The sequence below is a fragment of the Dreissena polymorpha genome, chromosome 3 (assembly GCF_020536995.1).
Source record: "Dreissena polymorpha isolate Duluth1 chromosome 3, UMN_Dpol_1.0, whole genome shotgun sequence".
NCBI lineage: Eukaryota > Metazoa > Mollusca > Bivalvia > Myida > Dreissenidae > Dreissena > Dreissena polymorpha.
Genome location: NC_068357.1, coordinates 109,126,553 through 109,198,641, shown reverse-complemented (window position 1 = coordinate 109,198,641; position 72,089 = coordinate 109,126,553). Strand labels below are relative to the sequence as shown.

At 34.2% G+C, this 72,089-nt stretch overlaps 1 protein-coding gene across 1 annotated transcript; it reads left to right on the top strand.

Annotated features, from left to right (window-relative positions):
• Nucleotides 1-29,590: 29,590 nt before the first annotated feature.
• Nucleotides 29,591-60,963, top strand: LOC127873514 (homeobox protein caupolican-like). Its single transcript, XM_052417397.1, has 5 exons — nt 29,591-29,992; nt 40,118-40,375; nt 47,313-47,428; nt 50,601-50,932; nt 58,623-60,963. The coding sequence occupies exons 2-5, from the start codon at nt 40,118-40,120 to the stop codon at nt 59,333-59,335; spliced, it is 1,419 nt and encodes a 472-aa protein (XP_052273357.1). The 5' UTR covers nt 29,591-29,992; the 3' UTR covers nt 59,336-60,963.
• The last annotated feature ends 11,126 nt before the right edge of the window (nt 60,964-72,089 follow it).

Sequence of the window (72,089 nt, the reverse complement as noted above, 5' to 3'; positions counted from 1 at the left end):
AAACAATTTGCATCACAGTGTGACTTTATTACATGTATTAAGTTGCACAAATATTAGTTGCAAGATATTTTACCAAAACGAGTAAACGTTAAAGTTATTTAACGGGTCCATAGGGTGAGATGTGTTTGATATCGAATTACTCAATCACTGGCTTCTTTCCACGATGCCGATATATGACGTGTCCACCGTGCTTGTAATTTTCTTCATTTAGCGCTGACGCAATGCGTTAATAATCTTAATGCATTAAATTACAACTAAATTTACTTCATACTCGTCAAATCTTTGGTCAAACTGAAATATTAAAAAGAATCTCTATATTCATCAAACTGTTGTTAACACGCATGTCATATATCAATAAAACAGTGCTACTGACTAGACCTTCGAGTTAATTTTCTATTGAATTGCTAAATGGGATTCGTAAATTATTGTGTTGGCTTTGCAGTTTAAAACATATTAAAAGTAAACTATTTATAGCATTTTTAATCCGAGGCGTTTGAATTAAAAGTTATATAATCATTCAGTTTGACGAGTTCAATAGTTGGATACGTTAAACGAAAAGTCAACAGAGGTTTCTGGTTTTGTAATTACCCATTAACGAAAAAAGAGAAATATTTTCCAAGAGAGGTCACCTTGTTTTGGGAAAGGCGCAAACTATTCTAAATTACCCAAACTGACGCGTTTCGTCTAAAAACAAACCCACTTGATATTATGCTTTGATTTGTGTATGTATTCTATTTATTAACAGTCTCGAGGCACTAAAATCACGTGACCTTATTTTCTGTTCCTTTTGTTAATAAACAATAAAATGTATGTTGGTTAGATTTGTTAACTCGAATCAGTAAAGAAAGCCATGTCTGTGTGCCTGCATAACACCATACTGTTCTCTTTCAAAAAGGACGTACATGTAGTTACAAAACATTGCTGTATTTGATCATACCAATGATCTCGCGTAGTTCAACCTGATGCAGCCAAACGGTTAGCAATAAATCAATAAAGCATGTCGAGTATATGCATAACACAATCAACAACCGTAAAATTATTCATGCTTTGACAGTTCAGAACAACGGTCTATGGTCGACGGATAAATCGATTAACTTAATTGTGATTTAAAGTGCACCCAAACAAAGTTTCGGCGACGCATTGGTTCATGCTAATGTCTAAATCGTGGCCTAGTGACAATCTGTCTATGAATATTTACTGATAACTACGATATTATTTGTAAAGTCACGTAAAATTGTGGGGTGTTTGTAAATATTGCAATGGCATATCCCCAGTTTTAGTTGCACAATAACGTACCTTTAATATTAAATTATAGGAGGTAATAACTTTGTGAATTGCAATAACGATTTCCTTCTTAAATGCGGCACTTATGACACCTCCGTTGTTCAAGTCGTGTATTAATGTGTCACCGCAAACGTTTCACTTGATTGCAGAATAAACTTAACAACGCCAAATAAAACAGCGAAATAATCAATACAAATAAGTTTTCTGTGACATATGTATACAGATTGTTTTTTATATACAGTCATATACTATCATTTGAAACAAAGAAAATACTATGTAAGTGCTAATTTTAGTTAGAACTATCTGCATCTCACTTTTGATGTTATATTAATAACACATATTGTACTATTTTTATTGTAATGAACATACAGGGATAACGAAACTCCAGACAAAAAAAGAGAGCGGGGAATTCCTGTCCGCTAGTCTTTTGTTTTGGGCAAATAACCATATGCCAACAAATAACATCACAAAACATTTATGTTAAAAAAAGCATTTAAAAATGTTCACATGACCTTTCCATACAATAATTCAATTTTCGCATTTCACGGCATGTATTAAACGGCATTTTCACGTTTTGATAAATTGATAAAATTGTAAAAAAAAAGGTTTCAGATTTGCAAATTTTCGTTGTTGATATGTTTTCTGCTGGAGAACAGTAATACTGAACATTAACCATTCCCTAAAATATCCATTATATGCAATTTTGACGATTTAAAAACTTGAAAATTATTAAGCGTTCTTAACGCGAAACGATTGCATAATTTGAAAAGTTGTGTTGTTTTCATTTTATTTTAAGACTGTATGAAAATTGCCTAATGTATATAAGGATTAAATACAAAGGCTGTTAGGTCAGCACGGGTGGCCCAGTGGTTTAAGCGCTGGACTTTACTCCAAGCAGCAGTGGTTCGAGTCCAAGTTTTTTATTACTTGCGTTTTTTCTTTCTTTTTTTGAATTTGTGTTTTATACCGAAACTCTTTAGTTCCAATGTTTACATTTACGAAACTTCAAGCATCAATGACAAAATTCAAAACATACCAAAATCTGTTAAAACTTAAAAGGTCCATTATACTTCTATATGGACATCTTGATAACGCATAACTGTGAGTTATTTAGCTGTCAACTGAATCAAAGTACACCACACGACTTTGTATATAATGAGCTTAGGGCATTAAGATTTTTGTATCAGAACAATGGTTCAAACAACGTTAATTATTCCGCTTCGTTCAAAGACATGGAATTTCATGACCGTAGTACATTTCTCTTAAAAAGCTATGTTATTCTATAAAGTACATATATGAGCATTAGTTTATAATGCATTGCAAACACACAATTAAGTCATCGGGATAATCGCCACTGTCGCAGTGAATCATGTGTAATTGTTTTATGTGTTAGCGTGGTATAATAAGTATAACCAACCAATTATATATATCAATATGTGAATTTATTATCAATCTGAATGGTACGCAATAACATGACCTTAAAATAAGAAACACATTTTTTTAATAATTAAATATTCATAATTTGCCCCTGTGTAAATGTTCTCAAAAAATATTAATATTAACACTATATTAAAACACTAAATTCAATGCCGACAAGAAGTTGAAATATGTGTCTTTGAACGTTCTGTATCTGACCCGTGAATGCGCAAAGCAACCATCCGTGGGGAAATAAAATAAAAACGCGTGCCCACTCGATCGGGTCAAACAAGCTTCTTTATTTGTCTGACGAGACGATACGTGCTGAGTGATATGTTGAAATGTTTGGATTGTGCGTGGCGTATCGAAGTCTCATGTGGAAGCGATAGACCTCTGATTTGGCTCCGGTTTCGGCCTCCTTTCTATCGCTTCGGCATGCCCGCCGAGAACAAGGCGCACAATGTCTTTGATTTGAACAAAGTATATATCTACGTAGCTGGATGTTTACAATGACATGTGCTGAAATCGTTTGATTACTTTTCCATCAATTACTGTATATGTTTATTCCGATGTTGTTGTTTTTGTAAAATATGATATGTGTTATGTTATGGCTGATGAAATTATTTCTTCATAAAACTAAAAACTAAGTTACAATGCTGCTGTCGTGCTGTTATTACCCTTTTTTCATAAAATATTGTTAGTGATGATACTACAGTTTTAACAACCTTTGTATACAATATATAAATTATATAATTATCACACTAAACAAAGAGAGACCGGCATATTATAACGTTAATTCTTTAATATGTTTTGCCACTATAATCATTCGTGTTTTTATCTTATAACTGAGGTGTTTTATCGTATTGCTTTTCTTGTGGGTAAAATATATAATTACCCGTACCCATGCCCTTTGAAGTGCAACATCACATAGCAAACCGCCGAACGGGAAATGGATTATCTATCGGTGCCTTCTCGATCGGGTCTTACGATACGTCGCGAAACGTTGCGATTTGTTGCGATGCGTTACGATGCGTTACGATGGGTTACGATGGGTTGCAATGCGACGCGATGCGAAGCGTTGCAATGCGACGCAAAAATACGCAACGCAAGGCAACGTAACACAACATAATACAATACAAAACAACTATTTACAATACAGTATACGTATAAAGCAATACAATACAATACATCATTTGTACATTTTATGCTATAAGTGTAAATATTTTTTTACTGGAAAATATATTGAACAACTAAATCATATCAACGTACAAACACTGATTTAAATACATTAACGGGTATTTATAAAATATAGTTTGGTGACACTATTGTCATTCAAATAAATTAAGTTTTGTTTACATTCTGCACACACACTTACCTTTTTGAAATTAACCTTTAGTTTTTATAAATAATATATAATCATATCTTCTTACAAAAACATATACGAAGTAAGAAACAATAAAGACATTAATTAAAGTGTTATGTGCACAAATCGTATTGGCCGCGCTGCTCCGCCTTGCTTTGACCCATAGATCAACACTCAACAAGAGATCTGTAGAAATAATATCTAGCCACGTTGTTCCAAGCCAAATTGCCTTCATTAGAAGCCATGAGGATGTAAAATGCTGACACGTGCTGAGAGGTAATGTTTAGGTGTTTTGATTGCCGTAAGAAAATATGTTCCGCACGTGTTTCGAAGCGTTCGCAGATTCGACGCCTTATTAAATTAAATTTTGATAGTTTAACCATCCCTAATGATTTCGGAATGCGATCGCTTAGTGAAAATACCGGCTTTCAATAGTAAAGGATACGATTATTTTAAAGATTATGGTTACCAAACACATAATTACAGAGAGAAATTGCTTTTGCAATTGAACTAAAGCGTGTGCCAAACGGATTAAAAATTAAACTCGTATTAAAATCTCATATAAAAAGTTCTATCAAAATAACGACCTCTTAATAATTAACTAGTTTATAATGTAATTAAACAGTATGTTATCACATAAAAATAAACCATTTTTAGATTTTTAAAAAAATAAATAACGCTTTGTTTTTAATTAAGATGATATCGTTAAAACAATATTGTATCATGCAAAGTAAAATGCATACATTCATATTGTCCATATCGCTATTGTAAATTTTGTATCAATATTCATTGAATTTATTCGCATTTTACGCTAATTATGCAAACGAATCATACGGAATGAAATACATTTAACGATATGCGCCAATCGTCTGAAAACAAAGTATATTTGAGATTTCCTTTCACAGAAATGGACATTTTTAACGCGTGTTGCAGCTCTGATAAGGCGTTGGAACGTCGTATCACTTTAGAGATTTCTATTATGTTGTCCCCTTTATCCTAGTAAAACTGACGAATTGGTGTTTAATGAGCCTTAACGCTTGCCCACTATGACTTGAGAACGGTTCGGCCAACGTTCCCTTAATATCTCTTATTTAAGAAACCAATCTGTATTAACATCGACTTGCCTTATAAATGGTTCAACTTGGTTGATTGCTTGTTCGAATACAACCCAGACTTTATTTTAAGTGTAATTGTCTAATTCCACAAAAAAATAGTCGCCAGAAACATTTTAACCGTGACATTTTCCACTATCATATTGCAAAAAAATATATTGGATGATTAAATAACGTTTTTATATTGAAAAGGCATTTTACTTTAAGATGTCAATTATAATACATAATCCTTGAAAATAGGCCTAGAGATTAGGCCTTTAATAAAAATTCAGAATACCTTGTCTTGAAAACCGAAATGCGATGTCGCAACCTGTAAGTATTCGTTGTGTTTCTGATATGTCATATTTCTTAGGTATTATATTACCATAAATAAGTAAAATGGTATATAGATACGGGGCTTTTGAACCTAATCATGCCATTAATTTTTTTCACCCAAAACAGCATTTAAAGTAGTCTGTTTTATGTTGTAATATACCGAGTTGAATTTTTTATTTATATTCCTTTTGTCTTGAGTATAGTCGAATACTTCCTTCAATAGAGTAAAGGGTATGTTTTTTATGCTTTGTTTGTATGTAATATTGCGACATTTTTTTCTATACACAATGTTTTATTGATTTATATACTAGCCTTATTCTAAACAAACCCAAAAAGTATATGTTTAACATCTGCATTATGATCAAAAAGTAATTAAGAAAGCAGCACAACTCTTCAAACGAGGTTAAAGAAAGTCAAGTTTGTTCTAAAACATATTGATAGATGTATTATGCCAGAATTGATTTAATACAGAATCCATTTGCAATGGGCTGTGAGCACTCAAATTGTCCGTGTGATGAGCCCAGCACGCGCTTATGAGTTGTTGGAAAATGAACGCACCATTTCAGGTGCATATCCAACAGTCACCTGCTACCGATTGTAAGTGTATTATTGGTGATGTTCTTTTCCGTATTTTAGTTAGAAAGATGTTTTTATTTACCATTTTCTGTTCTTGTTTGTAATCCAATAAAGGTGAAAATGTGCAAAAGAGTTCAAAGCGAACACCATGGTGTGTTTTTGTTATGATAATACCTACATGTAATGCAGAAAAGTATACGTTCTTTTTCAACGTCGTTTCGTTCTTGCAACTTGAGAAATAGATAAATCAGAAATGTTTTCTATGAGTGAGAACATATATTTTAATAGCAACATGCTATTTCTACAATCAACCAATATATTTATATGAAAGAGAAAGGCTTTATATCATTCGGCTGTTTAATTACAGGGCCTGTATTAATGATATTAATGGTGTCATGAGGAACGTTCATTGTCAGCGTTTTGTTTTTGTGAATAAAAGCGGAAAAACGTTATATTATCCTTAAACTATTTAATTTAAAAAAAATGACAATAACAACACGTATAAAAACAAATTATATATTTTATAAAGATGTGTTTTGTGTTGAAACTGATGGACAAAAAAAATCTCTATATGGTACCTTAAACCAAATATTGTTTACTTCAATGAACTTCATGAAGAGCATGTTTCCGCCTTTACCGATAGGTTAACTCGCATTTGTAGCAGAGCCCAAAGTATGTTTTATGTGAACAAAGCCCTAAAGACGTATATTGATATATCAACCGTTAACATGCCATTTAAAATGATTTTGTTTTTGTACAAAAGACATCATTTTAGGAATATAAAACATAAAATTTCGTGGGTTTTGTCCTTTACTACTTCTTCTGGGGTTATATTCTAGGTTTATATTCATCAACGTTGTATCCGTTTTGAAAGAAATGAAAAGATCAGAAAGATCATATTTACTCCATTTACTGCTGATATGTAAGTTTGTTTTTGTGTTTGTGCTTGGTCTTAAATAAGCAAATTAGTATTAATGGGTATAAGTGGGTGCGCAATTCAATCATTTGTACTTTACCTTTTACATTAAGATACTCATATTTACTGTATGAAACGACAATAGCTCGTCTCGAAGTACGAATAAGTGACGACAAAGCTTCATCTTGCATCGTGTCTTTACGGACGTCATTTTCCGGCCAATCATTGCTTGTAGTCGACAAATGATGACATGTTGGCATCGGTTTTTCCCGAGTACCTGCTGACAGATGTCTTATGCCAATGAGTAGATGTTGAACCCGGTGTCAGTTGGTTGCAGACAACTAAATTATGCGTGGGATTACAGCAATATTTGCGATCCGTGATTGCATTAGCACGTGGCCGACATACAGCAGACGACATCACTTCTGCTCCACACCGGATGTAAGTCACCTGCTATCGTTCGTTATTCAAGGGAAACGTAAATGATTTCGTTACGGCGGATATACAGTAGGTATGTGTAAGCAGATCAAAGTGAACGACGTGTGGCTTAATAAATAATGCAGACCGGATTGAGCGATCGCCCCATTCCTTAAAATTAACGTACTTAGGTTTAAAAAACGGTTAAAAAGTGTGCATTGGGTTAAAAAAAATATTTTATATTTATTACACTTATTAATAACTTAAAAACGTAAATTTACTGTATGGGGACGCAAAATGAATGAATTTGAAACACGTTTACAAACGGCTAAAATAATATTGAATATTATATAGTGCCGTTAGACAATTATATTTATATGATGTTGTGTATCAATCAATTGTGTTTAATAACCTCGATTTGAAATAGACGAAATTGCAAAAAAATATTAACGTACATATCCACATATAACATCATAGGTATATGACGTAAAGTCAATACATTGTATAAACTACCTCGAATCAAACCAAGTGGCTTCCTTTATAGTAACATTTGCTCTTATTTTTCTCGTGTTCAAGTATTTCGTATGTGTATGTGTACAAATAATATTGATGCAAACACGAGAATAACACTTTTTTTATCGCAGATGACTTTCAACATTCACACATGAAAAAATATAACAAACACGTGAGACAACACAGCTTTCATCCATTAATCAATATCAAAGACTTTCACTCATACTATAATTCATATTGAACCAATACAAAACAGTGAATATAGCAAAGACATCGATTCGAACATTCGCACATGGGAAGCATTTGCATGCGTCTGTACCTTTGGAGATGGTGAATAGTGAATGACCAACACGAGTCAATATAAAACATCTATTGCTGAAAGGAAGTAATGGTAATTTTAGCGCGGCCAAGAGAAATGGAGACGGAATTTGCAGATATATATTAAAGATAAGACTATTTCAAGATACCTACCGTGAATATGTCAGCAATGAAATGCTTTTATCTAGAAAATAAAATAGATTTTTGGTCATATTGTGTTTGAGCATGTTGTTTCTGGGCACAGTGCTGTTTCAGTTTCAATTTAAATAAAATAAGAAATTAGCATGTTGAGCTAGTGTATTCCGTAAATATGAGACGTTTCGAAATCCAATGATGAATGACCGCCTAGATTAACGGATTTGCAGTCAGACATTGTGGCGGAAAAACAACATCTTCCCAACTTTCCATGAGTATGCAATATAGTTCGATAAACATGCTAAGTCATAATGAGCGATATCAATATTTAGCTTTTTAACATTTTAATGATTTGGAGGACGGTGACTTACACATTCCTCAAGTTTCTTATTTAACATGCATATATTTTAGTTCACAATTATCATTTATTTCATGCGATATCATATTTAAGCTTTGTAGAGGGTTGTATACGTTCCTTTCCTTTCTGCAACATACCATAATAAGGACATTGATAAAATATATAATTGCTGATCAAGTTGTAATTATATCAACACTTAAATAACACGGGAATTACTGTATTTAATGCGCCTTAAATGTTATAACGCTAGGTATCAATCAAAAAAGTACATTATTCATTTATTTGAGTGATGGAAACTTCTGAGCAATGACCTGACAAAGGGACATCTATCAAGCCGATTAAGCAAGCTTTGCAAACAATATTGACCGCATCGAGAACTCATTCGTCTTCCTTGTTAACTACCTCTTGCGGAATGCAAAACAATGGCATCGTTTTCCAGGCAAATGTGCGAAGCAATAATCCCTTGAGACACATTGGTCTATGCAAATAAAGAATCCTAATCTAGGCAGCTGCAAAAAGGTGATAATGGCCAATGATGTTCTTTGGTTGCTAAACAACATTTATTCAATGTCCTGTTTTTGCAAGTAGCATTTGTACGGTGACATTGCAAAATTCGTTTGGCTGGATTTGTAGACGAATGAAATGTAGTCGTTCAAGAGAGTTAAGTCTTTAATATTGTGAGTGCACGTTTATTTACACATTAATAAAAACCTTTCAAATTGTATTTGTGTCTTATATACTGTTTATACAATGCCAACAAACATCATATCGGGTTTTGTTTGATGTAGTTTTTTATTGTCGTTAGTTTGTTTGTTTGAAAACGTATACACGCCGATACACAAATTTTAATATTTTATTTAATAATTATATTTCCATTTACAAATATCGTTTTGTTTCTTTACTTACCCTATGCCGTAAGCAGTTGACGCCATAACGTTAACACTTTACTTAACCTTTAAGTCAGCTGCAGGGCAAATTTCTGAACCATAAGTATTTAAGAAGGAGTTAAATTGATTCGTATTAATAATACCATGATGTACAAAATATAATTCATGTTGTTTATTTCGCATACTATATTCATTTACAATAGGAGCTTAAGATAAGCCAGTTAAAACAGACCTTGGAATATTTGAGACATTGGGCGGCACATCATCGGTTTCTGGCAAAGTGTGTTCTTGCCGCTCAAGTGTCCAATTAATTATACCCTTACCCGAATATTAATCTAAGCGGGAGCGTTATTAACGACCCTATTTCAGACTTTTCTTCTTTAATGTGATCAAATCGACCAAATTAACCCTGGAGTGTCATCCTAATATTAATCTGATGAACTAAGGAGAGGCTAATATAAATAACGATATCATTTAAATATCGCCCGGTTTGTTTGATTTATTAATCACCATAAGTGACAATCGTAATTTCATTTAATGCTAACTATCGATGAGTCGGCTTTCTTAGCCTCCTTTGCCAAGATTGTTTGGATATAATTGAGACAGATTTTGGAGGTCTCTGGGGAAATATTTCTCGCTAATAGATTCCGTGTTTAATGAAAAATAGAAAGTGCTCGAGAGAGCAATTTTTGCATTAGCTATTTTGTCATCATAACTCATTGAAAACATCAAATTCGACTAAACATAAGCAAATTAATTTAATAGATATATAAAATAGTATTATATCCTTAAAAAAGTAACTGCAAATCTAAATAATGTTTTATAACTTCGTGTATATGATGGGACCAGATAGTTTTAAATTTTAGAATTATTATTAAATATATTTCATTTTTTAAAGGTTAATCGCGTATATGGATAAATAGTTCAAACATACATTACTATAATAAATGATGGTCTATCAACAAATCAGATTAAATAGGCTGTATACATACACTACATCGCAACGATTAAGTGAAGCAAACTGTTAATACACACAAATACATTCAGACTTACAATCAAGAACCGATTAATTATTACTTTTACCTATTATGTGTGCACCTCTATAATGTTCTTGCAGAAAAACTAACGTTTGTTAGATTTTATTTTCAAAACAAGTATACTTTTCCACAATGGCTTGTTCTTGTCTATTCTTGTCTACAAATATGCAACAGCGCCATACATGTGTGATCGTCAATATGCCAACGCATTTGTATTGTGAACAAAACCGTTCCCTTGGAAAACAACTTCTGAACGTTTTTCTAGTACTTGATAAGATATTTTACAAATTTTATTTTTCAATACCTGATCAGTTCTTCCACAAATCTTATGCAATAAACATATTTGTTCTTCTGCACGAAACATAATGTACGTCCCATGATCACTTTAAAAAATTGATCACTCGTCCAAGCGGAGAGTTGCTAATTGTAGTCATAATTCTATAAGTGTCTTCTTTACCTGGCATATTCCCTTAAATGTGACATCTGTCTCTAGACCTTTAGAAAGATAATACTTGCATACCTTATTCAATGACCATTTGTCAGTCTTATTTGTGCAAGTTTGACAACATAATGTGTGGAGCTTAGCTCGCATTTCTTTTAGGAATATCTGTTATCACGTTTGCCTCAATACGGTTAAGAGCTATGTGTCTTACAACGTGTAAGATCATTGCTATTGATTTCTTTGCATTTTTACCAAACGCATTGTGTTCTATCGAATACATATACAATAATTAAAATTCGTCTCTAAGTTATTGCGTTATAATAATTGTGAATTAAATACAACAAAAAGTAACCTTATTGAAAAGTACAACTAGAATCATCGCCCAACAAATTTGTCTTTCGTATCATTGCTTTAAAAACGGTAATAAACATACTCTCGGAAAACCATGTGTTATTTAATTTTAGCGTACGACACCGTGCACCAAACAAAAAGTGAAGAATACTATTTGGGAATTTGGAAAGAGGAAGTAATTCGAAACGTGCGATCGGTCTTCTTTGATATTATTCTCCGGGGATTCACCTTATGAATAGTTTTATTTTGAACGATCATCACAGACCGGAGTAATCGCAAACACTTGACCCGATCTTGCCAACACGGAATACATCAACGGGATTAACCAATCACCAGAAACAATATTGACGGCTTTTGGAACTAATCAGTCTCTCCGTAAAATTAACTCTCCTAGAATGTATAAATGTCAAATGAAGTTTTATCCGCCATGCGTCGAATATATAAACACATATTCAACGTGGTACATATGTTGGCTTATGTTACTACCACAGATTAAACATCTATAAATATGCTGCTTTATATCATTAAGGCAATATCTATAATTTGTTCGCTGTGGGTTTGAGACAAATGTAAACGCAATGTTTGCCAGCTCATAACTTTCCGGGGATAGCTGAGTTACAATAATAATTTATATATACTTATGCCAGTTACTGCCATACTTTAATGAGAGGTAGATGGAGTATCGCCGGAAAAACAATTTCATGACCAACCGTCACACCAGTGGCCGGGTCGGGGATCGAACCTGCGATCCTCGGATTTGTAGTAAAGCGCTCTATCAACCGAGCTATACGGCCGGTTAAAACGTCGAAATCGTTGTTTGGTTTAAAAGTAGTAATATTGTGTCATGGAGTGATTTGGTATTATATTGTTTTATTTCAACAAATGTTCATCTAACATTGTTCCGTATTAAGTATTGTGTATGCAATACACAACACTAGCCAGAGTTAATACATGTACATGCATTTCTTGCTTCGACTTCGCATCTTTAATTTAGTGTTTTCGAAGAGTTAACAATTTCGAAAAAGTCATACCTTTAAAAAGTTTTTTTCATAGGGTGTTGCTTTTTAGGCTCATACCGATGTCGAGATATTATTGTACAGCTCAATTAACAGGTTAAATATCTTTCAAAGGCTTCACCACTGACGGAGTGTGTCAATAACTGTCACAGCATGTGATTTTTGCGTCCCAGTCCAAACGGTATTCAAAAAAATAATTGTATCCGCCATAACAAATAACACGGACAAGCAAAACATGCAGGTAAATGCATGAGGATAGTGTGTTAATGTGCCGTTGAAGGACAAGTGACAAACACAAGGTAATAACACAGGACTGTATTTACAAACCTTTGTTCATGACAAAGGGTGTGTGTCTGCGAAAATATTCGCATAAGTACCGAGTTCCGAATGCTTTGTTTATTACGAACTAGTGCTTGGTTAATAACGAATAAGTACAACGTGGTTTTCGGTTCAGTATATTAATCACAAGGTCTAATAATTTTATTTTAATATACATTTCAGTTGGATTTCTTTTGGAATCAAACGAAATTGTGGACCACAAAATTGAACTGTAATAAATGTACAGTTTGCAAATGATCCACGAACATGTGAAGCATCGTCATATTAGCGCAAATACAATTTACCTCTTTATGCTTTATGATGACATAAAATAATTATTTAGGGGAAAAGTTCATAATATTGTTTAGACTAGCCAGTGATGAGACTTTTTTGTTCATTTAGTTTGAATTTGATTTGACAGCAGAACGTGTAAACAGTACCATTACTGCTCAGAAATCTAATATTATAAGAATCAATCGGAAAATATTATATTGTAAATTGCCTTTCCATTTTAATTAACACGGCTTTCGGTATTAATCAATTGTATTGAGCAAAGCCGATTATCAGTCAATGTCTTTAGGGTACATTTAAAACCCATTAGACATTTTGAGGGGGGGGGGGGGTGACCATCTTGGTAAAAACGTACTTTTTAAACTCAAGAATATTTTTACTCCTATTCTTAGCTCAGCGCTCTATTATCCGCAATTGTGTTTTCCAGGCCACTTTTCCAAATCGATAACGTTAACATTGCAAAATAAACATATACATACAACAACTAAAACCTATCTGCGATCCATTTTAGAACGCTCTACTACTATACATCATCGACAGATTTACATTTTGAGTAGAAAACATATTGTATTCATCTTGTTTTCCAAAACCATCTCAGTACCAATCGTGTGACTATGACTCTCTTAATTTTCTCGTAGCTTCTATCATATTGAATATAGATTCATGTATTCCTTTCGGGTCAAGACGACTTAAAGCCAATAGCAACCATAACAAATAACGTTTAATATTTAGGGCAAATATTCATTGAATCCAACAAGCCACTTGAATGTTGTCAACACATTTATTTCCCATCAATCAGATATAATTTCTGGCATTTAACTTAGTTAAGATTATTATTAATACTATAATTAATACACGTGTTGCAATAATTAATGACATTTGTTCGAACTAAATGTGTCTTCATGGTTTGCTGCGATCTTTAATGGCCAATCCTTTTCTTCATTTTCTTAATTACCTTTTACAAACATGACGCTTTGGCGTTTTTAACATTATGCGACGAAGCTTTACAAACAACGGTTGTGAGGCAAATGTAAACAAGAAAACAACGTTTGCCAAACGATTTGGTTGTAATTATTATGAGAAATAGATTCATAGAAGCAATTACTAGTAGTTTGTATCTATATTGCTATTAATATGGTCATTGTCTATGTCAATAATTAAAATTATAACTACTTAGGATTCCGAACGAATGTTCAGTGACGTTTTTATGTTTTCCAATGCATTACATCGAATGCATTATATCCGGGCATTACATCCGGGCATCCTAGTCGAGCGGTGGGCGTGCGTTTACTGCTTCCAGATGTCAATTGTATTTAACCGCTCCCCACCCACTCTAGCCAGCAGGGCGATACATAAACCTGTTACCTTCGCGATTGATATCTCAATGCGCGAGCTTTCACTTAACAAATCATAAATAATGTAATTATCGTCAAGTATATCTGCTCAAGCCATTCAGAAACACATGATATTTCGCTGTCTATCCTGTCACAGGCGCTGCGAAAGACGGGCCTACGTAAAACGCTTAATGAATTAATTTAAAAGAGAAAATCCGGAAGAGATTAAATTTTGTTGCATTCTGCTTCCGGTGTATGTTGTTTGTTGCAAAGTAAACAATTATGACGGTGTCAATTATGAATTTTGGAGATTAATAAAACAGGGATTCTAGAAAATTTATGGAGGCCTCTAACTGAAAGTTCTCTGTCACGTTTCACGGTGTCTGTTTCTCGTTCTCGCTTTATTTTTGAAGGGTGGGGTTTAAGTATTCAGGCAGGTTAAGCACGTATGTGCGGGATTTGTAAGAAAATAAGACAGTTTTGTCCATAAGGTAGGAAAGCTCCCACCATCCACTTTTGTCTCCAAAATCCACTTATCTAAAAAACTGTTTTACGGTCTTCTTATGTTGGTCGCTTATGAAAAGTCAATTTGAAAATACACAATTAGCCATATGGCCATATTTGACCAAATATATATAATTTGTCCTTGACCTTGGAGATAATGAGGCCTGTGTTACCTGTGATACCTCGTCTAATGATATTTTTCATTTGCGCCTAGTTATTTTTAAATCCATAAATTTCTTAATCTAATATATTGGCAAACCTATGTCTGATACACGAATTTTCATAGTAATTTTAAGAGTCATCAATGTATGGTTAATTTATGTCTAACACATATTTTAGGACGGACATCCGGACACTTGATCAGACGGACAGACAGACAGTTCGACTGCTATCTTCCGCCTCCTTGGAAGGAAAGTATAAAATTTAGAAGATTAAGAGCATATCAGAGGGATGTATGCAAATTATAACGAATAGATGTGCACGGGTTTAATCAGCTTTGTTTCGTATTAAAATCGGTAGAGTTTAATGGTTAAAAGGAACCCATACACCAAGCACGTTGTTAGACAGTTCGATCACGTACTTAAGAAAATGCAGAACGGGATGTGAACGTGCTTGAACGTGTAGTTTTGGTCAGAAAAAAATCCACAATATGATTGAATGACGTTCATACACAGTTCGCGCTACGTGCAGCTCGTTCCTATTCTGTCCTACCCCGTTGCCAGTCCGTCTTTATCCAGTTCAAATCGGGTCAATTTTCCTAATGTCCCCGTTGGTATACAGTTTCCAGTCTGACCGAGCACATACTCAGCCAGTTCGATCACGTTCGTACGCAGTTCTTCTTTATTCGTTGTGCAGTGGTAACTCGTTCAAAGGCAGTTCTCACTCCGTCCTACTACGTCCTTCGTACGTTTAGGACGTAGTTGCAGCCACGTTCTGCACGGCGATTATAAAACCGACTACGTCCCTGCCATTTTCATTTATGTTTCAAGCTTTGAGCCGACCAGACGAACATTTGTAAAAAAAATAATTCCGCAAAATTTGCAGTGCGGCTAGAGGCTGCCGCAATTCAAAAAACACAAATCAAAATTTCAACTGAAAAACGTCAAGAAAATACAGAAGGTATTGAAAATCCTGAATCTGCCAAAACTATAAATAAAAAAGAGCGCGTGTCACCGGTAGCTTCAGATGATGGACCTACGGTTATTCTTCTCTCTGGTTTTAACCAATTACTCACCCAACATGTTCTGTGGCGTCTCCGCATTCTTTCTCGGCCCAACAAAACATTATATTGATGCTCTGCTTCTAACATAAATTGCGCGAATGCAACATTAACAAATATTGAGACAACGACCTCGATTTATATGCACATTGTCTGAACGTAATGTATTAACGGTTTAAACGCTGTTACAACTGCATTGAACGAGTACAACGTACTTGGAACCTACAGCGAACTCCTTAAAACGAGTACAACGTTCGAAGATCTTACTGAGAACTTATAGAACGTGTTGCAAACATTGTAAGAACTTATCTTTTAGTTTCTATTTATTTACACGAAACAAGATCGTACTTGAGACGTAGTGTGCACGGGGTCGGTCTGTCTAAGAACGGATTGGACGGACTAGAAACGGACTCGCACATTCGAAGAAATGAGAGTGTGTATTACACCTTTTAACACAGCTTTTTACTTATCGGTTAACCATTTACTTTCTATATTTGCGTGATATAGCTTATAGCATAGTCCATTAAAATACTAAATAAAATGCACGTTTCATATCGACATAACAGCATTATTCACAGTAATTTTAAACCAAAGTATACAGCCCAAAACCTACGCTTGCGTTAACCGAATATATCATCGCTTAAAATATAATTATTTTCGATTTAATTATTCAATCGACTATTAAGAACGCTTGTACAAAGTTTTAAAAAGCGTGTCACCAAAGCTACATAGTATGAGCAAAGTAACACAATAATTGAGAAGAATGTGATATTTGATAGAATGATCTAATGAATTTCTAGTCTACTAATACCACTGCATATTTGTTAAATGATTATTTTGATTTACAAAGCATGTTTGCCTACATTCGCAAACTAAGCGCGTGAATATTAGTTTCGTCTGTTTAGGTAAACGTGGATATCTGTTTCATCTAAATGTGTTATGTACAAACGGCGTCAAACAAATACAAACAAACCCATTTTTCGGTATCCTAATGCACTTTATGGAATCTCCAGTAAATGCCAAAAATAACGATGAATGTACCGGTATATCATTGCGCCACCCACAAATTAACTTAAATCTCTTGAAATGTAACCCTCGGAAATGCATCCGCAAAATGCGTAAACTCATCTTGTACGAGTATATTCATACTTAGATTTCTGCAAATACCGTTTTAAATCAAGTATTTAATGTCTATTAACTTCAACATCCGCTTCTCGTGCTAAACGCTACTACCGGGTAAAACTGATGTTTCCTTTTCACGCGCATTATCCCCCATAAATTATGCGTAATACGACGCTTATTGAGCAAGTCTGCTATCATCACTTCCGCTTTTACTGTCAGAATCAAGCGTCGCGTGACAGCGATCACATGATTCTATTAATAGATCTCGACGCCACGTGGCATTCATTCATAATAATTTCAACTGATTTTTTTCTTCTTTCACTTTTTTTCCACATTAAACGCATCTGTTCAAATTCGTTTTCTCAATTTACTTCTCTCTAATTATACCCTGATATCATAATTTAAAGCATTCAGAGAGGGTTTAACATCTCTTTTACGCGAAAAACAGAAAATGTCGGAAGAAGCTCTTCACTTATTACGCTTGTATTAATAAAATAGCTAGATAGTTTATTATATGATCATATCAATGGTTAACTCTGATATTGTTATTAGTTAAACATGGTTTACAAACCCTTGAAATAGAATGGGATTATTAAACAATATGTACCAAATTAAATAGGAGAACCTTTCGTCGAAGAACGGAGGTAAATCAACTACGGATTTGCAGCAGCAGCAACAACAAAAGCACCAGGTATAACAACAACAGCGGCTATGCTAAAAACTTATGTTGTGCGGTGGTTGTGGTGTCGTCGTATTTATTTGTTTTTTGCAATTAGTACTGAAGCAGAATTGGAAGAAAAAGAAGCAGAAATATGGTTAAATGTTCCACCTGCATCGTTACCTATACTTCTGATGGCATTCTTTAGAAATTGACAGACCAAATAATTTGCATTTAAAGTAAATAATGCTTTCATGATTGTATGCATTTATTATAAGAACCTTTTGTTAACATCTTTTTAAATGTCGAGTTATCAAATAACCTATGTTTATTTTATTAAAGTACAAATGTATCACGCACTGTTCCTAAAAAAGTTGACTAGAGAATTTTTGAAAGAAAAACGACCCTAAATCTGGTAACTAAATCATGGTATATTCGATAAGAAGTCGTGTACATCTTGATAAAGTCATTTGCAAAATCTTGTTTATGCATTTACTGTGGTTTATGGAGTAAATAGATATACCTAATAGCTACTTTGTTGATAGGCGTTGATAGATTTATACACAAATTCCTACTGGAATCGATAAATGTGGTAGCTGTGATAGTTTTGTGTCAGATCGTAAATACCCTAATTACATCTCATTAAAAAGATGTTGTACACAAATTGAGACAAGGCCAGTGCCAAATGTACAGACACGATAAGATAAAGTTTTCTTAACCCGACGTTGGTGCCAAAATTGTGTTTGTTTGTATGGGTGTAACATATTTTATTTTCGTAATTGTGCAGCATCAGTGTTATGTTACAATATACCTGCAACACTAAAAAGTGCAATGGTAATATATGCATTGATGTTTCAATTTACGAGTATAAAACATGGGGAGTCGTTTGTATTGTTGCTCAAAAATGTAACTGACATTGTCTATACAAATTTCACAATTCATAATTAAACTGCAGTTGAATTATTACTATTACATTCTTAAACTAAAAATTAACTTCCATCATCACAATCATATGAGTGCCTCCTTCATATGACGTGCTCAAGGTGTGCGCTGTCTAAGGGCAACTGATACTGGCTGACTTATCCAGTTCTACTTTCACTTCAGCCAATATCACTGTGCGACTGTCTGCACACGCCTTGTGAGCCTAGCAAACTATGGGTTATCTCCTTTCTGGGTGCGTCAATGGCGAGAACGTGGAATGTGACCCACAGTTGCTTGTTGTTGTTTTTGTACATCCTCGAAAGCAACCTTCACTCGGCTTGTTTGGTGTTTTCCATCCGATTTCCCGAGATTTTGTCTAAGGGTAATACTAGAAATTGTGTGAAATTTCTTTCGTATGCCGTTTCAATTCTGTTTAGTCACATGTACAGTTTTATACGGGACCAAATATTACGAATGTTCCTAAATCTTAAACTTAGTCCCTCATTAAACACTTGCCAATATTGTTTAATTAATGCAGAGTTCTTGTGGGTTGATATGTATATCCCGCTTAAGATAATGCTTTCGAAAGAAATAGTTTACTTAATAATACCACCGATTTTTGACCGCAAATGATTATCTGCATAAAGTTTAGTTATACAGTTTCATTATCAATAAATGTAAATAAACACTAAATAAATCCATTGAAATTTAGGAATAATGTGTTGCTTTGCTTTATTATGTTTATATTAATGCCCTGCCTATATACTTATACTAATATTTGATCTAACACATTAGATTGCTCATATCAAGAGATATTGAGGACGGCAATCGTTTTATAGTAAGTAAAAACATATAAAAAGCGTAAATAATACTACAAGAAATAAACACTAAATTGCTGTTTAGCATAATGGACACTAGATAACGGCGTCCGTTTCCGAACCAGCGGGCAACTGTTATGCAAATTACAACAATAATAAGTCCATTTTCGCTCGAAAAATTAATGTTTTGTGATAACCTTAAAACCTTTAACAACTACATTACCATGTTGTCTGATAAAGGGTTATTAAGGAATTAATGTATTAATGGTATGCAAAAACCAAAATTAGCCTAAAGGTATATAGGCCTACCCGATGCGGTGCAAACGCACATTCGTTGATATCGTTAAAAATGTTCGATTTAACAAAGTGATGCTCTTAAAAAAGCAAACCATCCATCATTATTACACTATTAAAATGTTGATAAGTTGACGGGAAAATGATTACCACGCAAATATCAAGTTATAGTGATATGCGATCTCAGGCGTCGTTTTTAAACTAAGAATTGTTGGATAGTCACGTGGGATAGTGCGAGATTATGGAGTTGTGCAGATACAGAAACCACCCTACGTCTTATAGTGTCCATTGTGAAGCAAATAGTACACGCGGTAGCCCGGTTTAATGTCTCATGTAAAAGACGAGGTTATAGTTGAACCGGCATTAAAAACAGCGACACTGGCCTCCGTGTATAACCAATAGATTACGGATCCGGTCTGGTTGTTTTCGCGATCCGAGACAATAAATCTGTGTCACTCGTGAAAAATGCAATTTCTTTTATCACTCAAACATTTAATTTGAAAATTTACTGAAACTAGCAAATAGCTTCTTTAAATATTTACATCTGCACAGATTATTCGAATTGGCATAGCTGCTTTAGCATAAAATATCATTTTGTTTATCATAATATTATGTTAGACTAGTGCTCAGTTATTATGCACTCATTGTCAGTACATTAATTATGTGTCGAACATTTGATATTACAGTAATCGGTTTCAAATTTAAATTATTTCACTGATATGATTGTATGACAGTTCGGTACTAGGGAAAATAAATACAGCATTATTATAAAATAAGCTTAAAAACAGTATTTTACAACTGCAGCAGCTGATGTGAAAAAGCAATGTGTAGTTATATATTACACATTGTATAGGATTGTACGTGACATAACGATACAAAATTATAAAGGACTTTATGACAAGAACATCTTTATTTTACAAAAACAGAAAGAATAATATTTTTTTTAATGTTACAGTTTTGTTTTTAGTTCTTCTTCAAAAGCTTCGTTCTCTGAAGGTAGAAACCCTGGCACTTACCACCTTTATGGTCCTACTATAACGGAGCCGTGTACTTGTTCCTCTAAGTATAACGTCAGGTGTCGAAACCCGTTTCCCAACTAATCTATTACAAAGTTCTCATCAGTTTTAAAAGCTTCCGTTGTCATTAACAACTAAATATTCCGCTTCTCACGCACAAAAACCAAGGTCTTTGAATGTTAACTTATATATTTACAAATAATAAATTGAAGCACTTTCTCGGAAACTTCTCGAAACCACTTGAGACGAATCGGTGAACATTTCGTACCTGTTTGGAGTAAGTACGTTTTCCCACGTGGAGAATATAAGTGTCGAGTGTAAAAAACTACAATTAAATGAAATATCCGGTGTAAATGAGAAACTCTTATTTTTAATGAGCATTGAGATACTAGGATGACGTCGTTTTGACAAACGTTTCCGGAAAGGGATCGTATACCGCTGCGTACATATAAAGCGATTTAACTTCCTCATCACATGCACAAATAACTGGCTCGAAATTTTAATATTTTAGAAACCAACACATTAAACCAAATTCACTTATTTATCCCATCCTCGTGCCCCGCATGAACGAAATAACACACTATCTAATACATTTTGATGTATAAAACAATGTTGAGTACATCAAACACGCGCGGTGATTTTGTTCATTTTTATGACGTCATTTTATTTTATTTTTCTGCCATTTCTCTTTTGTTTAATTACTTCATAAAGACATGAAAAAGCGGCTATAAAGGCATAAATATAATACCATCATCATCATCAACAACAACCTCATCAACAACCTCATCATCATCATCATCATCATCATCATCATCATCATCATCATCATCATCATCATCATCATCATCATCATCATCATCACCATCATCATCATCATCATCATCGTCATCGTCGTGGTCGTCGTCATTATCATGACAACAACAACCTCATCAACAACCTCATCATCATCATCATCATCATCATCATCATCATCATCATCATCATCATCATCATCACCACCACCATCATCATCATCATCTTCTTCTTCTTCTTCTTCCTCTTCATCATCATCATCATCATCATCATCATCATCATCATCATCATCATCATCATCATCAACAACAACAACAACATCATCATCATCATCATCATCGTCGTCGTCGTCGTCATCATCATCGTCATCATGAATCACCATCATCATCATCTTCTTCTTCTTCGGATGACGATTAGGATGAGGTTGAGGATGAAAAGGGGATGGGCGGATGAGGAGGAGAAGGAGGAGGAGGCAGGAGGAAGAAGAGAAGGAGGAGATTTCAGTGTTTATCAATACTTTTTTAATCAACGGAAAAACAACCTATAAAAGCTAAATTTAAGCATACTCGTGGTGTGAGTTTTCTATGCCTCACTCAACAAACTTATCTGTTTTCAGAACAAACCATGTATTTTCCCTATATATGTTTTAAACAAACCAGCCTTAATTAAATTATAATGGTTGATTTTTTTATCAGACAAAAGATTTACCTTTCTCTAATTTCTCTATCGCTACGTTATATAGTGTTCAGGAATCAATATTGCCAAGACATTTAGACATAATTACGTTCAAAAAGTTACTACCGATCAAAAATATAACAATAACATACCAAACCAGGGACCTATACAAACAAACCAGTTCTGACATCGATCGGTTAACATGTGGACCAATGTGAGTACATGTATGTGATTATTAATTTATTATTATAGTTTGATCATTATATTCTAAGAGAAATTTGAAAGTCGCCACAGAAAAGTTTTGAAATTGTAAAAGTAACCGATAATCACGACCCACTGAAACTGGAAAGTCACGCGGCTCGGCGATATTGCAAAAAAAAATATGTCATGCAACACGATTTACGATGATGAGTAAGATAATACATGTACGATAAGCCAATTATTTATTAACTTATATAATCTATTCACTTTTCAGCTGTCTTAAAATAAACGAAAATACATATTAACACGTATTATGTCTATTTTCTATAGGGGGAAATCGAGGATGCCCAAGGGGAACTCGAGGACCATACCATCAACGCCAGGCGGACAAGTCCTCCTGCTCATTCTCCTCTGCTGATTCCGACAGGTGTCTAGTGACGAGGACGACGTGATCGCTATGACGACCTCGTCGCGCCTCAGCCAGAGTAGCCGCAAGCAAATCTCGGAGGACGAGACTTGCGAGATCTGCCTAGTTTTTGCAGAGGAGATAGCTGAGTCAGTCGACACGGGTAAAACAGTGTCCATCTTAGATGTACGTGATAAGCGTAACTAAAGATAGCGCAGCTCTCGGAAAAATAACTCCACGAGAAACTACGTAACATTGAGAAAAAATGCAAGTTGCGAAAGTCTCAAGGAGTTGGTTATCCCTGAGTTCATGTTACCCGTGTCTGCTGACAGTACTGGTTATTGTACCCAGGAAACTGTTGTATATATTATGATGTTATTTTTCTTGTTGTATTAATGCATTTCTATGTCCAGTACTGGTTCTACCCAGGGACGTGCCTTTATTATGTTGTAAATTGTTTGTAAATATTAATATGTACATTTTGTATACTTTGTTCTGGTTCTACTGGTTCTACTAACCCTACCCAGGAAACTTGATTATGTTCTTGTTGTTTTCATGTTTTTCTGTGTCAAGTACTGGTTCTACACAGAAACGTGACTTTACTATGTTGTAAATATGTTGTAAAATTAATGTGTATACTTTTTAAGTACTGTTTCTACTAATTCTACCCAGGAAACTTGATAATGTTCTCGTTGTATTCATTTTTTCTGTGTCAAGTACTGGTTCTACACAGAAACGTGACTTTATTATGTTGTAAATTTGTTGCAAAATTAAATTGTAAACTTTGTAAGTACTGATTCTACTAACCCTACCCAGGAAACTCGATTATGTTCTCGTTGTATTCACGTTTTTCTGGTTCTACGTGGCTTTATTATGTTGTAAATAAGTTTTTAGATTAATATGTATACTTTGTAAGTACTGGTACTACTTGTTCTAATAACTCTACCCAAGAAAATTACTTGATTTATTGTTATATTCAATTAATATGCATTCATAATAAGTACTGGTTCTACCCAGTGTTTTATGTTTGAAACTATTAAAATTATTACATACAACATAATGTTTAATAATATTACAGACACTCGCTTGTTGTTATCAATATTGCCTTAAGCTAAGCGAAAAGACTTTTCAAACGCATCAGTGCGAGCGAACTTACAATATTATTTAAGGGCTTAATGTATCCGATAATTAATACCAAAAATCTTGATCTGCAACACTTAATGACTGATTGACTTAATAAGTGACTGAGTGAGTGACTTTGTGATTGAGTGACTGACTGTGAGTGGGTGAGTTAGTGAGGGAATGACTGAGTGTTTGTCTTTATGACGTTTTGTCGCTGAACACGAATATGAAATCCGTTTTAAAAACAAAGCTGCAATTAAAAAGTTAGAAGGGTACACAGGATACCCACCTCTTGACTTTTATTCAGCACTATGTAAATAGTAAATACATTATGTCATATGGGAAAATATGACTTTGCAGCTCCATTATTTTTTAACGGAACAAGATGTCGCAAAAATTCCAACGGATTCGTGCTCATGACAGCATAAGGATTTAAACATATAATTGTTTCATTTGGAGAATAATGGTTTATGTAAAAAAAATCATCCACATGCTACCAAGTCAATTAATGTGCACGTGTATTTTTATAATCACATGGTTGTTCGCTTTGAAAGCACGTGTTTATGAAAGTATATTTCTGTACGTCTACCAATAATAGCAAGAAGTATTGTTGAAAACGATGGATGCTCCCCTTATGTTCATAATAAAGTAAACAGGTATTAATAATAATTAATGACAATGAATTAATAGTATACACTCACTCTTTCTTTAAAATGGAACTCCATACCAAATAGCACTGGTCACTAAAGTACATGACCTTGAGAAAATCTATTATTAGCCTCGGTGACCTTGACCACAGTGACCTCAAACCTCATCAAAAGGTAGAGGTCCATGCATGGTTCCTTCATGCCAAATATGTAAGAGATCGGTAAAATATTGAAGGCGCTATGAGAAACTGTAACAAGAGTATGACGGAAGAAAGTAAAAGGCCCAGTCTCACTTTGATGCCGGTGGGGACGACCGGGATGAAACAGGGCTCCACCGGGAAAGTATTTAAATGTTTAATACCTCCGGGAGTCACAAGGAAGGACCGACAACGACCGGCGCGGCATCGGGAACAACCGGACGGCACCGGGAACAACCGGGACGGCACCGTAGTTCCACCGGGGCCCATACAAACCCCGGCAGAGCTACGGAAACGCATCGGTTGTCGCCGGTGGTGTCCCGGTGAATGCCGGCAGAGTCCCGGTATAGCTACGGTACAACGGTAAACCGGCGCTCTGCCGGGACGCCACCGGCATTCACCGGGGCTCCGCCTGGGCATTACCGGCGACGATCGGAGTTAAACCGGGGCGTTGCCGTAGCCCTTTCCGGTGTCTGATGCCGGTATAGCCCCGGTGAGTTCCGGTGGAGTTACGGTATATCGGTGCTATGCCGGGACGATGCCGGTTTTCACTGGGGCTCCCACTGGGCATTATCGGCAACAACCGTGGCTCTGTCGGGGCTTTACCTGGATAAACCGTAACTAGTCCGGGGTTGACCGGGACTTTGCCAGGTTGTTGACTGTCTTCAACCGCGGCAGCACCGGGAAACATTGTCACCGCGTTAAAAAATGTCTACGCCATCATCATGGTTCTCGCCGGTCGACCGGCGTTAGCAAACCGGGATGGACCGGGGCTCTGTCGGCAATAGTGAGACTGCCAACTAAATGCTCCACCGAAAGTTTTCGGGGATCATAATTAGCTTACGAGATTTACGGCAAACAACCATGCGTATCTATGTTTTCGTTAAAAATCGAGCGGTCTATGAAATGAATCATTGAAAAATTGTGGATATGGTTCCGTATTGCGATTGGATTGGGCCGGGTATAAATTATATTATTCGTATAATCTTCCCCATAAACACTTAATATATTGTTTTTCCACGGTAACGGACTCAAGAGTGGTCCAATAAGGCTAACATCTCGATTCAATCGATCTAAATATAAAAAAAATAAAAGATTCAAACCAAAAGCTTTTTTCCCACGAAACCATTCATATACTATTTGCCGAGCTCATAATATAGAAACAGGATAAAGGAATGTACGCTGTGATTACTATTATGCGTAGGCGACAATGTCATGAATTTTACTAACTTACCATGCAGATAAGAGTCTTGACTTACGATAAATGTCCGCGTTTGTATTGTGTCAAAACAATGCATTATCAAATCTGTACTGAAGTGTACATCTAATATAACAATCAAAAGTGGCTAACGCAATATGCTTTCTAAGTAGTAAATAGTTATGAATATGTATACGTTCTCTTGCACAGTTCATATAAAAAAGTACTTCAAAAGCAACATCGCACCATAAGTGGCATAAACTTTCGTTCAATATAAACGTTTGTGTACATAGCTATGTACTTTATATAGATTACTGCTTGATATATAAAAAAAGAGTAACAGAACACAAAGGTTTGTTACAACGAAGGCATTAACTATAAGAAGAATAAATTTCAAATAATGTGTGTATGGGAGTTACTGATAAAACAAACATTCGACTCATGCCCCTAAGTAGAAGTCAGACATTTAGAATTTTCAATACTCTACACTCTCCATTTTCCGTTGCTAGCTTGAAAGCACATATGAGCCGCATCATGCTTAAATGGGTCTTATGCCATATGCGACCAACGTAACTACCGACAAGCCAGCGTATTTGATGACATGATATTCGAACTTTGAAAAAAAAAACAAGGACGAGGACGCGATATCAAAATGTGAAAACACAAGCAAGCGTTATCTCATAGTGATCTTGTGTTCTCGCGTCAGGATATGCATCGTGTTCTCGCGTTTTCGACCTTGTTATCCCGAGGCCGACAATAAAAAAAACACGATTGGCTCACAAGAAACACGTAGATGTTGACTGTTAAACAATGAATTTTTCCTGGTTTCTTAATTTATTAAAATTGATCGTGAACTATACCGGACTCTCAAATGACGTCGTTAGTTTGAGCTTTATACGTTAAGAGTCACACGACCACGATCACTTAGTATGTAAATTCTACGGTGATTTGACAATAGGTATTCACGGGAGCCATCAGCTTTCTATGCGGAGGATGCACTTTCTGAAAATAACACATGCAACAATACCCCAAAGTCACTATATTCGTTTTAGGTTTTCAGTAACCTCGTAAAGTAGGACGTGCGTATAACAAGAACATAGGAAACGTAACATTATACACTGCATTAGCCAACACGTCAGATGCCAAACACCATAACTGTTTTATCTCATACGTTTCCTTGGCAGTTTCGTTTTTGCCGTTTGAAAGCCGAGCCATGATCGGCCATCGCAGTAGATACAGAGAGTGAAACGAGGTTTGCAACAAACTATTCGACTCTATCTGGAGTTAATCTGAAAACTCGATTGCTGGCTGGTTGGGCTGTAAACTTCCTCTGCGTTAACAAGTCGGTCTTTATTATCATTGCGTGTATTTGGATAGCCACCCAGAATTTATTTTTAACGTGTCGATGTTTATCGATAAATGTCAAAACAATATTCACACGTGTTGGAGAATAAAAGCTAAAAGGTATTTATTACCGTTCGACTAGCATAAACAAAAAGCTTTGTAAAGATCAGTTGGATTTTACAAACCATATAACATAAAACGTTTTCAAATTTAAAGCGTGCTGCAATATTTTGTTGAAATTCAATACAAAATAAATGTTATTCGCAACTCAGCACATGGTGTAGGGGAGAGAAAGTATCATGCACAATCATGCGCATATACGGCGATCGCTTACCTATCATCATTCACCAATTAATGTATTAGTTGATTTGTATTTTTAAGCTTTCTAAATTATCGTGAAAATATCATAATAATTATTTCATATATCGTGACCAACTGATAACTTCTTAACAAACACGAATGATCAAACATTATAACAAGTTGTCTTTTAGGGATCTTTACAATATAATAGAAGTAAAATATCAATCTGAGATAGCAGGGATAGCTCCCATAACCAGCAATAGCCATCGTTTTCAGATAAGTGATACAATAGCCCATAACACCTAAAAAAAGTAACGAACACGACGTAAAGTTATAAAAATGGGTCGCTGCATTGGAACGGTCAAAAGGCGACGGTTTCAGAAATGACACACCTAACAGATTGCCGCCAAATAAGTATTCTTTTAAAATCACAAACATACATTTTTTCACCATGGAAGACATACACCAAACACACCAATACCATCATTCACTAAGCATCCGCGTTAAAAAAAATAACTAAACTTTCATGATAGTAATTATAAGGCTTTCCGGTTAGAGAACTGGTTATGGCTCTCGCTTCTCACATAGGCGACCCGGGTTTAATCCCGTTCGCGGATGCATGTATGTCTGGTTGGTGGTCACCATGCCATATACATGTGTTTTTTTTTTGCGTACTCCGGCTTCCCTCCACAATACAAGACACCATCAACATTTTAAAATGTATTTATTGCAATAAAAAAACTAAAAGCTGGAAATTTCGGCTATAGTTTGAAATCATTAAATTTCGTGAGTCAAATAGCAAATTAGGTAGAAGTGATGGGGCACACTCCGGGTCTACCCATAATGCAGCCTCAGGCGTGGAACGACCTTATAAACTTCGAAACACACACACACACACACACACACAATTATAATAATAAATGAAACTTTGGTAATAACAAAACTGTACGCATACATTTTTTAAAACGAATGATTTCACTTCTATATATAACATGCAGTTAAATAATACGGCACTTTATTTATAAGTAAATGAACTGTCAGAGAATGAAAAATGGATTTTTATTTTTATGCAGCTCAGAAACGAAATGAAAATCACAGTACTTTAAGCGCAGCATACATATCCATCTTGTTTTATAATATACGGATAATTCAACGAAAGCATCTAATTTACAGTAGTTGCACCGTTACAGTAATCAATACCTATATTTAAACGAGTGACGAATTCAAACAAACCATTTCACAAACAATAATATAACATTTATTTACAATGTTTGAATATTCGCTCGATCAATTTCACGTGTTTAAACGCAACTTTTATTTACAATTTTCAATAATTTTATCTTTATCAATTTCGTGAGTTTAAATGCTGTACGTTTAATACAATTGTCACATTTCGGCCGACGGTTTATTTAAGCGCCCTCGAGTTATTTACAACAAACGACACTGTGAGCGGAATTTTCTATTAGTCCAAATTAATTAAATCGTGTGAAAACACAGTGTTAAGGGTCTAAAACGCGGCTCGCAAAATGCCAGGTTTTCACGTTTCGACATCGGCACAATGCGGCTGCGGTTTCTGAATAACACGCTCCGCCCAATGTTGCGAAGTTTATTTTGCGGCTATCGCTCACTCGTCGAGCCTACGTTTATCGGACCGCCTTCGTAGGAAATAAACCTATCAGCGCAAGACGAGGCGTGTGGCGAACGCAAAGCAATGAAAAAACGGATTGTAACATTTGCAAACATTGAAAAAGGTTTTTGTATAATGCGCGATAGTTGTTTCTATATTAATACAGGAGTTGTACTACAAGGCTAAAACAAGATATCGTGTGTTCGTGCGCATTGGATGTTAACCCGAAGCGTTCGAAGCTACTACGGCTGTCGGGGTTTAAGTTTTAAAAGAAATAAAGAACTAAAGGAAGCTTTAATTAATAATAACCAGCGTTACGATTTAAAAGGGATTTTATTATGAATGATTATTTTACGAAAATGTTGTGTTTGTAGTAGGTGGAGGATTTGAAAACGCGTTTTGCAACAGAAAGAGAGCATGGTTTAATATCACTGTAAAGAAGCCAAAGAGAAATCAAAGACAAGCAAAAGGCTGACAGTGCTTGGAAAGTGTTTGAAGCACGCTTAGAATACTGTCCAGAAATTTAATCGCGGTAAGTTGATATGTTTATAATTTCTTAAACTTGTGAACTCGATCGATTACATTTTGATCGGTTGTTTTGTTCTTCCTTTACTTCTTGTTAACATATTTCATACAGGTGTCCAATTTAACGTTTATATTTGAAAAAATATGTTTATATACTTGCAGATTAAATAAAGCAAACACATAATTATGACTATACGTTAATATTTCACTTTTAAGATATAATTGTTTAGTTTGCTTTCATAAAAAATCCGTAAAGTATGTTTCCGCCAACATAATGGTCTCTTGCATAATGACAATACATTATGTACCTATACATCATCATTAGACGATTTAGATACATTACTCATAAGTTATTAATACACAGTTTAGTTTGCAGTAATGCTGCATGGTATAAGTATTTTCCATTTGAATAAAGAACTTTCATAATAAAACTTTAAAATATTTATGTACTCGAGTACATTAAATTCGAATGTACACAAATAATTTCACCCACGCGAGCAGATAATTGTTAAAATACTTCTTGGAAAAAAATGGAGAAAATGAAAGTAAAGCAATTAAAACATGATACTAGTGGACTTGGGCATAGTTTGCACATTGAACTATCTTGAACTACTGTTCCGATGCGGTCATACCAGTATTAATCATTTTATGTTTATAGTTAGTATCTTTATTATTGTTATTATTGTAATTATTATTATTTTAATTCTTATTTTTTATTATTATTTGTATTATTATTATTATTATTATTATTATTATTATTATTATTATTATTATTATTATTATTATTATTATTATGAGTATTAGTAAAAAAAGTCTAGTAATTAGAATTTACTATGATTTAATGAAGGGTATGCATGAGATCAAAGCAGCTTACTTAACTCAACATCCTGTTTATATCGCTAAAACATTTCATTTGAAAGCCACAATTATTAACCCATTTATGCCTAGCGTCTAGAAAAAAAATCCTGGCATGATGCGGCGTCTCACCAGGGTCTGCGCTGTTTGCTTAAAGGAATTTCTGTAAGAAATATTCTTAATTTAGAAATAAATATACTAGACATTCCTAATTTTGGAAATAAATTGATCCAATTTAGAAAGATGGGAGAGTCCACTAGGCATAAATGGGTTAATTGCATTTCTAGCATTTGTATGATAGTTTGTGATCCAATGCAACATGTTATGAAATAATGCAGAAAGCTTATTTTACCGAGGCAAATTACTATCAACGAAACATTATGCTGTTAAAAGCTTATTAAGTACGAAACATATTGTTATGGTTAACTTTAAGTATCTGAACATTTCTACATTAATTTTGCTGTCACAGTTTCATTTTGAAGCCGACGATTGTTTATAAGCAAAGCAAAAAGGAAAAAGTATATTGTTTTTACTTGTATATGCCATTTGAGATGACATTAGAGAGCGTATTCTATCCAGATTACGGGTTTGGGATATTAATTTTAAGCATATATTACCTTATATTTATTTGATTTGTTGTGCCTTAATGGGAATAATTGTTAATCATGTTACAACTTTGATGAATGGTTCTAACTCTAAAAGAACTGAGAAAGTTCTTCGTGTTGGGATGGTTCTTCCCGTAATAGAGACTCTATATTTCAGTATACACTCAGGTCATATTATAATATATTCATATTTGTTTAAACATAATAACCAATCGGGCCTCTCAATAAACCCGGTACATCATGTAATGTAAAATATTTAAAAGTGCAAATTATGCGAACTTCAAAAATTGTCACATGCTTGAATTGTTGCACTTTTCATTTGATCAGTATTTGCTATAGTCACATTACGTTCCTCTATACATGATTATGTGTAACGTTAAAAATCCCTTTTCTATTTCTACCGTAGCAATATATTCCCACGTAACGTGAAAATCCCTATAGAATATCCATGTATTTTGCTCGTTACGTTCAGGTCAATGCTATATAGCGATAGTCTAAATATTATAATATAAAAATATATATTACGAAGCCGGATTTAAAAACTATCGTTTGATATTCAACGCGTGACAAATATTTTAAACTTAAACATGTTCTCAGTAATGAATCAATAGTGACTCCTATAAATGTTTAAAATGACGCATGTGTATTTCTGCTTCTGCGGCGTTTGCGTTATGTATTTGTTCGAAAGTTTTGTTATAACCAGTTGCAACGACGTTTCACTACATATAGTTCAGACGAAATTTTGCCCCAGATATGAAAAATATAGTCAGATATGTATGAAATGCAGAATCAGTATGTCTGTTTTTTTTGTGGACAACCGCGTTTAAGTTATTGCAGATGTAGATAAATAAATTTTAAGATATAACAACTGGTACCAAAAGTAAAGAAACAAGCAGGTGCAATGTTTGTTTTAAACTTATTTTATTTGTTTGTGAAACAATTTCGTTTGCAAAGTTATGTTTTGTATCGATGTTATTCAGTTTAAACGATTAAATCTGCTATTGACAAGCACTCGAGTTTCTTGCACAAAATGGTTTTGTGAATACCAAATTCTTTGTATGTTTCGCAAACTAAAGCACTGCTTATCTTCGACAAAAGGTTTGTAAAGATTCGACAAATTCGTATCAAAATTCCACTTACTCAAATTTTAGTGTCGCTGCAGTTTTACCGAGACCTTGAGAAAATGTCAATTGATGATCATTGTCAAAGTGTGCTAACCAGCTGATTGTACTTAGAGTTGAAAATGTTGTGATGATTGTTGAATATATCCGTATTGCGTCGTCATGCACTTCAGCGTAACAATATCTTCTCAAAATAGTTCACGAATGCGCTTTCAGTTTCACTACTATTTTTTCCAAACGATTAATATACAGTCAACCCTCTTAAGCCAAGTTGATTGTTATTTCTATCGAGTTATCACTTTTTCTATTTATACATTTGCTGTAGTACAAGTATACAGATATATATCCTAGACTGTTTAAAAGCATGGGGCTTACCATAATACACTACTTACTTACTAGTATTATATCACTCGTATAGATATCGCAGAGCGGAAAAAGGAAACAAGCGTAACTCCAATATTTTTATATTAAGATTATTCGTAGCACCCATCCATGATTGCATAAGCATTACAGGCATACGCATATTAAAATCAAAGCGGTGTGTTCACTTTTAGAAATATAATTCGTTTATTCATAAACTGAAGATTTATTGTCAAGATTTTTCTCAGCAATTTGCCTCAGTATGTAATTATTTGTTTGTCGCTTTTAACATGCTATTCTGACCACTGACAAAAAAGTAGACACTTGAATAATATCGCTCACCGCGCGGGCGAATACGTTGCAAGGGTGTATAAAAATATGTTTGTTTTACGTAACATTTACACAAAAATAAAATGCAAGTATATATGTATTATTATTAATTGTCTTATTATTATAATTTATTAATTATTATAATTATAATAATAATAATAATAATAATAATAATTATTATTATTATTATTATTATTATTATTATTATTATTATTATTATTATTACTAAAATTGAGTTCATATTTCAACATTATTATTATTCCTAAAATTTAATTCATATTTCAACATTATTATTATTACTAAAATTGAATTCATATATAAACCAAAACAAATTGAAGCAGATGCTTTCGAATCGATTAATTATCTAACCGACAAAACATTTATTTACTTAAAATTGACATTTTATCGGTATTTTTGGAATTAAAAAACAATTCTTTTTATTCGTCTTAATCAACGACTTTGTTCATGTGTCCTGAAAATTAACGATTCGCACTCAGCGACACAACCTGGTTGACACAGTAAATAATAACGTCCGCGTTTAATGTTTAATAACGTAAAACGCGACGGCTTAACGTCGTGCGAGTTTGCTGAACTTCTAGGACTACTATACCGTGAAGACTTTTTATTAACATTTAAAACCAACTCTAATTAATAACGGATGATATTTACATGAATTCCCTGTAGTTTTCATGTCCGATTCACGCGCGTGGTCGCATAAACTCGACACATAACAGCGTTATACATGACTTGTTAAAGCCTCGCTACAATTTGTTATTTACGTTTATTTCCAACTCGATATCACTACGTGCATTTTAACGAAATAATTATGAAACTTAAAATACAAAAATAAAACACTTGATTTTGAAGTCTCGGGAGTTTAAAAAGTCCTTGCCCAAAAATACTCGAATGTTTATCGGTGTTATACAGAATGTCTATCTGTGTTATACAGAATGTCTATCTGTGTTATACAGAAATAAATATAGAAAGTTATTCCAGTCTAAGTATTCATTCATCAAAAGAAAAAAACTCGCTTGGTAAATATTTTTTTTTTGTTTCTTTATTGTAAGCAAAGAAATATGTGTAATTGTAATATTTTTTTCTGCAAAAGTTGTTGCATAATTGTGAAAATATAAGTAATGACTAGATTGGATTAATTATTTTTTATGAATCTGGTAATACACAGATTTGTTGTAAACCATTATATGAACACAATAATCTGTAACAATTAACAGAAATCAAATACAGCGCCCATTGTTTAAGCACCGCCGTTTCAACCGCAATAAGAGTCTTTATCGCGGTTACATTCTACTATAATCTAACAAAACTCGCAATAAATGGTCGCGTGTCACCGATTCGGATTTGCCCACGGGCTTTCATCTGTAGTCTTATGTGAGTTTGTTTTAAAACTAAGAAGTTAGTCGATAGCGCATTTGTAATTATAGCGTGCGCAGATATCAGATTGACATGGGTATCCAGCGATTCACTCTGCGACAGTATTGGTAGATTTCACTCGAGTTTAACAGGCTTTCCAGAGATATCTGTAGAAAATCTCGTATTAACAACGGTTCACCATATGCCACGAACGCATTTATGTAACCTGCCGTATGTTCAAACAAATGTTTTCAAATATAAGGGATAATTATTTGACTTTCGAGCGTTTCATTCTAACCTCGACACGTGTGTATTATCAAATTAGGATCACTATAGAGAAGGAATCGTTTATTAATTTATAATTTCTTCACTTCTGTTTTCGTTAGACTACCTTTTCATGTCCTATCTTCACCAATGTGGTGAATATATTGATATGAACTATTTTTTGAGGTTTTATCTTTATATGCTGCTATCCACTACTATTGTTCTCTTTCGCGTGACAACAGCGACACCAGCAACAACCTCAACATTACTACTATTCATAGTATTATTGTTGGTGTTCACCAAAATCACCCAATATCACCAATATGATTTTATACGAACACATTATCTCGTTCGCTCAGTTGATATTGGCGCACCTCAATGCAGTATTGAGTGGATTAGCGATTAATGCAACCACATTAACTAATAGTCTGCTAGCTTATGCCATAAAATATAGACTATCTATCAGTCGCAGATCTGTCACGCTATTTCCTCATAGACACAATGCATGTTTTATATTTGTGCGGGGGATGTAATTTTCAACGACGGACGCAAATGTACTCCGAATGAAAAGCGTTAAAGCACACTACATGAATAATGTTTTTTAAGACAACTTCGGATAAATATTACATAAGCTATTACGAAGATTACGGATCTTTTTGTTCGAAGATTACCGTTGATATGATTTATGTTGCAAGGCACACACATTTTCTTGTATATTTTTATGTGAAGAGATACCATTTAGCTCGGTTCGTTCTTTCTGTGTCGCATATGCTTAAATATTCTATTAGGTTCCGTTATCGCAAGAATAAATCAGTATTTCCTATTCGGTTAGCGTGAATGAAAATATTATCTGAGCGCTGTACGTATTATTTATTTATACAAGTTGTATGAATGTTGTACTTTCCGAATGATTGCTATGGAAAATTGTCTAACCAATGTACAGTACAATATTCTTATCTAACATTAATTTAGATACTTCGATGCAAATGCACGGTTAACTGAACAATCTTTCGGATTGTCTGCACACGATCACTCTGGGATTAAGGTCTCAGTGTTATGGCGTCAACATGTTTATGTAGACGTGTATATGGCTATGCGCCTTGTTTTGCATGTATACTTAATTTGTTAATAGAATGCATGAATAATCATTAATTGAAATGCGTACTTGTAGTAATCTTTCGATATTTTAAGAATGTAAATAACATGGAACATTACAAAAATGTGGTGTTCATTTGGGGTGAATCGAAGTCAGTCATTGTGTTGAATTGCATTCCACTACTTCACACAATAAACTCTTGCTAAACCACCCACATGAATACTACAAATACTAATTCAATATCCTCTATTCAGTATCTCGACCTGCATTTTCTAGACATGATACAAACTCATGAAGACAGCGTGGAAAAACCATTGCTTTCTCCTTATTTTAGGTATTGTTTTATTTATTATTTCAATTTCAGAAACAGAGAGTGTGCTTGGAGATTCATGTTTCTTCATTATTATGAAGTGTTGCGAACATAAAATCTCCTCTGTTCCTCGTTTAATTAAGTGTTTTGGTAACAAGTGTCCGAAAGCTTTGCGATTATCATAAGTGTGAAAATTTCCAGGGACTGAGTCCGCACGACCGGGCAGATAATACGCAGATATTCCAAGGGGCCGGACTTAACTCTGTCATTCTGTTAATTAAATGATATAACCACCGCTAAATTTTGACGTTCATAAAAATTACAATTGTCAGTTGTTGATTGCGCATAATGGCCGGCCCATTTATTTAGAGATTATTATACGAATCCAGGGCCATGTCCGAAATCGTGAAACAGTCATTGCAAATTAATAACGTCAAATCTCGCGGCGTTATCAGCGGTGATAATTACGTGGTTCTGGTCCGTTATATTTCAGGGAATTAAGGGACTTCTGTTTCCACTACCTGGATGTTGTCATTTCCGTAAAATCGACATTCACAATTGGGTGTTAGTTCGCAGTAGTGTAGGCAATTATTTTCTTATTAATACGTGTAACATTATCCAATTGCAAGGTAACAATTTCACGAACTTCACCTAAACGCTGTTTATGTTTTTAATATAATTAAGGTAAATTTATGAATTACACAAGCGCATAGATTTTAAAGCTAGAAAATGGTAATTATAATTATTTTTAGCAAGTAAGGCAACTTTTACACATGTGTCGCATTGTCCATAAAATATTAAAAGTAAACTAAGCGTCCATAAAAGGGAATTCTTTTCAATACTGTATTTTGGATGTTCATGAGGATGTTAATACTTTCGTGCAGAGTCCGAAATTGCATATCCGATAACCGGTAATAAATCAGTACGCATTAACAACCTGGATATTGAATGTCATATCTTATTTAATTCGGGTATTACCTTTTTTCACCAGCCATTAAACATGTTGATGAAAGTTCCGCCTCCCGTATCATCAAACTTTTTCCTGCACTGCGCTTATTGTTAAATGCGTATCACGAACCAATTGTTAATATAATTGAGTTTTCATTCTGTCCAATAAAGTTTCGTTTGTTTGTAGTGTCAAACCTCAATAATGTTCTATGTGCAGGAATATGAAATAATACCAATGTAATTAGTATGTGTTGTTACGAGTATTATAATCTACGAGTTGTTTGGTGTGGCATACGTGTTCAGAGGTTATCAACACATGCGTTTATGTTTTCGAGTTGAACAATTTACTCTTTCAGAAATGTGAACAGATTTCAACATTGATGAATGATGAAAAGTAATGTCAAAATTCACTTGTCTGGCATTTCTTTTTTTGTGCACTTTACTCTGAAATTGTGAATGCTTTCTATATAACGAAATGACTCATCGTTAATCGCACACGAACCATGCAATAACACCAATGACTTACATAAAATTATCATTAATGTATTTAACGCATTACAAGCAATAGTTCTTGACAATAAGCAGGGAATGAAGAATAAAACACGCAATAATCACACTCTCCGGATAGCAGGCGAACGCTTCGGATGCCCGAATCGCATTTATTTTTAATGAAATGATATTCATCTCCGCGCTCGTTTCTTGTACACACTGGCCATGATTAAATGTATTATTTGTAACCCTAACGAAAACCAGTCTGCAAAGTTTCGCGTGATGCCGTTTTGATAACAATGTTTGATTGTGTATGTCTGTTTGTTTTTGACCGATGATGCCTTTGCAGATTATTTCTCTGAAACAAGGCCCCCGGTAATTGATAATTAATTATATTAATTAAGCCAACAAGGAACGGCCACTTATCGAGGCAGCTCATCGCGATTATAGTGGCATGTAGCCCTGTGGTCATTTGGAAACCGAATACGTTTGTTGCGTGTTGGACACTGCATAGAATGTCAGATGGTCAAGCGCTGACCCTCTACTGACCTATGTAATTCTGTTAAACATGGTTTCAGCAGACCTAGACGTGATTTCGAACATGAAACCCACAATATGGATGCACACGCAATAATATTAATGTCCATCAAAATTATACACATTCATTCATAAGAGTGGTTACGATTGAACAAAACGTATAAATCATACATTACACATATTGCAATATTTTAGACATTTTCTATACTCGAAATATTTCGAAAATGCAATAAGAAGAGTATATTTACCAAAAAAATGTCATTGTTTAAATTGAGAATTTTTGTAAGATTCGGTGGAATATCAATTTCAATTCACTCGTGAACATGGAAAATAATAGTTGCACCACTAGTGAAAATATATTTTGTCTATGATCACTCGTGACTTAAAATCGACCTTCCACCAAATCCAACAAATTGTCTTTTTATGTTATGCTTACAAATGACTATTTTGCTGAAATAATGACGTTGTATTGTTTGGAAAACGACGCCATTTCACAGTAAAAGTGTGAACATTAACGATAATTGTCACTGTAAATAATCACTGTTAGAAACAGTGAATTATCAGTTTTAATCCGCTGATATTTCTCTATAAACCACAGGAAAAAATAAAATAAATATATTACAATGGTGTTCTGTACAGTTTACAATAAACATGTTCTCAGCACATGTGAATAGAGTAAGAATAATATTATTGTTATTGAAATATTTAAGAAAAAATACGTAATGCCCCCACCAAAAAAAGATATAGAGAATATTATGTGAGTTTTGGATAAAGATATAGTTTATCATGCGAGGCTAAGGATCATGGTAGCGCGAGGCTTGCCGAGTGCTTACATGGTTCGAGCTGATATTGTATATTTATATTTTATATTTATATTTTATTTATCCGATTATCTAATCCATATTTTCCGTTAAAAATTCTCAAATATCGCATTTTTTGACGATTTTGTTTTTCCGTAGTTGACAAAAAAAGATTCTCCAATTTATGGAAAACCCCAAATCTGATCTAAAAATAGCGATAGTATAAAGATCAAGTGCGATAGTTGTAATACTATAGATTTTCATCTGGTAATATGATAAAACATATTTATATATATATGGAATGTAATATAGTTTTCATTTCAATTATGTGTTATTGTATCAGTGAAAAGTGAATAAACGTGAATGGAATCTATAGTTTTCATTTCAAATATGTGTTATTGTATCAGTTGAGAGCAATGCTGTGTAATTTTAATAATATTATATGTTATTATTACGCACATGTATTTAGATCCTGAATGAAAGATTGTCGTTTGCTTATTATACTTTTCATTCACATTGTTAATTATAGATAACCGTCACAAACATTGTTAGTACCATGATATACGTTACAACAGTCACTTGATTAACATCACATACCCGTCGTAGATGTCATTGTCGACGTAGTGCTTGTTCACGTCGGCGTCGTCGGCGGCATTGTTTATATAGACGAAATTAAAGTGTAAACGTGTATTGCAGTGTTTCCCCCAAAAAGATTTATATTGTCGGACCTAGACCTAGTCGGGTCCGATTGGCTCTCCACAGCTATTTACACAAAAAACTCTTTACTATTTCATGACAGTTTCGTTTCAAAGTTTATTTTTTCAAATTAACTACATTTTCTGTGTTACTCAATAGAACAATTGTATTTAGAGGTCAAAAGCACATCAACAGAAATGGCGTCATGACGTAATTTGAGTCGCAACAAAAATGTAGTTAATATGTAAAAACTAACTTCGAAAAAGCCTATAACGACGAAATTTATAAGTACCGTGGGAAACAAATGTCTATATCAATTTATGTTTATCCATACGTTTACTCGTCTGCAGATGTCGTCAGGAGGCTCCGTGACGTCATCGCGCGGCGCGTGTTGTGAAAATGGCCGCCCAATAATGACTGACCCGCACACCGGGCAGACGATCTGCTCCTGTCAGTACGGGACGGCGCTCCTCAATTACTCGCGCGTCCAGGGCCTCCAAGAAGGGGTCTACGGACCTTCTGCTGCCGCCGCCGCTGCCTACGCGGCCAGCGCCGCTCAGGGTTACGTGCCCCTAGGACCGGAAGGATCGGCCTTCTACTCTCCACTAGTAAGTGATAGTATAATCATATACTACTGTCGCTTCTCAATCATAACCTTCATCATAATCATCATCATAAGCCGCAATATTGGTGTCGTTGTAATTGTTGTTGTTGTTGTTATTTCCATGTATCATTATTATTGCTTAATTGTTATTTAATATCAAATAAACTCAGGTGTAATTAATATGTACTGATCTTTGAAGTCAAAATAAACAAATATATACATGATACTTTAATTCTTGTCACTTGTCTGTATACAAAACGTTCGAGGATAGCAGTGGTACAGAATTTATTTGAACATCATTAATGTGTAAGCAGTCTTTATCTCGTCAACTGCGAATGTGCAAAACGTTGAATAGAGGCCTACATAAAATGACCAAATCATTTTCAGAATGTTAATATTCGCAAACTTATATTGTCCGTCCCAGCAGGTAATTACGAAGAGGGAAAATATTAAAAACGGATTTTATTAGTTCAAATATTTGTAAAGAATCATAGCAACATGAATGGTTTAAAGAAATCACGTTATGACACATGAACATGTGCTATTTTATCATTTATTTCAAAACTGAAACCTTTATCAACGATGCAAATTTAGATGGCGTTTTCAAAACATATATTTGCACGCACATGTTCGAAAGCGTTCAATTTTATTATTATTATTTAAACACAACATCGGTTGTAAAAAACAATATTTCATCATTTGTTAATTTTAATAATCTCACGTGGACATTCAAACTTAACCAGTTTTATGGATGGCTAATTGATGTCAAGCATATTATGTTAACTATGCTTTGATGTAAATTTATAAATCTCAGTCTTTACAAAACGTTTTTATTTATTTTTTAACATTATTATTTCAATTTAAAACGTTATTAACGTGTAATATGGAAACTATACTATGAAACATGGCGTGTGTCTCTACATTATTCCTGGTCAGCGTCTACACATCATCCTCATCTACCTCCTCCTCCTCGTCATCATCATCATCATCATCATCATCATCATCATCATCATCATCATCATCATCATCATCATCATCATCATCATCATCATCATCATCATCATCATCATCATCATCAACAACAACACCATCATCATCATCAAAATAATACAGTTTAATATTATAAGCATTAAAAGCTAACCTTTTACGAAATTGTTTTATGGTAACTTCTAATGACAATACACTAATTATTAATTAATAACTAGCCGCCACTACGTCATTGTTGCTTTAATAATCATCGAGATCAAATTATGTTGCGTTTATTTTATCGCATCGCCGAAGTTATCGGGTGCAGTTCCACTAATAAAATGGCTTAAACTAATTATTAAGTAATTCTTCTAAATATAGACAAAGCCCATTGTCTTCACAACGAGCACATCATGCAAATGTATCACTAAAAGATCGCTTGATATGGGAACATTTTTGTAGATTTGATCCGCACCGGTTCAGCGTTTGACCCTCGCCCCATCGCGCCTCGGAATGGCGGCCTTTTTTGTTGGCCTTGATTGGTGCAAATATTGGTTGAAATCTGACATTATCCGATGCGCAATTGCTGTTTTTAATCTTTGCAATACTTTGGTATTCGTCAAAGGGTCATGACCTAGGAACAAGACACCTGTCCTACCAGCAAACCTTCCCGAATGAAAACATGCGTAAAAACAATGCGAAACATCCAAGTTGCGAAACGCCGTTTTAGTACGAACAGTTATCGGAACGGAGATTGAGTTACGATAGCGCTTATCGGAACATGATCAGTACGCGCATTTGGAGATCAATTCATTAATTTAAACAATAAAACCTTGTACATCGATGTACTGAGACGTGTCATCATACAAGATTTTGAGTAATTAAGATCAAGTTGAAGATTTGAGATTTTATTTAATTTGCGAATGGGTGGCGCTCTCGTGTGAGTCAAATGGTGTTTTGATTTGCAAATAGTTGTGGTCGAGTGCCCTCTTATTGTTGATTTTGTATTGCCGCATGCAATCTATTACAATTGAACAGTATTTGACAGTGTAATGTGAAATAGACAATGGGATTGTGCACGTATGTAACGTCTTGTTGTACGCAGGTTTGAAACCTTGTGTACATGTTCAAAGTACACGTATTGCATTAAATGTAAAAATAAAAGTATAATATCTACAAAATGTATGCTATCAGATATCTTATACTCTCCATTGTCATTAATGCAATGCACGCCATAAGCATAATTCGTTAAACGATTATGAAATTACAATGCCAACGTTTATGACATGAATGCAAACAGTGTACAGTGAAACATGTGCCACCCGACGAGAGATCGCGTGCAGTTTAAAAAAGGAGAACTTTCACTTTTTGACACGTTGCAGATCACATGACTTACCCTCACGTGACTTCTCAAAAGATCACATGGGTCAAACAGGGTGACGTTTCAGACGACACGACAGAATCGTTCGTTTTTAGGTGCGTTTTTTTGCTAACGACATCATTACAGTTATACACCGAATACGGCGTAAATTAAATGTTTGCGCATATCGTAAACCATGGGTTAAATTGCACAATGCGTATTTAAATTCATTTATTGGCATCGAAGCGTGAACTAAAGCGAGCGCATTCAGCGATGGATACATGTATTTCAATTTAAAATTTGGAAATTGACACTGTCAACATATGCAGTTTTTTCATACCTCACTGTACGACTCCTCACGCTATTTACCTCAACAGACACGCCGTGCTCGACGAAGAGAAATAATCCGTCATCAAAGTGACAAGTAGCGAAATATGTTATGCATAATATATTATAGCCTATTAGCTTATTCCGGTAAGATGGCATTGTATGATTTCATTGAATGCATATACATTTATAACATGTTGGTTCGTTAAATAAGAGAATATTTTCGCCGAAAGAATGCTACATTTAAAGAGTAAAACAATCTGAATATTTCAGTATATTTATATTTCACAATAATGGCTCGTACAATAAAAAAGTCTATTATAAACAGTAGTTATTGTCCTGTACTTTTTTGGAAACAAAAGCATACACTTTTGAACCTGGAAGTGCGTTTTAAAGTTCGTAGACGCACGTGGGGATGATCGTCAATTTATTCACCTTTCACTAGCCAGCCCGAAAATATCTCGACGCTTGTCACCGGCCAAATAAGATCAGTTTCATGTCAAAATAACGGATTTTGTAACAAATGCACATTGACTCTTGCAATCTGAAAGCCGTCTGCTTTTTCAATTAAATTCAGAAGTATTGATCCAGCCAAGCAATTTAACTTGCCAACGAAGTGGCCAAATCCTGCGCTCATTAGCGGGGGCCGAAAAGCTTCCCCGACAGTAATTGTTCCCGCACAATAGAGGGCGCAAAGCGATGCGCAGTCGCAGCAGCGCGCCTGCGCTTTGAAGCCGTATTACGTTTCATGGTCAGTGTCCATCTTGGATCAAAGGTCAAGTTTGTGTGTTTGAGAGAGCGACCTCCAGAGCGACCCGCGGCATTATACTGTCCGTGCATTCAGTTAATCATTTTGACTTTATTAATTCAATAAAAGTTTCGCGCGTGAGGAGACATATTTTATGCAGGAAGATGAAATATTTGCGCTTGTACTGATTAATTAACGATCACCGTGGCTATGTAAACGGACTGTTTTCTGTTGTTGAATATTTTTACAAGTCAGTAGTTAAAGCATGTTTTGATTTATTTCGTTATCACGTTTGTTTCTTCGCTTGTTAAGCAAACGAATGATTAGTTTTTTATGCAGTATTAAAACCGTAACACAAGAATTGCTAATACTATGTCCTCAACTTAGGCATGCATAAGAAATGCATGCGCTTATATTCAATCCACAATTCTTGTATATTCTGTGTAAAAACGTAATGACAAACACTCGATTTTTTTAATTCTAAAATAGTTTTTTTTTAAATTGTCAATAATACCAATCAACTGAATTTACATGTAAAAAATGAACGTTATATATTTATATTTTTCAAACCATTTCTATTTTTGAATTTTTTTTTTCTCGATTTAAAGCAAGTTCTTCATTTATTGCACACAATATCACACACATTTTCTCTGTAACATGTATAAAAACGTTGAACCAGACATAAAAACCTTTCCCAAACCCGTGAAATTAATAATGCATGCAGACAAAAACTCAAGGCGAAATAAAACCTTGAAAAAATAACAGCAAAAATAAAAACAGCAAAACTAACAGCATCAACAACAACAACAGCAGAAGAAGCAACAACAACAACAATGACTTAAATAGAATTTAAAAGAAAGCATGTTTGATATATATTGGATGGGAGATTTATATATGCGCTATTAGGACATGTTCAACAGTAAACACGCTGTGAAATCCGTAAATCTTCACACACAGTGTTAGACATGCAAGAACAACCGAACACATGTTGGAAACATGGCCGGTATTTCATAACTTGGCAACCAACGCAAAAGAGACATTTATATCGCCAATTAAACATAACCTTACACTCGTTCAGGCCCGAGATAATGTTGTCAACAGCTTCGAACGAACACGAGAAACACTTCTCGCGCTTCGTGTAACTGCCAAAACAAAATTGTTGGACGGTGTTTGACGAAGCGTTCCGAATGGCACTGTAGCAATCATTCGGACAACGCTTATTTCGGATGGCAGCTACAACTCTTTACGCCTTAAATATCACCCGAGACTGATAGTAACTGCCTCGGAGCGTTGTTTTTGGTCCTCAAAACGTGTCGAACATTCATGGGGACACCTGCTTTCGTTTTTTTTGGCACAGAAAGTATATTGGTCTTGATAGAAAGTGGTAGGTATTCTCCGCTAAATATCATCTTATCGCGAATTTCCCTCAGTGTGGATGTCTAGATTTTATCAGAAAATTATCTATGACGTTTTCTCGGTATTCGACATTTATCATGTGCAAATTTCTCAGCAAGTAGAGAAAGGGAAAAGTTATCCTGCGCATATTTTACATTTATTATAATTTAATACTAACCAAATAACAACGGTCGGGAAATTTGTTGTTTGTTTTTGTGGCACAAACGGAGAATGATTAAAATCGTAATGTGTATTTTTTCATTGTTAACCAATTAATGCCTAGCGCCTAGAAAAAAGGCCTTGATGAGGCATTATGCGGCGTCTCCTCAGGGTCTGCGCTGTTTACTTAATGGAATTTTTGTAAGAAATATTCTAAATATAGAAATAAATATACTAGACATCCCTAATTTTGGAAATATATTGAACCAATTTAGAAGGATGGGAGAGTCCACTAGGCATACATGGGTTAATATTGTGCTTTCTTTGAACTTATTTCTTTCTTTGCGTGTACTGTTGTCATCTTGCCAACGCGATTATTGTTTGCCTTAAATGTTTACACGTTAAACAAATTATGCCATTATACGTGGTTCTATAAAAGTTATAGACTATAGATCATTTTTATGTTCTGCAGATAGGATCGGGAAGCCATTTAACCCCTTTATATCCAAGTACGTTGACATGACCGTTTCAAGAAAGTGAATAAGTGATCATAGCTTTGATCAAATTTATGCTTCATGTTGTTGTGTATGTATTTTCCTGTATAGTGTTGGTCTAAAAAATAAAAATACCTCCCTCGCGATAATGTTTCCAGAGTTTCAGTATTTTCTTATCATGTGTAATTTCAAAACTTGAGTAAGTCATGACATTTTGTAAATATTTGTATTGTAATCACCATGTATGTATATTGATGATACTTAAATAAAGATATATTACTACTACTACTCAAAGAAACAATTGAAATGAGCAGTGCTCTGCGAAAAGTGGGTTTATTGCATGTGCGTAAAGTGTGGTCCCAGATTAGCCAGTACAGTCCGCATAGGCTTATCAGGGACGACACTTTTCGCTTTTATTATATGTTTCGTTTCAGGAAAGACTCTTCTTAGCAAAAATCAAGTTAAGACGGAAAGTTTCGTCCCCAATTAGCCTGTGCAGACAGCGCAGGCAAAACTGGGACGACACTTTAAGCACATGCATTAAACCCCCTTTTCACAAAGCGCGGCTCAAATAAATAACTTATAATAGAGAGATAATCCAATGCACGAAAAATATAACGTATGCGTTTGTTGGACATTAAAGTTTGTAATGACAAATTACCGCTGCCAGAATTACAAAGCCTGTGTCGCGTTGAAGCAAACTCTCATTCCGATTAATCGGTGTAAAGGTGCAAATGAACAACAGCGCGATTTTCACGCATCTGTAAATTTCGCGGTGCACCGTGTTGGGTGTAATTTATCTTTGACAAATTTTGATTAGGCCACGATCACTTTGCGGCAGAGATTTATTTAACAACCGCGGGATTCCAACAAAATTTTATTGTCGACTTTATGCCAGAATTTGAGATGCTATTTAACGGAAAGCAACCCACATGTGGTTTTTCGTTGGCCTTGTTTTAATTGCACGCGATTAGACTTAGCATTCAAGCTCGATTTTGTTATTAAGTGATTCGTCTTTTGTATTTTTTCATCATAAATCAAGTTAACCGTTCGCTGGTTTAAAAACACTCGATTAAATTTATGAAATGTGTTTGAATTATCAGGGACTTCAAATAAACATCCATTAATCATAAAAAATAATTCGAGTCGAGGACTGGGATTTCGTTAAAATCGGGCATCGTTTTAAAACATATTTCCGTGCAGGTGACATGCTTTGTTCGCGAACAGTTTATTGTGATTATCTTTTTGCGGTTCAAGTTGCAGTATTAATTGAGTCGCAGTCTAATGAACAAATTAAGTTATACTATTTCTAGTGTTACTAGTACGTATTTACTTTAACTTACTTTGATGAAGCATTAACGTTTAGATAAATAACTTAATAATAATAACAACATCAACTAAAACAATTATCCTAAGTTTTGCACAGCATTTACATGTATTGAAATAACACAAACATAAAAAAATAGTATGCATTTTTTGTTTTTAATTCCAGAATCCTTCCGCAGCGTTCGATCTGAAGGAGGGATCGGAGACTTGGCGCGCGCTTGCTAGTCAGGGAGGCTGCTTCCCTTACGATCCAAGCCTGACCCTGTACCCGTATGGCGCCGGGTAAGCATCCAACGTCGGTTTTATTATAGCGTTATGGCTTACCCTGCCATTCGCCGAGTTAAAAAATGTTTCCAATTTTACACATTTGGCCAAATACATTTCTATTTTGCTACAGCATTTTCTTCATAAGGACCCAAGCCAACGCCAAAATAACAAGAATTTAGCGATATCAAGACGAATTGGGCTAAATATTTTTTAAGACAGGAGAAGTTTTACCGTATTCACTGCGTCTTTAATAATTTGTATTAGGTATTCATCTACCTACAAAATGCAGACGTAACGTTTCTACCTTATTGCAGGGTAAGCAATAACGTAAATAAGTATTTTGCAACAAAAACTGAGTGCGACCGAAAGTTTAGAGCATCCGAAATCTTAGAGTAATTTAAATATACATGTACATACATAGGAAATCGTTTAAGTAAACAAGGCGTTATAGATCTATGGACTAGACAGTAGACATGGACTAAATCTCTTCCAGTATGGTACAATTATATTCCAGTCTTAGAATACATGGGGAATACATTTACATTTTAAGTTTCGTATCGATAATTCCTTCACTCAAAGAAACACATCACACAACACGTGGTTGTTCGTAGTGTGGATGATATCAAATGAGCCGCGTTCTGAGAAAACTGGGCTTAATGCATGTGCGTAAAGTGTCGTCCCATATTAGCCTGTGCAGTCCGCACAGGTTAATCAGGGACGACACTTTCTGCCTAAACAAGATTAACGGTAAGAAGGGACTTCTTTTAAAAGAAAAATAACATTAAAGCGGAAAGTGTCGTCCCTGATTAGCCTGTGCGGACTGCACATGCTAATCTGGGACGAAACATTACGCACATGCATTTAGCCCAATTTTCTCAGAACAAGACACGATTGAACCCTTATTGCGTTCTTTGATGAACCTATCATGACAGTCCTGACGTGTTTTTTTTTCCGTTGAATGCACATGCATCGGGATCGCACTTAACTCTTTCGGAAATAAAAACTGTATTTACAAAAGCGTTCGAAATTCGGAAAACATATTGAATTCATTGCATCAGATTAAAAGCGGTTTAAACAAATGTTATCATGACTAACATACATTTATTTTTTATTTTGTTTGTGCTACGGACATCTATTAAAAGGCACGTTGTGTGAATCTAACGCGCCTTGTAATTTGTTTGCAGATAAACTTGACACCCGTTTAACAGACACTGTAATACATTTCTCCGAAAACATGTAATCAAATTCTCATGAAACTCAATAAATAGTGTCGTCAGAGGAATACAAAAAAGACAACCGATGAATGCGGGACCGCTCATCGATATCATCCTTAATTCAAATAGGTTGCATTTATTACGACTAAACTGAAACTAAACGTTAGCGAAAGCAATAATTATCTCCCATTGGCCAGCCGTAGCTTTTGTTCGAACACACTGCTGCGCACGTGCTCGTAACGAAAGCAGACGACAAGTTTTGCTTTTCGCAGACGACCGGCTCTGCCAGATTGTACGGTAGACAGTCTCTTTATGGCCAATTAACTACAAAGGGACGTTCCGCATTGGTATCACGTGACCTTTTAACGCGGAATACGCCATAAACGCCGTCCTTCATGTCAATGCTAAACGCCGTACTTCTTTCATTATTTATCGCCTTAAGCCCGTCATTTACCCGTTCGGCTCTCCATCAAGCAAGCGTCGAAGCTTGTGACGGCGTAAACACATTTTGCGTCGATTTTATCGCAGTGACTTCGAATGCGGTTGGGTATGGTATCTATAAAAATAAATGCGACATAAACTACCATCATTTCTTCGTTTGATGCCGTGACATTTGTTAACACGGGGACCGACACTTCGCCTGTTTGTGAATACATAATGTGACACTTGTGTAAGACAACAAGAACATGTTATTGTTTCTGACTTATTATAATTGTCAATTTAGTATGCAAGCTCGCAGCAAAAGGGGACGCAGGAAGCGGACGCAGTGTGAATAAAATACTAATAAGAGCGAAATAAAACATGTCCGATATGTAATAAGTGTACGGACAGGTGCTGATTAGCATGCTAATTTATTTATAAATGATATTTCGCTCTGTAAAGATTTGGAGATTTATGATTTATTCGTGCATTGACTGACCGCTTAAAACAATTGTTAGTGGTTTTTATTGCCCATGAAGTATATTTGCAAATACAAATTTGTTTTGCATATATGTGTATAAGATGGTTTCTATCGTTGTTGAGTCTATATCCAAGGTGACAAATTGTTTATGAATAGCAGTTGTGCTTTACACAAAAATGTTCACATTGTTATTTTCCACGTGGATGTGTGCATCTACAAACTATGGGTCATGTTTTGCACATAAAAATATACGATATTAATTAGACTGGGCCAATAAATATAAAACATACATTTGATACGATTTATTTTAACAGGCGAATACGATTTGGTGTTGCTTCATTTTCTTCAGAAGTATTTCTGCTCCATTTTGTACTGCAAATACTTATACGTTTAAATTACGGACTGTTTCTACCCAGAAAACGAACTCGAGGAGAACTGTCTAAGCAAATCCTTTAAAAATATAACCTATATAAAAACAGTTCACCCCTCGACTTAAGAACAACTATTCTGACATACCTATTACACTGATAGCATTTCAAAGACACGGGTCCCGATCTTGATTAGTAATCTAGATGTTAACACGATTTACCACGGTGCATAAATTACAGAATTCGTCTAGTGTGTGGCTTCAGTCAACTTAGATCATTAGTACAAAATCGGTTCATTGAACTTAAATTGTGATTGTTATATAAATGCATCTGTGTCATTTATCGGTCTGTATGCCAATGAGTCTATAACTTCGACTCAGTAATCAAGAATTTCAATAAGTTCGGTAATTTCCGGAAGCGTTCGCGCATGTCCGTTAAATATTGCGATACTAAAAACGGACCAGATTTAGAAGAACATCGCTGTATTTTCATTTTTGGTATTATCGATGCAGTTGATGATCATGATGGTGAAGAGCACGACAATGGTCATGATTGTAGTTGTTATTTTATATTGTTATGATAGTACTTATAATGGTGATTATGATGTTGCTGCTGTTGACGATGCATTGTTGATACATTTTGTAAATGAAAGGTGCTTCATTCGTATTTGAATAGTAGTATGCAGCTTCTTCCGTGTCTTGCAGGTACGGTGGCCTTGACCTTAACTCGCGCCGGAAGAACGCCACGCGCGAGACGACGAACACGCTGAAGGCTTGGCTCTATGAGCACCGGAAGAACCCGTACCCGACTAAGGGCGAGAAGATCATGCTCGCCATCATCACCAAGATGACCTTGACCCAGGTGAGCACGTGGTTCGCGAACGCCAGGCGGCGCCTGAAGAAGGAAAACAAGATGACGTGGTCGCCGCGCAATCGATCTGAAGATGACGTCAGCGGTGACGAGGAGATGGATCCGAAATTGACCGGAAGTGAGTCGGACAGCTCCCATAATAACGCAGCGTCAGATGATACTAGAGGTAATTCTTTTCCTGGATGTTACCAACATAAATGTAGCAGATTTTGTTTATTATTTGGAATATTATTGTCTATAAAATTGAACCCAATTATCCCCATTTTGTTATTGTCACCGGTATCAAACGTTTGTTTCTTAATCAATGCGAACAGAAATATATAACAGCAAGTGTGTGCTTGTGGCACTGGAAAACCCGATTTAGGGCGAAACGCGTGAGACGTTTATCTGACCGTCGTGTTATGACTTAAAGCTGTTGAAAACGGCTAAAAATCCAAATAAACCACCATAAAACAGCTTAAATATCTGACTTTACGCAGGTTGCGTTAAACAGAATCTATAACTCACCATGCAAGAGTCATCTGTAACGAACTTTGAATCAGAAAACTATTTTTTATCTGCCTTCTAATATGGGTCGACATATGTCGCGTAAGGAAAAACAATTATCGCTTAATAAAAACGATTTATTACGTTATTAATGGCAAAATATGTGATATTTTCTTTGCATTTTAAATGTTACACGCAACATTTTGCAGTAATAAAACGCCAGCGAAACCACCATTTGATAACAGTAAGACCCATTTACAAGGTATTCTAACAAGATCCTTGCTTTAAAGCGAGTTTTATACAAAATGGAGTCATTAGAAATGTTTTTGATCAGAATATAATTATGGTACCAACTCGTGTGTCATAAATGGGCCACATTAAATTGCTAATTCTCTCGAACATTATCGTTATATGATCATTAGGTTTGCATAAAAAATGATAATTAGTTCAAAGTCACATGTTTTGTTGACAAATATGTTTAACTAATATGTGTACACGCATTTTGGAATTAAAGTGCATAACAAACTTGTAACACCATCTGTTATAGTTTCTGAAACAATTTCCGTTTGATGCGATTCCGTGTTTTATTATTAACTTAATTATTACCATGTCAAAAATACGCTGTTATCTTAATTTATACTTGCAGATAAACATAGTTTTAATAATTACAACACGTGCAATAAGCAACAGTAAGACAAAAGTATTTCTTAATATAATAATGACCCAAATAAACGTTTTAAACCCACATATTGCAGTCCAACTTTAAAGTGTAAATAAAATATTCTGTTAAAATAAATCAACAATATTATATGCATTTATTGAAACTGTAGCATTAAAGTAAGGGCTATGGTCTTGGGGTTCTGAATAAAAATGAAAGAATGGCGCGTGCTCAAAATCGGGTTGTTCATGCACTTGTATTAATATATGTATCCCGGAAAAAGCAACTTTTTGGAAAAACCACTAATCTGCTGGTACAAATAAAGCTGACCCATTTATAATCCTTTCAAAATCACACACTGTATCAACTGTTATGATTTAAAGTAAGCTGTCATTGGTTGATGTAATGGACCAGCGTTGTTTGTACCGGGGTGATTAGTGGGTTTTTCTAAACTCGTGCTTTTCCGGGATTAGTCTATTCTCTGTTTGCACGCTCATTTGATTTACCAACGCGGACATAGCCACAATGCAAAGCTGATGTATATAAAACAAGTCATTTATGCTACACACGGAATTCACCATTTTCTATGAAAATACCTGATAAAATTAGAGATAAATGAATGAAAACTAGGTTTGAACTTGTTTTAAATTTCCCAAATGTACATTCAGTTGTTGTCATTTTGAGAAGTCGAAAGATAGTAGCGCGTTGTTATTTTTATATTAATTGCATTTTTCGCTATCTAAGAAAAGCTTCAGAATTGCGAAATAGATTGATATTAACGAGACCTTTAACAATTATGACAACTATAAAGATATCTGATTCATCTTGGAATAATAACATTGATAACATTGCAGACGCACGGAGATAACAACGTAAAATACTTATTGATCAAGTTTCCGTACTTATCTTGGAATGTATCGCAGAAATAATGTGAAAAATTGAAATATTTACAAATAAAGAGTCGCGCGCAGATAAGATAACTTCCGGCTGACACCTGCCGGTGGGGTCGCCACCCGGGTGGCTCCAGGTTACTGGATGGCACGAGGCTCTCGTGTTATAAGACGTCTCATTGTTTACACTATGAAAATTCATTGACACAATATACAATAAACGATGTTTATCGAAGAAAATAAATGTTATTTTATTCTACTGTTTAATTGTTCTTAAATTTCCTGATGATCTTATTTTTCTAAACGCGTTGTCTCTCCTTTGCGTCCTGGCATAAATTACTTCTAGTTCACGTCGTCAAACAGTTTCTTCTACTTCATGCGCTTTTTCTTCAGATTCAATGTGTGCAGCTTTATTTATAGACTCGCTTTCGTTTGCTGCTGCTATTATTTAATTAAACTTGTTTTGATACATAAAATGTTCATATAACAAACATAAATTTTCTTAAATTGTATTCGATAATATATATTATCAACTTAAGACTGTGCCATTCTTCTTAACAATGATTTATGCCTGTCCCCATTTGCTCAACCTTTGTCATCATAATGGCAATTTTAGCAAGGGTTTATTTCCGGTTTAGTACGCTCGACCCCTTTCGTAAGGGTATCGCAAGACCCAACTTGTGTGGCGGGTTCTTAATTTCCTAATTCTGAATCACTCTTGAAGCTTCAAATGTTGTAAATGATTTGAAGCACGAATAGTCGATTAAACCCTTTATTTAACATGATCTGTGTTAAAAGTCATTTTTTTATGTTTTACTCTCTGCAATTAATGTGAACTCGTCTGATCGTATTAAAGTATTACTATTTCTTATTATTTTCTAATTAGTATTGATATAATTATAATAACTATTATTACTATTATTATTATTATTATTATTATTATAATTATTATTTTTATTTTATTGTTATTATTTTTATAATTATTATTACTATTATTATTATTATTTTTATTATTATTATTATTATTTTTATTTTTTTTATTATTATTATCATCATTATTTTTATTATTATTATTTTTATTTAATAATAATAATAATGATAAAAACAAAAACGCGTAATATCAAACGGCCAGCATGAATATATAACGTCGTTCAACTGTTTACCGTTGGGGGCGGACTCAAATACCTCCCAAACAATTTCATTCATAAAAAGGATCCGATTCAGTATCTAAAAGTATATGTTTACACCAGGGTTCGAAGTTTGATGCAAAGCGTGCATTGCCATGGGCGTATATCCGCCAGAAAGTTTCATTCACAAAAAGTATTAAAATTCAGTCGATTTAAGTGTATATTTGTAATCGCGTAAGTGCTTTTTTAAGCGATGACAATCTAACGTTGGATGAGGGTACGCAACAATGATGTAATTATTGCCTTTTCTTGTCGTATTACCATCGGTGACACCAGTCTCAAAATTGACGTGCCAAATTGGCCGGGATAAATAATGGATGTACAGTGTAGATTGCAGGTTCACCAAAGATATTGTTAGATTAGTTACCGATATCCTCGCTCAGTGCTCGCTTAGGTTAAATATTTTGCCTCAGAGTGCTCATTATCGTGAAATCAAATAAACTGTTTCCGTTGAAAAAGCGAAGTTATACGTGTTTACAACTCCCTAAGGTTAACCCTTTCAGTTAGAGTTGCCATTTCTTATTTAAGTGATTTCCGGTGTCTGTTTTACATACGCTTCAGTGAGAAAATAAAATAAAACACTGAACAAAACTTCATGTATATATTATTTTTTTAATAAATAAATATCCGTGAAAAATAATAAAAAATGGGGAAAATTCTAAATTTACTTGTCAGTCCTACTTCCCGTTCTACATTATTGTTTGATTTTCTTTGTATTAAATAAATTTAAGCGATTTGTATTACATAAAAATGCCGTTATTAGACAATATCTTAAGCGAACGTACAATATGGTATTCGTCTCCGGCAAAACTATTATAAAATTAGATCGATTATTTCGAAATTCCATCGCAGAGTTTAGATAAACAGACAATAAACAAATATTCAATATAATACCATTACGGTGTTTCGAGATGTCAACACAAAACACACAATATTTCATTACTAATTAATGAGATGTTAACGAGGACAATCATTACTGTCATGTCATAACGTTTCTATTTGTTCATTAACAGACATGATCATCGCGCGCAGACACATTGTATCCTTGACCGTTATTTATCTTATATTACACAAGTCAATTGGGTTTAAATTCAAATTCCATGTTAATTAGGTTTGAGAAAATCCTTGCAATCGGTTAACCCATTTATGCCTAGCGTCTAGAAAAAAGGCCTTGGCAAACAGCGTAGACACAGATGAGACGCCGCATGATGCGGCGTCTCATCAGGGTCTGCGTTGTTTGCTTAAAGGAATATCTGAAAGAAATATTCTAAATATAGAAATACAATATACTAGACATCCCTAATTTTGGAAATAAATTGATCCAATTTAGAAGGATGGGAGAGTCCACTAGGCATAAATGGGTTAAGCTCGGTAAAACTTAGATGGATTCGATTTGTTAGTCTCATGCGTGAGTTGTAAATCACTCATCAATGAAGACTGAAAAAGAGGAACATAATAAAATCACATATTTTGCATATTATCATTTTGTATCTGTCCACCGAAGATATGCAAAATGGCATCAATTTTATTAGACGTTATTGGCATTTATTTCATTGAAAACTAATTATTAATAAAAAAAATATACAAACATATTAATGCTCGAAGGGCTCAGTTCGGATTTATACTAAATATCGTCTAGTCGATGCATGATCTTTCATTGTTTCGACGGTAGGTACTACAATCGAAGTGTCCCTATGTGAACTTTCTCAAATATGATGCATTGGTCTTATGTTGCGCATGATGTATTTATCAGGTGATTTACACTGCGTTCTCAATATTATATATTAGCATTGAAATAATATCAATGGTGCGATAACAAGTCATGAATACTGATTTCATTTTACGACCATCTCAGTATCTTCGCTCCGAGAAATATACGCGTACGAACTCTGCATATAAAACTGTCACTTAGTAGGTACATAATCGATATCCGCGTGTGATTATCTATGCATTCACAGTTGATTTAATTCTATTAAGACTTATCATTAAGTCAACAAAATCAATTTATCCTTACTGACAACCGCCCGCCAGTTTTTAACACTCCAATAAAGCGGTTTTATCTGTTATCCGCCATCTTGGATATCGTATTCGGACAACCTCGGGCTTAATGGGGCTTCTACAGTTATCGTGGCTGTCACTCAAAATGCCAAGCAAAAACCCCGGTGGCTATGCTTTTACTCAGCGTCTGTTTGAAACGGATTCGGGAAGAGTTATTAAAAGATCAGTATGCATTACAGAGCGCGCTCTAAAAATAAAGTAGCGTTATGTACAAGAGACAGGACAACAGTTCCTTCGCCGGAAATATGCTTGTATTTGTTTTAGGTTTATCTTGATGTTGTAATGCATGTTTCGTCAAAGAACGCATTGAAATGTAACGTGCACAGCTGCTGCCCTTTTGTCGAGAACGTCTGTTTCTTTCTTTTTTTCAAACTGGATCATGATTTATGATGACTTAAACATTTGTCATCAATTTTCAATTTCGAGGTTTGCCATTATTGGGCTAGTGACAAATGCGATATACGTTGTTTGATTCGTACACGTTTCATGACGTTGATATCGTACTCGATGCTTTTATAAAACAATCAGTAAATCACAATAGTGAAATTTTTCAAGATGCATGTTGTTTGCCAACCATAATGATTAAAATATACAGCAATGGCCGACGAAAGAAATTACTAAGGTTGAGAGTTTAAATAGTATATTTCCTTATATACCCGCGACGATATTTTTGTTTTACGAACACCGTAAAGAATGTATCTTAAAATCAAACTGTTGGTATAACGTAAATGGCTATCAATATATAATCGAATACCTAAAATAAGCTTATTCTGAGCGCTTTAAGCAGTCAGTACATCGAGTCATCTATCTTACATCTCTTGATTGATAAATGAAGGCCAGTAACTCAAATGCATACATAAAATACAAACCTCTATTACACACCTTATCGCTATATGTTGTCTACCATTAATCCACCCATACACATATATTATAGAAACATACGAAAACCAGCGTCTTGCGATTTAAGATAAGTGTTTGCATCCAGATGTTAAAAGAGTGGTTTTCATCATTTTAGACTCTTTTCGATTGCAGCATGGACAATGAACAGCCGTTTCCCACACTGTTTGAAATCATGTCAAATTTCAGAAAGCTATGTCATGTTTCAAAATTTGTTTGATGGGCAGATAAGCGGGAATAAAATAAAACAGAAGAACGGATGTTTAGTGCGCGGTTTTAGACTTCACGCATGATTCCGTGTGCAGGTAATGCGGGCCCTGTACAAAACTGGAAACATTGCTTCTTGTATTTGAATGCTGAGCTGTGATATTTCTGTGTGTTTTTCTCATGTCATAGATTTGTTATTTTACGATAAGGTTATCGTAAAATTTAAATGTTTTAATGTAGCAAGGATACAGTATTGCTACAGGTGTTAAAACGATTAAATTAGGTGTGATTGACACGTGTTAAAAAGTCCCGACTAAACGGGTGGTGCGAGAATTCTTAGGATTCATAACAGATAATATATTGTGTTATTTATGCAATCGTATAAATAATGGCTTTGCACGGAAAATTTTAGCTCAGAAGAATTCAATTCATTTTTTATATATTGCGTGCGGTTTAAAAATTTAGTTACTTTTCACATAATAATCGTAAGCAATAGTTATATTAAGATCAATTCATATCCATTTCGAAAAATAAAATTTGACTCGGACTGAAGGGTATGTTAAGTATTTTTTTTTGTATCGTAATGCCCCATCAATCATGTACAGCGATTGTAACACTTCTAAGAACAAGTGTAATCGTACGCACAAAGTGGAGACACGATCGTGAGTTGAAATAATCATGATTCGATTGAATAGTACGGGAACATTTTTGCAGTCAATACACCCTTTGAAATCTTAAAAGTTTAAACTAATATATTGTCTGTGCAAAAAGGAGTAATCGGTTATTGTGATGATACTCATTTCCGAAACTCCTTTCAGACTCGTGCTTGCCTTCAAAGTGCGATCTACAAGAAAATGGCACTGTTAACAAGAAAGTACCATTAAAAAACACCGCTTTAGAAACTGGATATTCTTATTTTACCGTGTAATGAAGCGAAAAGACCGTGCGATCATTGCAATTCTTCTCGAAATGAAAGCGCGAGCCACTGTAAAGAAGTCATTAAACGAATCTAATGAATTGATGGACGGACTTAAATAACACCTTGCAGAACTCTACCTTAAGATGTTTTCAAAATTGCCATCGCGTGCGAGCGATTGTTTGCAAACAATTGATTGTATTAGATGGTAAAAGATTCGATTACAGAGATTGTTATTGGAGCCCTCTTATTCCACGTGCGCCGATAATTATTTTCTATTAAAGAAATTGTTCAGCGAGTATTTATTGATGGTGTTTAAATGAAACGATGATCTAGTAATAAAACTGACCACATTATATGGCTGATTCTAGTTCAGTTATTATTCTATTGTATGTCATATTATCCTGGCGTCCATGTTGTTATATAACACATACACGTGTTTCGAAAACAAATTAATCACTTAAAAGTGTTTAACTTTCATGGGGGTATTTTGGAAATTGCTTGAGAGAGCGAGATTTCTAACCTATAATTAAAATGTTGATTGTTTTCCTTTACAGAAAGACGCCATTCTTCGGACAGGGAAGTGTTTGAAAGAATCATCAGTGTCGATGATGATGACGACAGCGATAGAAGTGAGTTGGGTGACGGCGATGATTTAGACCGTACCAGCGAAAAACTTCTAAATTTATCTCGGGACAGTGAATCGGAACGACTGCACGATTATAAAAATAGTAACGAGAGAGACGGTCTCGTTTCAAAATCTCCAAGGGAAACCAATGTTGAGGCTGTGGACGAAAACGCAATTAACAACAATGTAAATAAAGAGAAAAATGATGCAGTGGCAAATGGACCTACAAGACCAAAAATATGGTCAGTGATGGACGTGCTTGGAAATAAAGACTCATCTAGTTCGACGAAATCGTCAACACCGCAAAACTCTTCGCCGGCAATAGTATGCTCCAGGCAGATTAATGGACCGGCGTTTTTAAACGCCCACCACAACAGTCAAAACTTCCGAGTGGGTCAGTACCCGATGGGGTTAAACGGATACCCGTTTTCTTTCAGTCACGCCACGCTTTCATACCCGTATACTCTTACAACCGCCACGGCTGCGGCGAAGTCAGACTTGTCTCACATGGCGGCTCTACGTGCCGATGCACAGGCCTTTAAAGAGGGACTAGTTGAAAAGGCGACCCGCTTACAGCCCGGAATATTTTCGCCCGCCCGAGAATTGGACGGGTTGCGTGTTCGAAGCAAAATTGTTTTGTAATCGGTTTGCATATTTCCGTATTGTTTGAACAGTTCTGTTCATTCATTAAAAGCGAGTAATCGGCCCGGCTGTTCTCAAAACGACCTCGTGCTAAACGCTTGCAATAACTTTTTGATGCTTTAATACTTGATCGATCAAACTATATGAATTTCTTGATATCAGTTTTTTAAATGAAGCTTAGTGTAAATCACGACGTGCAATCGTCTTTTTTTCAAAATCCGAACATTAAATAAAATTTACACAAACATTTAGCAGAAAGCACACGTGTTTTTCGTTGTGTGCCGTGCTTTGTAAAATGGGGGTTTAATGCATGTGTGTAAAGTGTCGTCCCAGATTAGCATGTGCAGTTCGTACAGGTTAATCTGAGAAAACACTTTCCGCCTAAACTGGATTTTTGCTAAGAAGATACTTTCTTCAAACAGAAAATATCATAAAAGCGGAAAGTGTCGTCCCTTATTAGCCTGTGCGGAATTCACAGGCTAATCTGGGACGACACTTTACGCACATGTATTAAGCCCCTTTTTCACAGAACATGACCCAATTATATTAAGTCATGTAATGTTCTAAGCGCGGTGCACGTTTAGAGAAATGTTTACTGTGTAGACCCAATCCCTATTCCTAAAATGTGCTATCGTTTGATTCGTTTGAATGAGTGTTTAACAGTGTTACGAGAGAGGCCGTTAACGCAATATATAGTCAATATTTATTTCAACAGTCAACTATTATTGTACAGTTTAACGTATACCTATACGTGCAGAATTTAAATATCGCTGCATCTCGTTTGGCGGTGTAACATTAAACGCTCGGTATGTATTTTATATAATTAAATAAATGCTAATTTATTGCAATATATGTGCTTAGTTTAAAAGCAGAGAAAGTGCTTCTTCGTTTAAATATTTTACTGGTTTGAATATCCGGATTGCTTTTTGAGAATTCGGACAGACATGAGTGATATTCGGATATCCTCTTAACCGAACATTCATTATCGTGCGTATGTGCTGTACGTATAAGAAATTTAAATGAATTAAATAGACGATTTTCTCAATATACGAGTTAACTTATACCCTGGTTTTGATGCTTTACACAACTTCATGTAAGAATATGTTGTTTTTCTCTTGATATGTTGAAAAGTCTTGATTTAAATTTAACCTCAAATGTTTGATCTACATTCGATGTACTTATAACCAGTATGAGATTATGAAATTATTTTTATTTACGTTATTTTGTTACTTGTGTTTCATTTATTTTGTTGACGTTTGAAATGCTCTGCATGCATTCATATCTGCAGCCGTACTTTGTAGCATCGACATTGTTTAAGTTCTTATTGTGAAGAAAATATTTAATTAATAATAATCAACAATTAAAAGCTGAAATGTGTTGTTTCCAATAGAATATCGATTTTATTTACCACTGATGACAGCATACAATATTAATATGTTCTGCGAGCATGGTTACGTAATATTTACGACAACATACTGCCTTTATTGTACGCTTTTTAGTCTGGCTTCGTACACGATCCGTTTCATTAACCATATTGACCAGTTTCGACGAGCGAGATTGTTTGTATTTTCGACTGACCTGTTAAGTTATATTTAATCCGCTTTAATAAAAAAAAGCTGTGTACCTTATTTCCTACTTGATTATTTACCACGAGGAAAAGTTAGCACTACCTATGTTTTTAAATATTTTGGCAAGCATGTTTTCAACCAACAATGACATGCATACCACGTGGTATGACCACCATGTTTATCTGGGAACTAGAAAAAAGCTGTTAAGATGAAATGTCAGTGCTTTTGTATATTGACAACAGGAGGGTAGAAGAGAGTTAACCCATTTATGCCTAGTGGACTCTCCCATCCTTCTAAATTGGATCAATTTATTTCCAGAATTAGGGATGTCTAGTATAAGTATTTATATATTTAGAATATTTCTTACAGAAATTCCTTTAAGCAAACAGCCCAGACCCTGATGAGACGCCGCATCATGCGGCGTCTCATCTGGGTCTACGCTGTTTGTCAAGGTCTTTTTTTCTACACGCTAGGCATAAATGGGTTAATATAGTGATTATCAATAATAATTTACTTGAATTTCCGCGCTTTGTTCTACTTCTTTATACACATGCTCTGTATATTAATGCATGATTTTATCATGCGTCCTTACGCATTGCGACAGTAGATTACTAGTTATTGCTTCGTCTTAAATCATTCTGACAGTGCGCCATTTCTTAATGATCGCGTTTGTTATATAGTTGCAGAGCAGAATGAAAATACATGTAATACATAACTGTTTTTTTTTACAATTTAAACGTTAAAGTGCATCACTTTTGTATTGTTTTGTCCTTTACTATGAACAGTTACAGCGCATTTCACTATACTTAAAATTTAATATTTATATATTTATTATGCATACAAAATAAATTAAAAAAAAAAAGAATTACTTTCCTAGGTTATCGCAAGAATTTTTCTTCCAAACTTATGAAAATATCTCAAAATGCTTATATTATTAAATTGCTTTTTTGTGGGAGAAATAATTTAACAAACGTCCGTGTTTGTTTTTGTTTTCTCAAATACTTTTAGTTTATAGTCTAAGGATTTGGAAGCATATCGCAAGTACTAAAATTAAATATTGACCCGATATTTCAGTTAGTTTCGATAAAATCGTTTCAACTGGTTGGTATGTGTTATTAATTTTTTGCACAAAAGGAAACAACTTATAACACAGAATTTTTCCCTATCAACACAACATGAAAACAGAATACAAACATTTCCATAGATTATACATATTCAAATACTGAAAGTCTGTTTAAGAAAAAAGCAAAAATTACCAGTCCCAAACGGTTTCTTTATTGTTTCAGTGCAAATACAAATTACGTACAAGAGAAGTGCTTGACAAGTTGGTACTGTTTTACACGACCAGGTTGACGTTTTTCTTTAATTTATATCATCGTTTAATGCTTAGTATGACATTGTGGTGCATAACATTAAAATTTATATTTCAAGCGCGGTCGCGTGATTATTTGCCTTTATATTTACGACATAATTAGCATATGCTCAGATATGTGCTCATCCGTCACTCCAAATTAATGATTAATTAATCTTTAAAGTATGTGTACAGTTAAGGACATAATATACTTACTGATTTCCTCAACAATTTTAATGCAAAAGCAATAACTTAAACACAAATAAACGGATCTTTTTTCGCGTAGAAACCCTCATAACAATACTTTTTTCACAGAGCTTGTAAGCCGAATTCAGTTAGGCTAGGATATTTAAAAAAAACGTTCATTGGATATGTAAGAACTATTTCGACGCAAGTCAAAATTCACTGTTTTTATGGTCATCTTGTTGCCTGTTACTTTCCGGCTGGAGGTATACCGTCAGCTTTTCAGATTTATCATGTAGACCTCCACCCTTCAAGCAAATAAGTGAATTTGTAACATGCAACATTTTTTGTACAAAAATATTAAATATAAAGTCATGGGAAGTGCCCCCACATACATACAATGTCGTCTTGAAATAAATGGCGTCGTTTTATTTAGAGAGTATAGAATTGCGCACATGAACTATTTAATATTCTGTTATATTCAGCGCGAGTGCGTGTATGGCTGCATATTACTAATATTGGCAAATTACCAGATGGCGGCAGGTTGTGTATGCAGATCTCGACTTGTTGTCTAAATTACTAAAGGTATTCAATGTCATCAAATTTTCCTTTTATATATTGACCATTTATAAAGGATGTTGTTACACTTATTTGTGCTAGGTCACAAGCATACATTTTTATAACAGACCATAACTTACAGTTAAACAATAGCTGATTTGTTGTCTACGTTGTTCATAATATTAATGAGTGGAATTTTTTAACACTTTTTAAATATTAATTCATTATTAAAAATCCATTGATCACTCGTACTATACGTTTAAGGTTTTGAACGTATTCAACATGTTTTGTAATTGATTCGCAAGCTTATGGTTCGATTCGATCATTCATTTTAGACAATTTATAATACACAATGCAAAATAAATCTACCGAAAACAAGTGAAACTGATAATACAATCATAATAATATTTATTCGTGGAAATGGCTTTATTAATTGATGAGCGTCAAGTGCAGCAAATGCATAAGTACCGTGGAACAGTTCAGTTTCATAATGTTAATAAATTAAAGAATACGAAAACATCGGCGCATTTAAAAGTGTACAGCAATAAATATCCGAGTGGAAACAAAAAATCATAGCTATTTTAGCTATTTCATAACAATTTTCACAGATCATCTGCCAACCATGAATGCAATTCACGTAATATACGTTTTCCTTATCCATTCATGTCGGAAAAGATTGGGTCGAAATATTGTGTCTAAGAGTGAACGCTATTTGTTGTCAAAAATATTATCTGAAAAAGTTGTCTGAATCATAATCATCTTTATTAACAGAGGACACAGTTAAAACACTAACATAAAGTCTAGTTCTAATATTAATTATGCAAAAGTATTATTAAAAAATACGCCATTGTGTTCTAGATGGCCATGCCAAAGATATCACTGCCAATGTTGTTTTTTTAAACAATATGCCAAAATTAAAACCGGGTTAATAGATTAAAATCTGAACCTGTTATATGGACATACGAAGAAGTTACAACAACATGATCAGACGTTTATCATTATGAAAACGGAATTCATTTAAAAATCAGCAAATTCTGAGCCAGACACCATCGCGCAGCCCAAACGTATACAATTACCTCAAGTTAACATGTACGGTAACAGATACAATTTCCATAAAGTTTAGTTTCTGAAATAAATACTAAAATGTGCAAAATAAGCGATATGCCAATTGGCTTTCAATATATTTCGTTCACATTTGCTTTTTAACATTTTAACATTAGCATATTTGTATTCAATTTTATGACACCGATCAGGTTAAATGTTTTTTCCCAACTTAACAGTCGGTAAACGATGAAACTAGGCTAATCTTTCAGGAGCACATCTATGTGTTGTTTTTCAAACCACTTTTACTGTCTCTGGACCACCCTCCCCTCCCAAAAATGTCCATTTTCTCTGAAAAGAAATGGAGAGAAGGTAAGTGAAGCAAAGACGGAGAACTTTCAGAAGAGTCATTTTGTCGACCTTTTCTCTCTTTGATAAAATGGTCTACTACATACAATTTTACAAATGTACAAAATAATGTATATTTTGTTTTCAAACACGAACGTTATTACTTGTAGGAAAAACAACTAAAACAACAGCAATTATAACAACATAATGCAATATAAAATAATATATTTAATATAGTTTTGATCGGTCATAAAATAAGCAACTTAAAAACGATTACTTTAAGATATACAATTTTTATGCCGAAGATACATTCATCAAATCTAAACAATGATAAATAATTGGAAACTACGCACACATACTGTATGGCTAGAGTTGTCTTCATTTTTGGCCATCGTCAAGTTATAGCTTATAAATCAAGTTACACAATTCTTTGGTTCGAATTCCGTGAAAATAACACTCATTTTGTCTTAAAGAATGAAACGTTTGATCAATAAGAGCGAGAGAAACACGTCCATTTTACAAATGATTGTAAATATTACAAAAAGCCATGTGTAAACATATTTCACTTACTACAGATGGGAATAATGCGATCGTCCTGATTTTTTTGGTAATCTTCATTTCATGATGACAAAAAAGTTTAGCGCTTTAAAGTGGTTTACGTATTTCTTTGTATTCCGTTCAAAATTAATTGTTATTTTGAAGTATGTTCCGTTATTATTTTCCCCTTTTTTATTAAAAAAAACACACATCGTTGATTTGAATATTCTTTTTCGAATAAAACTTTATTTCGAACGAAATTGTCGGTCCAAACAACGTTTTGCGCACGTAATTATCCGCGATTATTTTGAAGTCGCACGTAAGCTGTCTTTCAAAGAATTGACTTCTAGGCAGTGAAAGCCCGGTTATGTTATCAATCGTTTTCCGTTTAATCCAAAGTGTGATCTTCTTCTCATTTCGATTTTCTTATCCACAATATATTTCTGAAAATGTTTGATATAAACCATTACAAAATACAAGTTTTTGTCAAATATCTGGAAATGTATTACAAACATGTATCCGTTCACATATCGTTTTATTTGAACCTCGTGCACCGGTAGACAATTTACTTCAACTAATATGTGATCAAAGGGAACAATCGCTATATCGAATTATTTTACTGTCCCACCGATTTGGTACGTGGAACGAATAGTTGTGTGAAAACGATTTGTTAGAAAAATCCTGATACAACTCCTCTGTGCTGGATGACATTTTAATGTTTAGAAAACAAAGTATGAAAGTACAATAGAATACTTGGCTGTTTTACCAATATCACTTTATCCCTTTTTCTCCACGACTTTCTAGAAATTAATAACACAATTAAAATGTAACCTTACATTAAGTACGTGATATATTAAAGTTTTTAATGAAATAGCGAATTTACTCTACGTAATAAACATTAACATTTAGAATAACATATGCGAACCCTATCTTATTTTTTAATTGTCCGTTATATATGTAATATATGCATAGGATTTTATAAAATGCAAATGCTATATTTATTTGATGATAAAAATTCATTTACTTTGTAAGATTACTGATTGTCAAAACTAAAACTGAAACGGGCCAGTGCTGCCTAGTGTAAAATATGTGAAATATATGTCATAAAGCATATGTAACTTAAGATGTTAATTGCCATAAATGTCCATCGTTTGCATACTGTTTCATTCAGCTCCTCGTCATTTCGAACTGAAAATGCAAATTATTAACTGTAAATAGCTATGCGCGTTTTACATCATTTTAATATTTCATTTACATATTATTTTTACGACGCTTTACATGTAAAGTAATCTGTTTCAATGATGTATTAGCAATTAAATCATTTGTTAGCATGGTAAACTACACATTTTGACATTTGTAACATGCATTTTAAGGTATCGCAGTCTTCATTATGTATGAAATTTACATGTAATTAATCACGATCTATCATGGTGCTATGATAATGCTAAGTCGTATTGTAAATAATGGTGTCACTCCCATCGTTTATTGTTTTTAAACTGAAATATTAAATTCAAACAGTTTTATGTTTTTACTTTTATGATGGATACTATTTTATTATATTTTGTTCACTTTTTATTATGCAACCCACGTGTATAATCGAGATACATTCAACATTAGTACAGTAGACAGAAAAAGACGAACATAACACCCACAGACAAACGTTTTATTGGTACATATACGTGTAAGAAGAAAAAAAAATGCGGCAAAGCAACAACAGCAATTTATACAAAGTATAAATCTTTGTTTTAATTGGACTCAGTGTTTCTTTATAAACAAAAGATTCGTACATCTGCGAAATGAACAAAATATGTCTTCGACTCTAAACAAAGATGTGTGTAATTTTTACATGGATCTGTGCTAAATTTTAAGATGTAAATATGTTATCCTCATTTTAATTCAATGCATGAGAAGACGTAGCTTGACGTACGATATTATACATGTGCCTTGCTCTGTGAAAAGAGGGTTTCATGCATGTGCGTAAAGTACCGTACCAGATTAGCCTGCGCAGTCCGCACAGGCTAATCAGGGACGATTCTTTTTGCTTGTATGATATTTTATGTCAATAAAGTCTCTTCTTAGCAAAAATCAAGTTTGTTCGGAAAGTGTCGTCCTTGATTAGCCTGTGTGGACTGCACAGGATAATCTACGACGACATGAAACCCCCTTTTCACAGAGCGGAGGTCGTATTTAAATGCGTAAAAACACCTTTACACGCACATAAAGGCTATTTTTCACGTATAAAATTTGATCGGATATCTTCATGTAATAATTTTTCTGTGTATTATGTTTACAAGCATACATACGTCTGTTTCTTCTTGTAGAGAAGAATGAAGTCAACAGAACTGACGGCACGTGCTGAAATATCGTGTCGGAACCTTTCATGTTGGACATTAACCAGTCTAGTATATTTACGGCAGTATCGACTCTGTTTGTATTAGATTGTATTTAGGCAATTTACAACATTTTAACAAAAAGTCTGTAGTTTACACTGAATCATTTCAATCATTACTGAATTTTAGTGAACGCGGTAACTAATGACTTTGGTTTTTAAAGGGCGGGACTTAAGCGCCGAAACTTTCATAAAAGTATGTATTTGAAACGTGTTCGTGTGGTAGTAAAATAATTATTTGATTCAAATAAAGAAGCTTTGTTTGAAAGCTGCTCTTAATAAAATAAATAAGTAACTTTTACATAAAACATAAAAACAATCGAAATGAACATTTAATATGTAATAACATGATATAATAAGATGTGTTTACAATGATAATCAAATTGATTTTGAACATTTGCATTTGTATGTCTATCACTATGCCAAGAGTTTAATAAGTTTACTTTCGCTACGAAGTAGATGTAAAGAAAGTTCATCGTTATCCGTATTTTATTTAAAATGCGTAATAAATACATGTAAAATATCATCAAACTTTATTTAACATTTACATAAGATTTTAATCGAATGAAACAGCCTTTAATTTGCGTGACCTCTCAGTTCTATAATCTACCACTGAAAGCAGAACTTTCTAAAGCTCGCAGTGTTTATCAATTCCTCAAACTGGCTTAAAGATGTAATGAAGTATGTTCAGTTTCAAGTTAATTCAATGATTGGCATGTTTGCAGAAAAATGGCATCTTTAAGTCGACCATCATCCCGTTGTATCGCACGAATTGAGCCTATTTTTAATTTATTTTGTCAAGTAGTGTTAACGATGGCCCATTGTGGAGATATCGAAGTTATTGAGAAATTCGCAGCTGTGCGTTATAATATTCAACGTACTTGTTGGGAAATTTCACATAATATTGATACAAATTTTAATAAAACATTTTGTCTTCTTTACATGTGTCAAGTGGTACACAGCTTCTCCGACAAAAGTGACGTTCTATGCGTGAAATGTTTTGAAAAGTTAAAAAAATCAACAACAAAGAATCCATTACTTTAGCTTCATAATGCCATTGCATTCGTGGTTTTATATCTATACTTTCTTCTACTCATTCTAGGCCAATAAAACTGTATTAGGTCTATATACATTTTGTATTTAGGTATTTTATATACAACTGTTTAAAGCAAGAACATATTTATACAATCATTTACAGCTTATACCTTTGCAATCATAAAGAATTTATTAATAATTAAAATATCTTAAAAGTTTTGCCAAAGTGAAACTTCAGTTAAGAATCAATTTATAGGAATACTGGTCTCATCTCGTATGTTTTATTCACCGTTTATTATAATAATGTTTTTGACAATCTGTATCACAATACTTAAGAATTGAGAATTACAATCGGTGTTTATTATAACAAAAACAACAACAACGACAGCAACAACAACACGTTTAGTATTATCATTGTCAATATTGGATACCTTTTAGTTTTGAGAGGATTTTTTTGACGAATATACAAATTTGTCTATGCTATTTGGGTTATTTGGGCATGGAAATACTATAAGGAACCAACATCATGACTATTTAATATATATCAATTTTTTATTTATAAATTTAGAATTGGTGATCATGTCCTAAACACTTTACTTTTAATATTAAAAAGTTGTAGCATTTTATATTAGAATCTTATTTTTTCCCGCGCAATGGACTAAAAATAATAATCTTGTCCATAACTAGAAACTCAATATTCAGAACTTCCAGAAAAAATGTTAAAATGGTCAGCATCATTATTAAAACATTTCTGTATTTCGAGACTTTTCTAACGCAACACTTTTCAAACTTGAGTATCTCAGTTGTTAGTATGGATTTTACTTTTATTTGACTACATTTTGAGCAAGATCACGATACATTCATTTATCTGTGATTTAGGAAATCGGGGCACTTTATTTCGGATAAATAGCAATGATTTTTCTCCAGTCGCTCGCGGGCTTTTCCGTATGAATATCTCATACAAAGTCCGTTTATGCAGATAATAATAATCCAATAAAAATGCATTGCAATAAAATGCTTTTGAATGAAGTATTTATAGCAAAATTAATCACTATTATAGATAAAAGTTGCACTATTTGAAAACACTATTAAGTTACGACAATTTTTTTTTTTGGTTTATTTATTCGCATAATCAGCATTACATGCTTTTGGCAAAATAAATCATATGATAAATACATATACACAGTGAGATGAAGATTGGCTAAATCATAGCATACTAATAATCTCGATAGATAATATTTATAAAAAAAACACACACACACACAAAAACACACAAAATAGATATGAAAATGTAGCACAAAAAACACAATGTTTATTATGTGAAGGAATTTAGACAACTAGGAAGCAACAGACGAATCAATGATTTCTTTTCGTTTTAACATTGCAAAATATATAAATTTCGATACTTTATGGATACGTTTTACAGACTTTGTTGACATAATTGTTTCGAAATATTTCAATGTGTTAAATGACAGCCTTATGTTGTATTTTAACCTTAACTCTCTATAAATTGGACAAATACATAGAAAATGAAATTCAGATTCAATCATATCAGATGTACACACTTTACACTTACGATCGTTAACGTTAATATTGTTAAATCTTCCTCTTCTATTTCTAAGTGATGCGAACACAATCGGAATCTACTCAACGCAATTCTATGCCTTTCATTGTCTATACAATTCAAGTACGTTTCAAAACAAAATTCTTTTTTTAAATAAGATATAGTATTTTAGCTTACTTTGAGACTGTATACATTCAAACCAAGTTTGAATGTAAACATCACGGACTCTTTGTTTTAGCATACACATATAATCAATTTCGTGATACTGGTGCAACCATACATTACTATAACCAAGATCATCAAGTGTAGTTTTAACAGCATTTGGCCAACACAGTTTTCTATCAATATTCATGCATGCATCGTCAGAGGTTGATGTATTAAAAACTCTATTTATCAAAGTATTCTGTGATCTCATGATTTTACACCAATAGTTAAGAGCTCGTTCTTTACAAATGATGGACAATGGGAAGCGACCAAGTTCACCTAGTACAGCAGCATTAGATGTTTGTTGACGAACCCCAAGTATTTGATTACAGAATTTTTAATGCAGTTTATCAACCTCAGGCATATCGTAAATTCCCCAGACTTCGCAGCCATACGTGATTATTGGTGCTACCATTGAGTCAAACAGTAACAACTTAGTTTTAATATCTAATTTGATTCTACTGAATATTGAAATAAGGTGATTATATGCTTTGAGAGCCTGCTCATTCAGTGATTCAACTGCACGTTTAAGTGAGCCGTTATAGAAAAATTTAACACCTAAGTACGTAAAAACATCTACTATTTCAATGTTGTCGCCGTTGAGTTCCCATGTGTGAATATTTCTATATTTATACTTTTGAAAAATGCATACCTTAGTTTTCCCTACATTTACCTTGAGACCCCATTTCTTAGAATATTCATTTATACAATTTAATTGGTGTTGTAGACTATAGGGATCAGTTGAAAAAATTGCAATGTCATCGGCAAACATTAACATAAAAATAGATAACATATCAACATCGTTTGTACATAGGTTTGTAGAACTCAAATGCTCACCAATATCATTAATAAACATAATAAACAAAAGAGGTGACAAAGGCTCACCTTGCTTGACTCTTATGATACATCAAAGAATTCTGAGTATGACATTAAGCTTGGACACTTTATACACGATTTCACATTTGCATATATGGATTTCAACATATTAAGCATTTTACAGCTGATACCTGAGTTCACAAGTTTAATCCATAAGGCATCATGAATGACAGTATCAAATGCCTTTTCATAGTCTACAAAGGCACAATATAGTTTTAAATTATTTGCTAAAACCTTCTGAATAATACTATGTAGAATAAAAATACAGTCAGACGTACTACGATTATTTCTAAAACCAAATTGACATTCATTTAAAATTGATTCGTTCTCGCACCAATTATTTAGACGGTTGCGCAGCGTTAAAGAAAATATTTTTGCCAGAATATTTACTAAAGTTATCCCTCTATAATTTGCCGGATTAGATTTATCACCCTTTTTGAACAATGGGACAATTGAGCCTTTAGTCCAGGACTCCGGATATACACAGTTATCAAATAAGTAATTGAATATTTTAGCTAGGAATGGGGCGATAAATTCTTTACAATCAATGAAAAAGTCCGCAACGTTACCGTCCGAATCAGCGCTTTTATTTTGGGACATCGAAGATATCGTTTCAATAATTTCATCGGTCGTAAATGCATCGTCGAGCGAGTCAATATTTATGCCGTCAGCTGAATCTGAATAATTGCAATTACTAAAACAATTTTCGTTTGGCGTTGCAGACATTTGTTTAAAGTGATTTAAAAAATCATTTACATTTATATTGGCTTGATTTTTATTACCGCCTTTGAATTTCTTTATATATTTCCAAAATTTTCGTGAATCGGATCTACTCATATCTTTAAGACGATGTTGCTCTTTGTTATTGTAATTATATTTAGCTTTTCTCTTACAAACACAGTATGACCGCCTAGCTTCTAAAAAATTTAAACGCGTTGTATCATTTGGCTGGTTATAAAATAATTGTTTCGATCTATAAAATATATCTTTAGCTTGTTTACAATCAGCGTTAAACCAATGCGGCCTATCCGAATTAATCACGTATTTATCTGTATTCATACTGCAGCGTCGTTTACCGTGGACACTAAATGATATCCGAT

Bases quoted from the DNA above. Each gene is read 5' to 3' on its own strand.
- LOC127873514 (XM_052417397.1), top strand. From the start codon at position 40,118: ATGTCGTCAGGAGGCTCCGTGACGTCATCGCGCGGCGCGTGTTGTGAA. The intron at 40,376-47,312 runs GTAAGTGATAGT...TTTTAATTCCAG, and splicing joins CGGCCTTCTACTCTCCACTA to AATCCTTCCGCAGCGTTCGA. The intron at 50,933-58,622 runs GTAATTCTTTTC...TTTCCTTTACAG, and splicing joins AGCGTCAGATGATACTAGAG to AAAGACGCCATTCTTCGGAC.